Source organism: Antedon bifida, chromosome 5 (genome assembly GCF_963402885.1).
Source record: "Antedon bifida chromosome 5, ecAntBifi1.1, whole genome shotgun sequence".
Lineage (NCBI taxonomy): Eukaryota > Metazoa > Echinodermata > Crinoidea > Comatulida > Antedonidae > Antedon > Antedon bifida.
Window position 1 is genome coordinate 13,796,627 of NC_136230.1, and position 72,089 is coordinate 13,868,715.

The 72,089-nt window shown below is 33.4% G+C and overlaps 1 protein-coding gene, 1 long non-coding RNA gene and 2 other non-coding genes across 4 annotated transcripts; 3 read left to right on the plus strand and 1 right to left on the minus strand.

The window, feature by feature from the left end:
- Window positions 1–18,136: 18,136 nt before the first annotated feature.
- Trnat-agu (transfer RNA threonine (anticodon AGU)) lies at window positions 18,137–18,211 on the minus strand. Its single transcript has one exon. It is a non-coding gene; the product is annotated as a tRNA-Thr (tRNA).
- Window positions 18,212–18,319: 108 nt separating this feature from the next.
- Trnat-agu (transfer RNA threonine (anticodon AGU)) lies at window positions 18,320–18,394 on the plus strand. The gene has a single exon. It is a non-coding gene; the product is annotated as a tRNA-Thr (tRNA).
- Window positions 18,395–40,518: 22,124 nt separating this feature from the next.
- Window positions 40,519–41,639, plus strand: LOC144843162 (P2X purinoceptor 7-like). The gene is made up of 2 exons (XM_078699886.1): window positions 40,519–40,918; window positions 41,354–41,639. The coding sequence occupies exons 1-2, from the start codon at window positions 40,557–40,559 to the stop codon at window positions 41,538–41,540; spliced, it is 549 nt and encodes a 182-aa protein (XP_078556012.1). The 5' UTR covers window positions 40,519–40,556; the 3' UTR covers window positions 41,541–41,639.
- Window positions 41,640–67,259: 25,620 nt separating this feature from the next.
- Window positions 67,260–69,104, plus strand: LOC144842720 (uncharacterized). Its single transcript, XR_013612159.1, has 3 exons — window positions 67,260–67,372; window positions 68,151–68,216; window positions 68,885–69,104. It is a non-coding gene; the product is annotated as an uncharacterized LOC144842720 (long non-coding RNA).
- The last annotated feature ends 2,985 nt before the right edge of the window (window positions 69,105–72,089 follow it).

Sequence of the window (72,089 nt, forward strand, 5' to 3'; positions counted from 1 at the left end):
CGTTCATTTTCTTCGGCATCCGTTTCTCTATGGAATGCGTTGCCTATTGAAATCCGTCAGGCTACTTCCACCAGTGTCTTCAAATCTCTCCTCAAAACCCACCTTTTTAATTTGTAATTTTTCAAAATTTTCTGTCTTTGTAAAGCGCATTGAGGCTTTCAGCATAATGCGCTATATCAAGTACCAGTTATTATTATTATTATTAATGAGTTAAGCCGTGGTGGTGGCGCCGCTGATGATAGGCTAGGCCTACTGCTAGGGTCACAGTGCATTTCGGCCGCCAATCATTTCGGCCGCCGGTTATGGAACGACCAAATTCATGAAACTCCAAAAAGTACAATATATGGCATGATCATTTCGGGTGTGACAAAATATTATTTTCACTCTGCTATGTTCTAGAGACATGTTAAATCAATTGTTGTAATGTGAACACGCTCGAAATGCCAACAAGCATGGAAGTCACTTGATGAGTGTCGCTATAACAAGTATTGTTTATCGAAAGTTGAAGACTGTCGTTCAGATTTTAAAAATATGGCGCATACGGATGCACAACTTGTGAACAGTTTTGGCAATTTTTTAAAAGTAAAATTTGACACGATATGACTTGAATGAAAAAGCACAATCGTTACATAAAAATAAACAACATGATGAGTGTATACACGAATCTATTTCGATACGCTAGGCCTATTACAAAAATATAAATAATTGATTATTAGGCCTATAATATAGCATAATAGCACGTTAAGATATGCCTTGCACCTTTTTGTAATTGTAAACTATATGCCTCGCACTTTTGGAAATGATAAAATGATGCCTCGCGCACAAAAATTTGGCGTGCCTCGTATACCTCGCTTGCCTCGCAATTTGTCAACACTCAATAGAGCAAGTTCATGTGGTTGGTGGACGTTACACAAAGCGTTTAAAACATGCACTCGGTCTCAAATATTTTTAGTCACGTGGACGCGACTCTATAGTTCACTATGTCGGTCGGTCGGTCTGTCTGTTGGTCTGTCGGTCTGTCTGTCGGTCCGGTATCACTATGCGTTTTATCGCTTTCTGACCTTATCTTGATATCAGTTTAATCTAGCTAAGTCAATTTTTCACAGTATATTCCTTATGGCCAGGAATCGATGTGGTTATGTTTTCACGGTGCGCAATAAGAAATTACGCGGTCTACGCACGATTTAACGAAATCACGTTTGTAATCATATCTTCACAACCATGAATCACAATTAAATAAAATTTGGTACTCATACATTTCAGGGTATAAATCATCATAATGGTAATACAATGACGTGCGCAGCGCATGTAACACATGCGTACGCGCGCTTAAAATTTTCAAAATTTATTTTCGATGAAATAAGAGTACGTTTCAGGCAATTTTAAGCGTTTACAAAATTGCCATGAGTGCGCAGATTTTTGCGCGTGCACTTATTGCGCACTCTTTTTGCCCGATTTCTGTTTTCTTGACTTACTTTTCAACTCGAAATTACGTTATACGAGCACGTCAAAAGTGACAGGCTACGCACGTGTAAATTAAAAAAATATAAATGTTTTTAAACATTTCAACATTTTTAAACATGTTCAGTAATTTCGGTCAGTTGGTAGGTTGGTCGGTCGGTCGGTAAACACTAATGAGCACGCGACTGCAGCCATCTATATGGCCTTGTTTTATTATACAACATACAGTAGTACTATTATAATCCGATATGTTGATAGCCAAATTAGAAGTAAAGGAATTATAATTCAATGTTGGTAATTGTGTTGCGTCTAGTTTATTCGTCCATAGTTACTATATATATGAGGGTTTTATTTTTTTTCCAAATGGCCTATTTAGGCCTATATTCTTGATTACACTTAGTTTATAGATGGTGACCATAAACAACAAGCAAATGCGGACAATAAAGGGGCCATCAAATACTATGATTTAGACAGTAGCCCCAGGGCTGAGTCACAGAAATCAGCCTGGTACCGCTTTCCCTACACAAACAAACTCATATAATGAGGCTACATGTTATAGTACGTAGTAAGTAGGCCTCTTTTGAAACGGTTTTATGTATTCTAGAATTAAAATCAACATGTTTTGGCTTTTCAATAATAACAGACGTAGGCTACATTTAGTTTTTGTCACACGCGACGGCGATAATAGCGATAAATGAAGTATAAGCCTCAGGACTGTTTTTCCGGAACCACCCATTATTGCATTTCGTAGACCTCCCAACCTTCGTGATATATTAGTCAGATCCAAATTTAAGAGTGAAATTAACTCGGAGTCCGTCCGTGATATTGCTCATACCCACTGGTATAATGATGATATCCTTTCCCAAAAGAAAATCTGCCGGAAACTGGAACGTATCTGGCGGAGAACTGATGCTAATAGTAACAAAAATAACTACTCCTTACAACTGAAGCTATTTAACACTAAACTGAGAACCGCCAAGTCTGATTACTTTTCAAACAAAATTAAAAACTGTTCCAACGACCAAAAGAAACTGTTTAAAGTTATCGATACTCTTATCAAAAGGCAGTCTGACCACACTGTCCTCCCATCTGAACCCGATCCCCTCAAAATAACAACAATTTTCTCAAATTTCTTTTCCTCTAAAATCCAACGTATTCGTTTACAATTTCAACCCCTTCGGCTGCTTGTTGCTTCTGCCCATGATGTACAATGTACTTCCAATCTGAGGTCATTTAAAGCTATTCAACACAAAGACCTACTCGATTTAATTAACTCATCTTCAAATTCCACTTGTCTTTTAGATCCTCTTCCAACGCATCTCATGAAAGCATGCTCTCATGAACTTGCTCCCGCTCCTTTACACATCATCAACCAATCTCTATCCACTGGCATTTTTCCAAAGCCTTATAAGCTTGCATATGTTACCCCAGTGCTTAAAAAACACAATCTTGACAAGGAAGATCCTAGAAACTACCGTCCATTTTGCAATCTTTCATTTGTTTCAAAATTACTGGAAAAAGCTGTTTCATATCAATTATCCGATTATCTAAACAAATATCGCCTTAATGATGTCTACCAGTCTGCCTACAAAACTGGACATAGTACTGAAACCGCCCTTAAAAAACTTCTTAGAGATTTCACGGTAATGTCAGATGGATATTCGCGTGCATTGAAAAAATCGATCATCTCAGATGCTTTTACGTTAAAGTCGTCATCATCACTACATAAACGTCGACGTTTATGTAGTGATGTTTGCCAGTTAACGCACGAGGACACATTGCAACCTACACATAATACAAATGCTTGTGACCGCAAACCTCTAGTCCTCACGTATCATTCCATGAATAAGAAGGTTATCAACATTGTCCGCGTTAACTTTTCAATTTTGACTAAAGATAAATCCGCTACAAAAGATATTTTTCAAGCTAATGAATCAACTGGAACATTCAAATGTAGTAGAAATAGATGTTCGACATGTAATTACGTTTCATGTTCAAACAAAATAGTAGGACCTTCTGGTAATTATGTTATCACAGATCGTATTACTTGCACCACTAGAAATCTAGTTTATTGTATTTCGTGTACTAAATGTAATATGCTTTATATTGGTGAAACTGAACTCAGGTTAGGTGATAGGTTTGTAGAACATTTAAGGTCTATTAAACTAAATACTTCCGGATTACCTGTAGCCACCCATTTTTGTAATAATGAGCATTCCCTTTCGGATATTACAATTTCTGGTGTTAAGGTATGTAATGGTTCTGAGACATCTCATAGAATTATAGAAGAAAGAATACTTGTTAAGCTTGTCACTCTTGCCCCTACCGGCATAAATGTACAATTTAGATCTTTCAAACATTAATTTTGCAAGAGACATTCACATATTTAACAATTATTCACACTTGTTGTCTTTGTTTTAAATGTCCTGCTTTATAAGCAACCATTTCTGCTTTGTACCCAAAGCTTTTGGAGGCGTGCCTTTATAACTATGCATTTTGTTTGTTAACATCTTTGATTTTCGCTGATTTGTTTTTATGTAATTTTGTGACTTATATATGTTATCCTTTGTTACAATTCTCTTCACCTGATGATGGGCTATACCCGAAACATGTCGTAAAAATAAACTTATATTAAGGCAGTTTTAACTTATTTGATCTTTTTATATATAAATCCAAAGGCAAATTACTGAAAAAAATAAAAATGCTGTGGGTATGAGTGACTGGATCTCAATGGAGATACAAAAAAAAATGCGAAAAGCTAAATCAAAACGATAAAGTAAAACAGCCAGAAAAGTTAGCAGAGGTTTCGGGCAACATTAGCCCTTCATCGGTGCAAGTGAAGGAATTTGGATAACGTCATAGTATAAGAACTGGTGCTGTCTGGGTGGACAGGAATAAAAGAAATACAACAAAAAGAGACAGGATGGAGTCTGAATAAGAGTAGAAAACAAAGAAGGTAGCTTGTTAGAGATATAAACAATTTTGGAATGAAACTAAAAAACAGCTTAAATGGTGGTTAATACTGAAACTTAAATTTGGGTAGTCAATGGAATAATTTTACCGATCTGGGAGTATGTTTCTTATGTTAAGTCCAAAAGGTTTTGTGGTTTTAAGTTGTAATTCCCAGTGGTTTTCTTTGTCTATTGCAATAACTCTGAAATTTGCAAGTGACTAGCTGAATTAAAATGTTCGGCTACAGGTTGATCAAGCTTTAATGTTTTGATAGCTGATCTGTGTTGTGTCATTCTCATACGGAGAGTGTTTTTTGTTTCTCCGACGTACTGTTTGCCACAAATATTACAGTATATGAGATAAATGACATTTTTGATTAGACAATTAATTGATTGTCTTATCCGAAAAATGCTGCCAGTTTGGTTACTCTTCAATTTTTCAGTAGAATCAACCAATGAACACGTTTTGCAAGATTTGCCGCAATGGTGACTGCCCAAAATTTGGCTGTCATGAGAGTTAATTTCACTCTTAAATTTGGATCTGACTAATATATCACGAAGGTTGGGAGGTCTACGAAATGCAATAATGGGTGGTTCCGGAAAAACAGTCCTGAGACGTTCTGTGGACTGTAGAATTGGCATATGTTTCTCAATAATAGCCCGTAATGGAGGCAACCTAGGGTGATAGGTTGTGACCAATGGCACTCTGGTCGAATTTGGCTGACGTGGTTTGTACGTCAGTGTTTGACATCGAGGAATATCCTTTGCTTTCTTTATAGCAGTTTCGATGTATTCTTTTTTGTAATTTCTATTCCGGAGATGTCCGGTTAGTTCTTCGGTACGATTCTGAAAATCTAAATCTGAAGAACAGATACGTCTGATACGTAATGCGTACGGTAAGTTTTTATATATATATATATATATATATAAATTAAATAAATACAAATTAATTAAATATATCATCCACCAAAAAAACATCGTGTCTGATAGATAATAAATCAGATAAGGTAGCTTGCTAGAAATTTAGTAGTAATTGTTGTATTTGGCCTGTATACACATTTATAATTTTATTGAGTTTTGTTTTGTATTTCTTTTGTAACTTAACCTGACGGAGGCATTCCTGCTTGAATGCATTTGTGGATACTGCTACGTTATTGGGAAATTCAAACTAGTTTAGATATTTCATACTTGTCTATAAAAAATTATAATAATAAATAAATAATAATAAACGTGTAATAAGGGGTAAATGTAACTTAGATTTGAATTAATTAATTATAGTTGACGTGTACAGATGAGATTTAATAATGCACGTTTGTTTAACTGTATGCATTATATCGGACATACTGTAGGCACATCTATATTACTTAAAGTTTGTTTGTTTAACTGTATGCATCATATCGGAAATACTGTAGGCACATCTATATTACTTAAAGTTTGTTTGTTTAACTGTATGCATTATATCGGACGTACTGTAGGCACATCTATATTACCTAAAGTTTATTTGTTTAACTGTATGCATCATATTATCGGACATACTGTAGGCACATCTATATTACCTAAAGTCTGCTTGTTTAACTGTATGCATCATTTCGGACATACTGTAGGCACATCTATATTACCTAAAGTTTGTTTGTTTAACTGTATGCATCATATCGGACATACTGTAGGCACATCTATATTACCTAAAATTTGTTTGTTTTACTGTATGCATCATATCGGACATACTGTAGGCACATCTATATTACCTAAAGTTTGTTTGTTTAACTGTATGCATCATATATCGGACATACTGTAAGCACATCTATATAACCTAAAGTAATATTTTACCCGATTATCAGTGTTGTATCTACACATACTTAAATATTTGCATGCAAAGTATCATAGGAATATGTTTGTAATACAGTATCTCATTTGTATCACATGTGGAGCCTAACGTGTCGTATAAGGTTAAGTTAAGGCTATGTTATGGTTTACTGTATGATACTATGAGATACATGTGTCACACATGTGATATTGTAATACCAAATATAATATATGAACCAGTACGTTATTTGTTCTCTATATTTTACTGTAGTAGCCTATCTTTAAACTTACCGCCAAAGAGTCGCTTGTAACGCGTAACATCCATGCCATCTCTGTTGCATGGCAACATGTCGTCCTGGAAATCTCCAAGGATTTGCATAATTATGCTTCTTTTCGGATGTCTCGGTACAATCGCAGGAATACATCTGTGGAAGGTAATCCCCCTCCTACGACCGTTTCTGGAATGTCCAAATGACATCTCAATCGTTGACAACACCTTTAAAAAAAAAGAATTGCAGTTAACTGTTTTTTAAATTAGGATGTCTATTATTAGCAAAAGTTGTACAAAATTAATTGTTATTTCTTGTTAATATCGTTAGGTGTTTTTGTGGAATGTGGTCCGAATAATACACATTTTCATAATTTATTGTTTGTTATAGCTTAAATTGTTTAAGAACTAATGTTTTGCAGTATATCTTTATAGTTCATTAATGTTAATATTGTTTTTATATCGTTAAAATTATTTAATCCACTTGTATAAGTAAGGCTAGGTTTGGGTTATTCCATTTTGGTAACAGGCAACATTTTATTTTATACATTGTACAGTATTTTTATTTTATAATTATGCATACAATTAATATGTATTAATTGCAATTTTATTACCAATAAATTACACATAAAGGTATGTCTGGAGTCAGATGAAATGTGTATTTATTGCATGAGGCAATTTTTTCGAATGATTAGAAAATATGGTACAGTCGACTAATTTACCAGCTGTTGAAAAAGCACTGTCAAATGGTGAATTGAATAGACGCGATATTTAACTGTAGTTGACGGCTCCAGAAGATTATATCATGTTATAATATAAAATATATTGTAATTGTTACGAATACGATGTATCTCTCATATGATTTTAATTTGTGATGAGAAGAATAGTTAGGCCTAATCAAGATTACTATCGATAAATATTGTCATTGTTTTTAGTAATGAATTTTAATATCTACAGTATTAACAATATTAATCTATTAATAATTATTAAATATATTTATTATAAGAGTATATAAAAGGAGGCAATTATATATTTGATCTAGTCACATGATTTTTAGCCACATGTTCTGCATACTGAAATAGGTTTTGTATATGGTTGTCCATTCTGAAATAAACAAAATCTACATTTATTTTTATAATATTTTATAACTTTTTAATGCCTACTATAAACCTATACAATTGAAAACATTTATTACTGTACAGTATTTACAATTTATTATTTAAAAATGTGAATACATACAAATATTTGAGGTATATTTTTCTATGGGTACATACCTAGGTCTTGCCTATTAATATTAAACATTACAGATAAAAAAAGAAATAATATAGTGTATGTTTATAATAAACATACATGAATTACTATCTTGCATAATTTCATTATTGAGACGCACAGCCAGGCAATTTAATTAATAAAGTACAGTATTTATTTATATGATGATAGTGTACAGTACTGTATCTATAGTTTTGTAAGGCCTAGCCGCTAGCGCGCGCGCGCCTAATAATAGCCTAGACGCGCCTATGCTTTAACACAGGCATGTCTATTCTGCTGTGTCAAATAGCCTAAATTCAATCAAATTATACTCCCGTGAAATAATTGTTTCTCTCTCGTGTTAATTAAAATTAGATGCAATACTAGTTAAACAAGATGATATACCACTCTGAATAGTTTGAAAAACTTCGAATTAATTGTAATTTAACATTTTAGATAACTCATTTTACTTCCGAAATTTTTGAAGCGAGAATGTTCATTTTACTGTTTTGCATAGCAATGTTTGAAATGTTATAGTATTTAAAATATTATATAAACATTTTTAAAATATACATATGTTTTAAGAAAATAAGTTTAAAAATAAAAAAGGTTTAATGTTTGATATCACTGAGGAGTTTTTTAAACTTATTTTACGTCTTTTATATGTATGGAACGATCGTCTTTCAGCGTCGCGTGTCCAAAACGTTTTGTTTGAAAACTTTCAATTAACACGCTTTGCTGCTTCGACGCCCTCTATAGTTTTGCTTTGCCAGTTAACTTCCCTATATTTGCATTGCGGGAGAACATACGTGTTTGTTGGGTGATTAAACTTTATTTTTTATAGAGGGCGCAATCACCATTTTGTGTACGTAACATGATCGCTGTGTAATATCGAAGAACCTTATTACTCTCTGGATTGGTGGAATGGATATTATTCCTATAATATACAATGAATGTTTAACAATTGCTGAGCACCGGGATAAGCACGTACATTTTGATATAATGATCTCATCGATGTTAAAATCTACCCCTTCAAAAAAACACTATCCTTGCAAATAAACAAATAAGTTTTTCATTCATTAGTATTTATTAACAAATATATAAACATTACAATCGGATCATATGGAAACAGGTGTAGAGAAGTGCCGTTTAGTAGCACAGTGGGATTCAGCAAACTTGTGTCTATGTCTAGTATGGTAAGGGAAGGATTAGAGGGCGCAAGGATGTAATTATTTACTTCCGTTTACCTGGTCTCATTTGCATAATATGTAAATTTTAATAATTTATAATTAATTTATATTTTTTATGTGCAGAATTACAAAAACCAAAAGAGCACATAAATAACAAAAATTAATTAACAAACTATATAATTAACTTAGAAAAGAGAGAACAAAATGTTATTGTGAATTGAATTATTATATTTATTGTAGGCCTATTAAGTAGCCTACAGAAGGCCAAACTTTAACAAAAATTCAGCATGAAGTATGACAACATTGATATCGCAAGATGAATTAAAAAGGGTGACTCAGACTGACAATTGCACATCAATAATAGTTATCATTATTTTACATTTTGTAAAAATTCCTGTACTATAAATACAGTGATTCCTACAGCTTTTGAATTTATCCACAATAAATTGTGTTGTTGAGTGGAAAACATTGTTGTCTTGTCACAATACATTTAGATTATCATGGGTCTAATTATTACATGATTTCTTGATTTAAAATACAACTTACAACTACCGTAGTTATTAATACAAACAAATAGCAACATTATTATCAGTACCATTTTATCGCCATCATTTGCTGCCCTCATACCCCGTCCCCTTATTAATTTTATTATCAAAGTATTACTTTAACATGTTAAATAGCGGCAATATACATGTAGGGGCATCTCTAATTGTCCCTCTAATACTGTATCAATATATAAAAAAACCCACTTTTTGTTCCAATATCTTACCAATCAAAATGAGTATGCTAATTATGTAACTTCAGATATTTAGACTGTAATCATATATCAATAGTAAGCACATCTGTCTGTCCACTTTCAAATAATAAGAGCAATTGGTTTTCAATATGAAATGACAAATACATTATTTTTTTATTTGGTCCTTTTAATACATAATTACACAATTTCCTTGAGGCAAACTGAAAAGTCTAATTTATTTTTAATCTTTTTATAAAATCAATAATAGAATTATTTATTATTTATAGTAAATTTTATTTATTTATAGAAAAATTATTCTTCATGAGTCGAATTTTGTAAGAGGTATAAATAATTAATTAATTCAATCTTCTAATATTTTAGCAGCAACGGTCATGTCATTCTTCTTTAAAACATTGATAAATGATGGTAATTTATTTTCTCTAAGGATACCCCTTTGTTCAAGATATAGTTAGATATAATTATAGCACAGTCCACTTGTTGTCACTTTGTTTCCTAGAAACATTGTTTAGATGGACTAGCTGTGTTACACTGTGTACGGAAGTTTCAGTTTCTGTCGATACGTCAAGAATGAGGTTACATGTCGGTCGGCTTCAGAATATTTTTCTTTTAGCAGTTTGTTGACCTCCAAAACGCCATTGGTACCAGTGACACTGATTGCGTCAATGAGAACTTTAACGTTGGTTGCATTGAAACGGCTAGAGCAACGCCTTCTGTAGATCACTTTAAGGCGTTACAAGGGGTTTAGACAACACCTTCAGCGTATCAAGTGAACCATGCTGTCATCATACCAGCTTGATACTTGTACCAACATTTCCTGAAATTCATTCTTGAGTGATTATGTACAAAGACAATACATTAGACCAACATTGTAATTAGTATAGGTTGTATGATACATAGTAACTTAGAGATGTGAAGGATAATACGAGTTGTTATAAATAGAGATGATGAATTGTTGTTTAGTTCAGGGACGGATATGATCCAGCCGTAACATCATATTAGCTACACAAACCAGACTGTTACAATTATATCGCGAACCAAATTTCCTTGACGAAAAATGGTCAACACTATTAGTATTATTATTCAGTGGGGATGGACAACCTCATGCGATTGTGATTTGCAACGTGGTTTTCCCCTTCTCTGTGTAAAACAAGTCAAGAAGTCGTGCGCGAATGTACATTTTTTTTGGTCGGCAATAAGGTTTATCACAAATAGCTTGATAGGTACAAACAACAAATCAGTATCATATCATCATCAATATATATAATCTATATATTAATAATCAACATTGTTGACTTGATGATGGTTCACATTGTTGACTTGATGATGGTTCACATTGATGATTTGATGATGGCTTCCGTTGTTGACTTGATGATCGTTCACATTGACATGATGATGGTTCACATTGATGATTTGACGATGGCTTCCGTTGTTCACTTGATGATGGTTCACATTGACTTGATGATGGTTCACATTGTTGACTTGATGATGGTTTCCGTTGTTGACTTGATGATGGTTCACATTGACTTAATGATGGTTCACATTGATGATTTGATGATGGCTTCCGTTGTTGACTTGATGATGCTTTCGTTGTTGACTTGATGATGGTTCACATTGACTTGATGATGGTTCACATTGTTGACTTGATGATGGTTCACATTGTTGACTTGATGATGGTTCACATTGTTGACTTGATGATGGTTCACATTGATGATTTGATGATGGTTTCCATTGTTGACTTGATGATGGTTCACATTGTCTATACAAAACTAGCTAATAAAATAAAATAATGAATACATTATCAACTTATATAGTATATCCACAATGATGAAAATTAAATCAATTGTATTATTTAAACTAAATTAACATCATGTAAAATTTTAAAACAAATGGGAGATTTGAATAGTTACATTACAATTACCTTCGAATTCTGTAACAACATTATACTCCAACAGTATTTTTCTTGCTTTTCCTCCAAGACGATCTGCAAATATTCGTATTTTGTCTGGATCATCTGCTAATTCTTCCTCTTTCTCCAGATAGAGAACTGCATCCCAAACATTGGAGAAGTTATATTTTGTCAAGTCATAGTAAGCAGTAACATTATGTAATGCATCTGGGTCAATTTGTTTCAAGGTCTTAAACAGTTGCTTTCTGTAAGGTGACAACTTGAATTTTTTACCAGTATTTTTATTCTCAACCTTGTTGTCTGTCATATACTTTGATACAAGATCTTTTGACAGTTTCATTTCAGATGTTTTTGTAATCTCTAACAGCAAGTTAACATTAGTTGGCGAGATTAAACCTTTGTGTTCAAGGTGATTGAGTAAGTCATGTCCATTGAAATTTATGTTTGTAATTTCACTGACAGCCAATTGATCAAATAGTAGGAACCTTAGTAAATGGTATCTTTCACCAACAAAGTATTTACCAAGATTAGCTTTTAAATTTCGGAAATTGTTGTAAGTTTTAGAATCTGCAAATAAAATTAAAGTCTTTATTATTTTGAAAATGATTATTATTTTCACTGATTCCAATCAAAATGAGTTTGGTTTAAAATATATATTGTGTAAAACTATGACAGCACTGACAATGGTAAAAAAAAATCTTCTATCAACTAAAACTCGAAATAAATGTCCATTTACACTAGGACGATAACAATCGACGAATGCATTTCATACATAAAACAAAGGAAATCTAAAAAGTTTACTAGAACTATAGGATAACCATATATGCTGCCTTTGATGAAAATAACATTTTCACACGTCCAATCAAATGACGTCATGGTCAGTAAGAGCAATAATATCGTGACAATACAACGATGTTATTGTTTTTATTGACCATGACGAGAATAGTAAGGAATAGTAGGTCACGTATTCAATACATTTCTCGTAAAAATGTTGCATTGTATCTGTATTAAAAAACATCAATTTATTATATATATTTTATAAATGTAAGTAGTACTAGTAGTATTATTACCTTGCCTAATACCTTGGTTCCATGCACCTGCACCAGACGACACACCTGCACCAGAAGACACAACTGCACCAGAAGACACAACTGCACCAGAAGACACACCTGCACCAGAAGACACACCTGCACCAGAAGACACAACTGCACCAGAAGACACAACTGCACCAGAAGACACACCTGCACCAGAAGACACACCTGCACCAGAAGACACACCTGCACCAGAAGACACACCTGCACCAGAAGACACACCTGCACCAGAAGATACACTTGCACAAGAAGACACACCTGCATCAGAAGACACAACTGTACCGGCATGGGATGAAACAAGTTAGCTAAAAATTACAGTAAGTATATTTGCTATAAAGTTTCATGGTTTAAAAGTCCTTTTCTCATAGGCAGAGTGTAGTTATAGATGCCTGTAACTTTGCTGGAACTTACCATAACATTTTTCACATTGACCGGAATATAACCAATATTGTATTAATTATATTCTAAAAAGTGTAGTCTGTTCATGTTGAAACACTGGTTTTCTTGTCTAATCACCAAAGCATTGTTGGACCTGGTTGGAGCTTAGATGGGAGACCATCTAGGAATATAAGTGCTGTATATTTGAAGCTGGGGTTCCATTAGGCATTTAAAATTAACACAGGGGCTGACCCTTTTGGCAGCCGCTGCATCTAGTATCTGCCTCAGACGTATTGGCTCATGCCATTCCTCTGGTAAAGGTGAAAACCTACTTAATCTACATTATTACCATAATTAATATTATAACATACCTAGATGTCTTGATGTCTCAACATCGCCTATAACAAATAAAATATATAATCATCATTTCAATAAAAAAAAGAAACCAGATTTATATATATATATATATATATATATATATATATATATATATAAACAAATAAACCACCCGGTGATATACTGAAATTTAATTAATTAATTTGAAACGATAAAGATGAGGAAATCTGTGAGAATGAGAAAAAGTCGCCCCAACCGAGACTCGAACTCGGACCGCCTGCTTGATATGCAGATGTCCTAACCATTAGACCACTGGGGCTTTCATGGTATTGTTCGAACTCGATTGGATAGCGACTCTTTAACATTCTCGGTGTGGTACGGCGGGACAGCACTAGTCCTCAGTTGTACGCACGCGCACCAGAGATCAAATTGATACGCCCTCATCTTACAGTATTTTTATTCACGAGGCGGGATCTCCGAAGAGATACTTTTATATATATAAACAAATCAGGCAAAGAACATTAATTCTAAACCGCCCGGTGATATACTGAAATTTAATTAATTAATTTGAAACGATAAAGATGAGGAAATCTGTGAGAATGAGAAAAAGTCGCCACAACCGAGACTCGAACTCGGACCGCCTGCTTGATATGCAGATGTCCTAACCATTAGACCACTGGGGCTTTCATGGTATTGTTCGAACTCGATTGGATAGCGACTCTTTAACATTCTCGGTGTGGTACGGCGGGACAGCACTAGTCCTCAGTTGTACGCACGCGCACCAGAGATCAAATTGATACGCCCTCATCTTACAGTATTTTTATTCACGAGGCGGGATCTCCGAAGAGATACTTTTATATATATAAACAAATCAGGCAAAGAACATTAATTCTAAACCGCCCGGTGATATACTGAAATTTAATTAATTAATTTGAAACGATAAAGATGAGGAAATCTGTGAGAATGAGAAAAAGTCGCCCCAACCGAGACTCGAACTCGGACCGCCTGCTTGATATGCAGATGTCCTAACCATTAGACCACTGGGGCTTTCATGGTATTGTTCGAACTCGATTGGATAGCGACTCTTTAACTTTCTCGGCGTGGTACGGCGGGACAGCACTAGTCCTCAGTTGTACGCACGCGCACCAGAGATCAAATTGATACGCCCTCATCTTACAGTATTTTTATTCACGAGGCGGGATCTCCGAAGAGATACTTTTATATATATAAACAAATCAGGCATATATATATATATATATATATAGAAAAACTCGACCAGTGATATTATCCTGGAAATTAAATAATACAAAAAAAAATTAAATGAGGAAATCTGTGAGAATGAGAAAAAAAACTCAACCAATATTCGAAATAAGCATCATCTGCTTGATATGTGGAGGAATTAAGGTGTTTTAGGAATTAGGAATGTAACCAAAGTGTATTGTAGTGCTAGATAAAACAACAAGCCAAAACCTACATTGTTTCCATCCCATACTCTAACAATGGTACAGTCAATAATGGGCGGTTATTGTCATAAATGGCTAAGGTTTGATTGCCGTTTTTTTTAAAATACTGCATTTTTATTTATTACAATCATCATTCTAAATTTAGACTTGTTTTTGCATTTTAAATACTTACAATTCACTTTCACCGGATCAATATCATTTGACTCTTGTGATAGTAAAATTGTTGCCTTTAGGACTTTTGCTGATGATTTTGTTTTTCTTTTTAAAAGAAATGTCTTGTATGGTTCTGTACGCCATAGGTCTTTAGCCTTGACAGTCTAGGAAAAAAAAAAGACATACTCAGATAAAAAGTTACAGCTATAAAGCACTGTAGTAAAATTGATTGCTGTGATAAATACATATTATACAATTATTTATATATTTTTAAAATATTTTTCTTTTTCTTCTTTTCTCCCAATGAGAAATATAAAAATGGCTATACTGCAAATAAAAGTGTGCATCCTCTAAGAGACTAATGAAAAGACAGAATTTTTATTCTAAGGCTCTGTCTACACTATCCAACTTTATGTGAAAAAGAAATGTGATGTTCCCATATAATGGACACAATGACATCATATCACTACCATATTTGGGCATATCACTACCATTTTTGGGTACATCACACTTTTTTGTCAAGCTAGTTTGATAGTGTAGATAGTAGTTTTATATGATTTTATGACATTACATAATATCTATTTTTTTATACTGTAACTTATTCTAAATGTTTTATGGTCTTTTTTGGAGACAAATTTCAAATTATGTATTTTTTGACAATAAAGTTATCTTGAATCTTAAGATCTTGACTCAGTATCATGATCCAGTATGCTAAATTGGATAGCAATAGAGATTTTTTTATTTATTGATCAAGTATATGAATTCTCAAGTTATGTGGTATTCCTGCAAAAACATGTTTAATGCATTATTCTTTACCATGCCAACCTACTAAAATATTGTGATAATACATATATAACATACTGTACGGTATATAAAACAAATATTCTTACTTCTTCTTCCTTCTGATCAACTTTCCATTCCTGTTTTGATACTGTTACAGTAATTGTCATGTCCTTATACATAGATAGTATACCTACAGGTGCTATTAAAGGCTTCTCACCGATTTCTATGTGGGCTTCTTTTACCTTCTGAAATAGGAATATGTACTTAATGTTATTTGTGACTGTGTACATATTTGTTTCTTAACTACAGTATCTGAGGGAAGAGTACAGGGCATTCATCATGTTCACTTCTAAAATAATTTTAACTGTAAATAGTTTAGGGAAATTTTGAATTTTCTGCCATGAATTGTAATTAATGTGTTATTATACGTTATACGGTAAATCTAGTGAGTGTCAATCCCCAGGTATGAAGTTAGGTGTCAAGAAAATGCATTTTTTCATACTGTACAATTTTAAGGTATATAACAATAAGAGAATAAATATTATACCAAGTTAACAAATCTAAAATAATATTATTATTGACCAAATATAAGATGAGAAGTAACAGTGACTTATTCAATCTTTCTAGAAACTGTGGCAAAGCAACTTATTTATTATATCTATATTCTGAACAGTTAATTGATTGTAAGTAAAATAAGAACCACATTATTCAAATACAGTTTAAAAGTTATAGTAATTACCTTTACATCTGACGACTTAAAAAGTCTTGTTTGAAGTTGATATTCATCATTTGCAAGCATCTTTCCAAAAACTCCTAACAACATTTTTTTCCTACCATGTAAGACATTTCTTAGATTACCCTTTAGTGCATACCAAGAGAAATGATTTAAAGTTACATAACAGTGACCGTTGTTTAAAGTAAACTGTACATCCTTTTCATCACTTTTCAATGCTATTTTTTTCCATTCATCTTCAATGCGATCTTTAACAAGTAGAGTGAATTCCCAAAACTCTTCATTTACAGCATCGTGTTGAAATGACAATGAAATGGGCTTGTTGAAGATGGTGCCTTCTGGTCCACATTTAACAATAGGTGATATAATGGTTTCACAAGGATGAGATACAGGCATGTCTGTTTCCTCAAAACAATTTTCTAGCGAAACTTTAACTTTCTTCCCTTCAATTGCTTCAGAATGTATCTCCAACTTTATGTCTTCATCCTTAAGATGGAGCACTCCACCAGTAGATCCCACAATTACCTCCATAATTTGATCTGCAGAAGAGAAATACTCAATTCTATTGTAGATAATTATATACACAGTGTTTTACAATTATGTTTAGACTTTTTACTTTCTAGATATGATCAACGTTAAATATATATTTCATAAAATTGATTAAATAGAACTTATGACCTTCCACATGACGGAACTACGTTTCATTGTATTTATATGCAATTATATTTATTAACAAACTGGTTTTATGTTTTTTATGTTATATGAGACTTCTCAAATGGATCTTATTGTAAACTGTTCCATAACATTCACCAGCTGTCTAAAGTCAGTCTGATGGAACTCTAAGCAGTATATTATCATCTGATGATCAAAGTGAGCAAGCTGGTTGATACGATATAAGATTTTACTCAAATAATAATTTTGAGCAATATTCTGTCATGCAAAATGTGGTTATGAGTAATTCAAATTGAATCCTGCGATGAACTCGTAGCCAATGAAGAGATCTATGAATTAAAAGTTGGTCTTATTTATTGGTGATTCGTACTAGAATCACATATTGATTTTGTATGGAATCTCCTTTTTATTATTATTTTTCTTAGACTATCGGTTGTTTTTTAAGTATCAGCAACTTGCATTAATAACAATCATTGGCTGAGAATTTACTTATAAGTTATATTGTTATTTATTTTATTTAAAAAAAATTAAACAAGTAAAAACGAGACAATGTGAAACATTACAAACTAAACCTATTTTAGATAATAAGTGGTGTTTCATTTAAGTTTGTGTGATATTTAAGCTGGACATACCAATATTGTTTCAAGATTAGTTGTCAGCTGATTTACACATGTTTACAGCCTACCTGTTAGCCTACTTAGCTAAACTCACCTTTCAACATGTCAATTATCTCGGCTTTTTGACCTGCCCTTAATTCGTTGTCATATTTCTCACACGCATTTTCATTGTACAAATCTATTACAGATTTGCCATACTGTGTAAATACAAAAGAAATATGTTATGTAAAAGAATACATTTATAATTAGATGTTTTTGTCCTACTCTGACGTAATTTGTACTTTATACTAAGTACATTTGAGAATACTTGCGAAAAAATTCGCAAGTAGTTCTCGGGTGGGACTCGAACCCACGACCTCCAGATCACTAGCCTGGCGTTCATACCTCTAGACCACCGAGCTTGCGCTGATGGCCACTCAACTCCCTGACGCAAAACTACAATTACAATCATGTTGGTGCAGTACCCGCTGCTTACTTGGGCTCGAATCTAACCACTAGCCATCAGCGCAAGCTCGGTGGTCTAGAGGTATGAACGCCAGGCTAGTGATCTGGAGGTCGTGGGTTCGAGTCCCACCCGAGAACTACTTGCGAATTTTTTCGCAAGTATTCTCAAATGTACTTAGTATAAAGTACAAATTACGTCAGAGTAGGGCAAAAACATCTAATTACTCAACTCCCTGACGCAAAACTACAATTACAATACATTTATAATTACATTGTTAATAAAAATAACAGAAGACCACGTCCTGTAATAATGTCTGCACGCTTTGTTACATCTTGTAAATTGGTATATAAATATAAATTTTAATCCATTAAACAAATTATTATGACAATTTTTAATAATAATTTAATATAAATTACGACCTATTGTTATTGTTTTACATTCGTAACTTATTTTTTATTAATTATTAAATTAAATATAATAAAAAAACTGTATACACATCTATTTACGTAACCTTATTTGATTTAACATTAAACCAACCTTATCTTTATTTGAAACGTATGATTTACCAGAACATTCCTTCATTAGATACACAATGATGGCTCTGTGTTCGTTGTACGTGCGATCTTGTGTGACACATACATGCAGAAGTGTGCGTTTATCCTAGTAAATAATAAATTATATTTTGTATAAAATATCATTTTGATCTATTTTAATGATTAAAATAAGTAACTTGTATCTTCGTCACATGAATAACACACAATGACGTCAGACATGTGTTGTTGTGCTGTGAACGCAGTAGGTTTTCAGCAGGAATTGAAAAGTGTAGATAGATCATTCTATAGATATTTCTTTTCATAATTTTTACATGATTAATGTGATGGACCCCATTAACTGTCTACACAAGGTACTACTTTCTGTTCACACAACTTTAGGCATTCAGTTTTTAAATTGTTTTAATTCACTATCTGATTACGACCCATCCTATTGAGAAGACGCGTGATGCTCTTGTACTGACATAACGGTTTATATATAGTTGTGTTAACCACTAACGTAACACAAATCATCCACTAATGTAACATTGACCACTAACGTAACAAAACTAAACTACTAATGTAACAATCCATTAACCACTAATGCAACAACAGTTTAACCACTAACGCAACAACAGTTTAACCACTAAAGCAACAACAGTTTAACCACTAACGCAACAACAGTTTAACCACTAACGTAACAACAGTTTAACCACTAACGCAACAAGTTTAACCACTAACGCAACAACAGTTTAACCACTAACGTAACAACAGTTTAACCACTAACGCAACAAGTTTAACCATTAACGTAACCAAATGTAACCACTAACCTAACAACAGTAGAAATGTTATGAATGTTATCTTAATAGGCAATTTTTGTTTTGGAAGTTGGAAATTTAAGACTCAAGTCCAGCCACGTTTGTTTGTACCTCAACTATCAATTTTTGGTTAAACCAAACAAAAACAAAATGTAGTCGATAAAATTATAGAAATTATAGATGCCTTTGACTTAATTGATATATGGAGAGATATGCATCCATTGGAATGTAGGTATACATGGAGACAACGTAAACCCCTGGTACAATGCAGATAAGATTATTTTCTAATAAATAATAGTATGAAAGAATTTACTATAAACAGTGATATCTTTCCGAGTTTACGAACCGATCATTTGGCGGTTTCAATTACAATCCAATTACAAAAAGAATCTAATAGAGGGCCAGGTCACTGGAAATTCAATAACTCGCACTTAAATGATATTAATTATATAAATGAAATGAACACGCATCTAAGGGAGTGGATTGAAAACAACGAAATATCAGACGAGCAAGTCAAATGGGAGTGGCTAAAATTTAAATGTAGGGAAAAAACGATTAATTATTCCAAAAAAACAATGTAAAAAAAATAAAAATAAAATAGAATAACTGAATTTGAAAATGATCCAACTGGACATTAAAGTCGCAGAAGATCCAAGTGAAATAAATTTATTAGAATTAGAGAGAGTTAAACTTGAGCTAGAGGAGCTGGATGCACAGTTGATCAATGGCCTTATTGTAAGATCGAGGATTAAATGGGCAGAAGAAGTAGAAAAAAGCAATAAATATTTCCTAGGTTTAGAAAAAAGGAATAATAGAAAAAAACAATGTAAAAAAATAATAACAGATGCAGAGATAGAAATAACTAATCCACAAGATATATTAAATTTACAAAAAGATTATTACGAAAAAGTATACAAATCGAATACTCAAATAAATGAAAGTCTTACAGATAACAGTTTTTTCAATAGCGAAAGTATCCCAACTTTAACTGAAGAAAGCAATATAATCTGTGAAGGAGACCTGACAATTCAAGAATGTTACAATGCCCTTAAAAGCATGCCACAAAATAAAAGCCCTGGTAATGACGGTTTATCAAACGAATGGTATTTAAAATTCTGGGATATTATAAGATATTATAAGATAAGATAAGATAACTTTTATTGATCCTCAAAAAGGAAATTCATTGCTCGTCATAATAAAAAAAAAACAAGAAACCACAAAAAATACAAATATAGGGTGACCCCCTCAGCCCTTACTTATTTATCCTATCAATAGAATTACTAGCATGTGCCATACGAGACGATAACACTATTAAGGGGATTGCAGTAAATAATAGAGAAATTAAAATAAGTCAATATGCAGACGACTCCACATGCTTTTTGAAAGATGAAGTGTCAGCCAAAAATATAATTAACTTAATAGAGAAATTTTCAAAAATATCGGGCTTGAAATTAAATATAAGCAAATCGCAGGCTATATGGCTTGGTTCAAATAGGCGATGTAAAAACAAACCAATACATATGCAATGGCCACAACAACCAGTAAAAGTATTAGGAGTTTACTTTTCTTATAATGAAAGACAACGGGAAAAATGTAATTTCGAAACGAAAATTAAACAACTAAAAACAATATTAAACATATGGAGAACCAGACAACTAACCTTAGCAGGAAAAATAATTTTAATTAAAACATTCGCAATATCCCAATTTATATATTTAGCATCTGTAATACATATACCGCCCCATGTAGTTTTGAAACAATTCTATTTAATTTCTTATGGAACGGTGGTAAAGGTATGATAAAAAGAACAACATTAATTGGGAATATTAAAGAAGGCGGCTTAAGAATGGTAGATATCAAAAGTATGTTTAAAGCATTAAAGATAAAATGGATACAACGATATAACATAAATGTCAATGCAGCATGGAGATCTCTACTACATAGGTTCCTAAATAAGCAAGGAGGCGACACTATTTTTTATTGTAATGTAAGCGCGGACTGTGTCCGTCGTTGGAAGAATATTCCATTGTTTTATAAGGATATGTTAAACGCTTATTTCTAATTAATACATCCTGATACAGTAAACGAGGGGTCACAATATATATGGTTTAATAGGCACATGCAATATACATGGCAAGCCATTTTATTACAAAAAGAGCCTCAGAGATGTTGGGATATGTTTAGTAAGCGACCTTTTTTATGAAAACGGTAATATCATTCCCTTTAATACGTGGATAAAGAGAGGCTTATAGACAAGTAATTTCATGCACTGGAGAATGACGATATCTGCAATACCCCCACAGTGGAAAGCAAACATGAAGCTAGGGTTTTTACGAAAAAATTATAAAAAGAGAAGGTTTATAGTGGAAGTAAAGAATGAAGAAAAAGAATTAGAAAGTATGAGTACAAAAAATATATACAGAGCCTTAATTAAAAAAATCTTTAAAATACCAACATCTCAAAGTAAATTGCAGGATGAATTAGGTGTAGATAGCAATAAATGGGAAAATATATGTATTACCATTTAAATGTTCTCAGGAGGTAAGAACCAGAATATTTCAGTATAAAATTAATGTGAATTGCTTGTCAACTAATAGTAGACTACATAAAATGAATATTGTACCGAGTAATAATGTGTTCCTATTGTGAATCAAATATTGAAACTATGACCCATCTTTTGGTTGAATGTAACATTGCAACCAAACTATGGGATGAATTCACGACTTGGTGGGAAAACATTTCAAAAACAAAGATTAACCTTGATAAAACCTCCATATTATTTGGTTACAATACAGAAAATCCTGATATGTTATTAAATCTATGTATTTTGTTGATTAAGAAAATTATATTTAGTTACAAATTAACTCACAAAAAGCCAGTCTTCCAGGTTTTCTTTAATCAATTAAAATTTAATTATAACGTAGAAAAAACATTGCTTCTAAAAGAAGTACATTGTATAATTTCAGACAAAAGTGGAGATTAATAGAAGATTATATTTAATAACTTAATGATACTGTTTCTCGAGGAAATGACTTACTTTTGTGTATTATTATTAGTTATCCGCTTGGTATACCAAGCGGATAACTCCTTGTTATTGTATGAGATCAATATTTTTTTTCTGTATTATTCTTCTTTCCTTCCTTCCTTTTTGTGAGTCGTGTTTCTCTAAAATGTGTAAACATAACATTTCATAACTTTGACAACATATGGGCATTTATGTGAAGTTGTGCACCTCCTATTTTTGAATGACGTCATAGTTGCGCAACGTGACTTACGCGTAATTTTATGAATTTCAATGATTGATCATAGATTAAAAACCAAAAGTCATTTAGTATTGACACTTTGACAAAATTTAAGTCATATCAGGGGCAAACTTTCTACGGATTTAAAATGGCATGTTTCACAAGAAGTTACGCGTGCACGCGCATTTAAAATTTCAAAATGCGCAAAATTAATTTCTAATCAACTTTTTACGCGTTTCTTGTCATTTTGAGCATGTCAAAAATTCCCACGGGCGCGCAATTTTTTACGCGCGCGGTGCGCACGTAGCGTTAAAAACATATTTTTTTCTCTTGAATTATATTTTTCAAGCCTTTCCTAGTAATTTTGAAAACAATTTAGACCTTTTTCAGTTTAAATAACGCCATACGAACACGTTGAATTAGACAATTTGTGCGCGTTTTTTATGAAAAAGCTTAAAAAATCGTCAAAATTATGTCTTTTTTTAAACAGTCATAGTTTCTAAAGTAAACCGTTAACCGTTTATTTTTATTACAAAATCTAGAAGTTGATGAGTTGTAGATATCGGATCATGCATCAATAAGGCTAAAAAAACATTGTGACGTCATCGTATGGCCACACGAATGTAAAATATAGGATTTTTGTCTCTTTCGTTATTGCTCATCACATTCAATGGAGCGCATCACGCTTATCTGTATTCCTTTTTCTCCTACATTTATATATTGTGTAGGTCAATCAACTTTCTTTAGCATGAGATAAAAATATTTTAATTTTTATGACGTCATCATGCCTAAAAATTTTAATTACGTGGGTCATTAATTTCATCTTTACAGTAAATTTTAATCTGTAATAGCTCGTAAGAATAAAATGTGATAATCACGATTAAAACGTTTTCTGGAAGCTATTGGATTGTAGATACGAATTCATGTAAACATTTTGCCAATCGGATGTTGTGACGTCATCATATGGCCAGTTGAATAAAAAAAGTTGTATTTTCATATTTTGCGTAATAGTTCATCACATTTAAAAGGGTGCGCATCTATATTTTACGTATTCAAATTTCTTCTACACGTTAATATGTTGTTCCTGAGATAATTTCCTTCTGAAATTGCTATCTAAGTGTTTCATTTTGATACCGTCGCCATGTTAAAAATTGGAATAAATGGCGGGTCCCGTAATTTCACCTATTCTACACTGTATGTAATATGTATACAGCTTATACTGTTTGCATGTATATACTATATGACACAAAATTGACAGAATTCAGCACTAACAGCATATCATATTCTTCAGTTCTTGTCATAATGCCATAAACTTTATCTGTGTGCAATATTCCAACGTATGACGTGCACGTGGCGTTTGTCATGGTGCGGATAACTAACTCGTCAAAGTGACGAGTTTCATGTCTAGTTATTATTACGCTTGCTCTTTATTATTGTACTAAATATATATGTATTATTTTAAAGAAACAAACATGGTTATGTTGTTAAATGTATGTATCTGATTTTAATTAGCACAATTATATTATAGTTCCTTGGTTATAGTACAGATTAAGATATATTTGTGTGTATGTATGTGTCTGTATTTATGAGTATTATTTATTAATACTATGTAAAGACAAAAAAAAATTAATATGTTAGTAAATGTGTATCTCTGGTTAATTTGATTAATACAATTATATTTAGTTAGATTAGTTAAATAATTGTGGAAAACACAGCATTTACCAAATTAATTAATTATTTACTTTAGAAAAAAATGGAATTAATAATTTATAGTTTTTAATATTGTTTGATCACTGTAAGTTATTTTATTTAAACGTTCATATCATTTTGATACCTATTACTTTATATTTAAGTGATTTTGTGTTATGGTTTGTATTTTTTTAAATGAATAAAAAAAAAACTATAAAAAAAAATGTTTGGTTAAACAATGGTGTTAAATGTAACTAAATTAAAACGTTTTTTTTCTGTCCTTCAAAACCTTTAGACGTAAGGGTCTTAATTAAACTTGAAACATTAAATTCCAATCTTTAAAATTCAGCCTATTTTTCCTATTTAGAATCGTCTGTCTGTCTGTGTGACGGTAAGACATAACACAGTATTTTCCGTTTGAAAAGTTTGAGATATACCTTATTGTAATGAAAGCCGTTTCATTTCGATGCTTATCTTTCTGTTTGTCTAACAATACTCTTACTTTCAATGACGTGACACGATGTTCTCTTGTTAGCATACCAGTTTATTAATTATGGACCCAAAGTGCAAAGGTTACAAATGAGAAATTAAAAAAACAGAAGGATGGACGGTACGGACAGTCAGACAGATAATCAAAGACCTGAAAGAAGTTCAATATCAATAAAGTTGAGGAAATAAATCCAACTTTCATGTGGAAAGTAAAAACTTTATATGTCCTACAGTTGTTCAAAATGAGAATTTACTGATATTATCCCCATTTTCCACTTTCTCTGGGAAAAAATGAATATGGACGGACACTAAGATATTAAAAGGAAAACCAGGCTAAATTGTTTTATGTCCAAAATATTTCAACTACTGTTGGTTAGTGGTTATTGTTACGTTAGTGGTTAATGTTATATTAGTTGTTGATTGTTACGTTAGTGGTTAATGTTACGTTAGTGGTTAATGTTACATTAGTTGTTGGTTGTTACGTTAGTGGGTGATACAGGACCTAGATGGTTAACGTTTGCACAATACACAACCACACAGTTTTATTTGTATTTTGTGTGTACTAATACAGGTGGTAATGATAACACGTGCGATTCATCGTAATCGAAAAAAAAGTTGTGTGCAAACAGTAAAGTAGAATAATGTCTAATGGAGTCCATCACAAAATAAAAAGTTAATACAGATGATAACGAAAGATTAAGAAAACAAAAACCTAGAAAACAGCGACGAGAGACCCGAAACCCATGGATTTGTTGAAAACACAGACTCCAACACAATCTTCTCAATATTAGGCTATATAGGGTTTTCGATATTTCCCGAATACAAAGACCCCGTCAAAACTCAATATTATGTTATAGGGGTATGTTGAACCCACAAACTACTCACAGTACATAAATTAATTTTTATATTCTATCTAATGAAATTTTTTAGTGAAAAGTACCGATAATAGGACTTTTTACTGATGACATTGTTAATTGGTTCATTTCTTTACCTTTTTTAAATGGTGGTACATTTTCTAGATCTAGAAAACTATAAAGAAAGTCTATATACCCATTACGTAGAATTAGCGTTAAATAATGACGGAAGAAACAACTTTTAATTCATTCGGTGTTTGTTAGAAAGAAAGAGGCAGTCAGAGTTAATAGAAAGAGAATCAATGAAACGCGCGTTTTTTAACGCGAATTCAAATGAATTTTCCTACTCTACAAATGACATAAGAGAGAATGCATTGCTTGTGTAAATATGAAATAGCTATAGCAACAGCAATGCACCTTGCAATTCATTTGATTTCACAACGATTACAAATATAGTCCAAAATCGTTACGGGCGTTCTTACAGTGAATATTTACTGAAAATAATATCGCGTTAGTCGATGTCTTCAGCCGTGTTTCATACAGTATTCCATAATTTTAGGATGAAGTTTGCTGTTAGAAAAGCGACACTGATGCAGCTGTTTATGACATGATAGCTGACGCACGCATAGAAGAGTCTTGATTTACAACTTTTCGTTATTAACTTATTTTGTGTTAACTTCAATGAAACATCTATGAGTCTTTTCAAGCTTCTCTTACATTCGTTGCAATAAACTTTTCACTACGTGCATGCAATATTTAGAGTGTATAGTTTAATAGATCATCTTCAGATTGAGGTGAGGTGCCACCCGGAAAGGACATTAATGACAGGTTACAGGTAAACGCACATCTTAAGGGTGATAATCCAAAATTGCCGCCAAAATAGTCAAATGTTAACAAAAAATACATTGTTGTAAGTAAGTATTGTCTTGAAACAGAAATGAGACCATTAATATGATCACATACCCTCTGTGAACTATCATCACGCATATTTGTATAATGATTGCATGCTTTAAATTTATTATAGTAAAAACCATTTAAGCAAAATTAAAGTGGCTTGAAATGACGCATATGACACTAAATATTATTGTGTGAATGACTTACGTGGTTCAAATGATTTACGTCTGCTCCAATTTTGATTAGATACATACATGTACGCACGTGACCAAAAGCAGCAGCAGTTATAAGAGGTGTATTCCCGTACTGAAAAAAAAAAATGATAATAGTTAATACTTCATACAAAATATAACAGGTTGCTGAGAAGATGCGATACTTTGAGTACTTTACAATTTTTAACTACGTGTACAATGATAGTAAACCTTCGCATACGAGTCGCAGATATTGACATAATGAGTATAGTTTTAGTCTTATACTTTTGATTCTAATCTGGTTTTGCTATTCGTGTACCAGGAATACGGTAGTAGGTATACAAATAATTCAATAAATAAAACAAATTAAAATGTAAACCAATTACAAGAGATTAGAGCAAAGGTTTCTTCTATGTGTGAAAGGAATTGTATTTAGCTAGCTTAACATGCTGTATCTGACTCAGACAGATTGCCTTTCCTCTAGTGAAGGCGGGCACTACATGAGAGAAGCCCTTGATCAATGTTAGGACCAATCAAGGTGCTTTAAACAGTCCTGGCTTAGTCATCACTCAGATGAATATAAGACTAAATTGACACTACTGTCACTAACGTCGTATGTATAGACTGTTAAGACTGATGCAGGCCAAGAAAAGAAAAAAAATGCTGTATAAATGTTGTTACACAAATAAAAACATGAAATCATGAGAAGAAACACTCGGGAATTACCATCTTAGAAATTATATTCATGGCTAATGCCTCTATGTTAATGTTTGAAGTAATCATCGACTGTCGCAGGCGTAAACACCTACATCGGATGTAGGCCTAGGTGTTTACACATGTGTTGGAAAATCAAATATTCTTCAAAATAATTAAGAAAACAAATGGTAAATATTTAATTTATGCTTTTATGCCAAACAATAAGAATTGTTCATCGTAATATGATTATTACCAACTATGCATGATTAAACTTGCCTAGCTAGGCCTATTCTCTATGCACAATCTATTCCATTATTTTTTTTAATACGAGCGGCGTATGTTGTGTGCGAGACACGTGCGTTGCGTTACACTTCCCGTCAAAGCACGAAATCAAAACGAACAACTACGTGAACGCAACCGAACCACGGTAATATGCAAATTACTATGTCATCCGTTAACGTTTACGTGCTCCCTCAAAAGTTCCCTATTAATTATATTACACAAGAAAACAGAGAACATATAACTTCACTTAAAATTTAAAAAAAGAAAATAAAACGCGTGATGCTGCGCTTCAAGATTCATGCGACTCCCTTCGATTTGACGCTTGATGAAACATTAGACAATGCAATAAGTACGTTTACCCAACTGAGAAAACGTAATTATATTAAATGCCAACTCCTGTACCATGATCCCTTAAGAAAGGGTTAAAGGTCAATATATGTCCCCTGGACTTAATTAACATAATGAGTACACATATGAAACCAATCCTAAAATGTGTATTTTTAGAAAAAGATCCGTCATTCTTATGTGTCAACTCGTCCTGTACCTAGTGTGCTTAAGAAAGCCATTAATTACCGCTATTTAACATTTTAATTAGCATAATCGAGTAAATCAATAGAACCTTCGGCAATTCCCAACTGAGACAACGTAATTCTCCAGTGCCAAATGCTGTACCATGGGCAGTTTCTGTTGACTTGAAAAATATTTAAGTTCAGTGTCTACCAAAGATTTATCTTTATTACATGGCAACTTCTGTCAACTTATTTCACTCAATGAAGCTGCTAATTAGCATATTAATTAGCATGACTATTAATCAATTAACGGTTTTTGTTACTTTCAGTTGTGCTTTAATGATTAAAAATAGTAGAGGCTTACTTTAATAACTACTTCTCATAGTAGTTGATGAATCAAGTCGATACGATGACATCATCATGCCAGAATCCAATATTGCGTCCAATTTGGCGGGAAAGCCAGGGTATTGCTAAACCCCGCAAACCCCCGCAAACCTAAAAAAAACATAGCAAACCCCACCGAAACAACATAAAAGTGATCGAATCATGGAGTGTACGACCTACTGGGTATATACAATATTAAATTTCTACTGTTAACCACTTATTTTGAGGATAAAACATCGTTTTTTGGTTAAAAATTAGCAATCATTTTTTACCAAAAAATGATGTTTTACCCCAAAAATAAGTAGTTAACAGTAGAAATTTAATTTTTTTTTACATAGATATACCCAGTGGGTCGTACACTACATGACCCAATCACTTTTATTATGTTGGTTCAGTGGGGTTTGCTATATTTTTTTGGAGGTTTGCACTGTTGCAGGGTTTAACAATCATTTTTGACCAAAAAATTATGTTTTACCCCAAAAATAAGTAGTTAACAGTAGAAATTTAATATTCTTTTACATGGATAAACCCAGTGGGTTGTACATTACATGATTCAATCACGTTTATGTTGGTTCGGTGGGGTTTGCTATGTTTTTTTGGCATGATTTGCGTATTTTGGCAAAGCATAGCGCCCTCAATTTGCGTATTTTGGCATGATTTGCGTATTTTCACAAAGCATAGCGCCCTCAATTTGCGTATTTTGGAAAAATTCTTGCGTAATTTGGCAGGGTACTCACCAACCCTAATGGCAACAGTTGACCACATACCAATGACAATCGGTTCTTTTAGTGGGCTGACTTATTAACAATAATTGACTTAAACGGCCACCAACTGTTAGTACTCAGTTTAATAAAAAGTCCCGCTTATACAAGGAACTTGACATGAACACTTTACAGATACAATATCATTTCTCTATAAATATCTGATATCATGTGTATATAAACAACACTGGATGTGTTTACAATTGCCATTTCACGGCAATACGATTGAGTTTCATAGGAAACAAAGTTGTAGAGATTATAAGTTTCTGAAATATAATTTAGTGCTGTTGTGTTATCGGAGAAAGTTTATAATCTAATCACAGTATGTATTCAATTATCTCAACACAAATACCAATTGAAATGCCATGGTTTCTGTGATTAGTTCGTTAGTTCTTTTAAATATGTCTACTATAATCTTTCCCATCTCTTCTTTTTTTCCAAGACAGTACTTATCAGGAATGGACCCTATTTGTGTCCTTTCTTGAGTTTCGGGATCATTAATTTGAAAAATAATATTAAAGACCCCTTCCCTGCAATTTTGGACGTTTTTTGGAAAATAATACATATATATCACTTTAAAAACATTAAACCATGTCATTCCTTGTCTTAAATGTACGTTTTATGGTAAATTATGATAAAAATTGAGAAACAATGCACTACCTAAGTAGCTCGCGGAGATCGACCTCTCGTGGACGGTCTTAGGCCTAGCCTAGCTAGGCTTAGTTTTGTAGGCCTAGCTGGTAAACATCGGTAACGTACGAACATCGTACGCTAGCTATATACCTAGCCTGACGTTGTATAGTTGCTGCATTAATTGTCTTTCTATTTTTGCCAGACTCCGTTGATACAAATTGGGGAAAACCCGGTATTTTCGCTGAAAAGTTAGGAGTCTTCCATTTGTTTTGGCCTCACGATCGATCGAAAAGTGGGCGAATTACAGGTGAAAAACAAAAATATCAATCCGCGCGCAATGCATTTTGGGATTTATAGCGGGCCGCTATAATTATTAGAATCGACTTATTTTTCACATTTTTAACCGTTTAAAGACGAAAAAAGTTATCGCAATAGGACCATATAGTATTATTTTTACATTAAATATAGTTTGTGATCTTAAATTAGATCTAAAAAACGTAGGGAAGGGGGCTTTAAGTTCTTTGGTGAGACATTGCTTGGAGGTTCACGGCTTTAAATGACCGCGACTTAAACACTCTTTGATTTAGCTGACTTCCTAATGTCAAGATTAACCTTGACGAGGCACCGTGCATTACTTATTGACAATTCAGTCATCCTCGCAATAAAAATGATCTGTAATATGACCCGAAATGCGGTTGCTTCATTTAGGTATGTTATTACTGGCACGCCCTTCTTTAAATTGTAAAATTAAACACTTTTTAAATCACACTGAACTATATAGCACATATTATTATTATTATTAATTTGTGTAACACTTACTTTGTCCTGAAGATCCAATTTAGCACCTTCCTTGAGCAAAATAGTGCAAATATCTGTGTGGCCGTTTTTCGCAGCGAAATATAAAGGTGACGCTCCATCCTGAAACAGGGCATCACGTATGCAAAACCCAGGAGAGCAACAAATCGCTCTCCTTGCAAAAATTTTAAATCGCTCTCCTCAAATATTTATGTTGAAGTTGAAGGATGGTCGCCCTTATTAAAAATGGCTGGCCCTTATTAATTTTTTGTACACATTTTTTTGCCCGACAGGGGATAACCCCCCAAACACCCCCCCCCCCCCCCCCCCCCGCCGGGCACAACAAAATTCCCCACACCCACCTTTACACACAATATTTTCCGTGGGGATCGTATTATTCTACAGTACAAAAAACACAAGCCAATTTTTTTTTTATGGCCTGCCTGGGTAGATTGGGTTTCAGGAGCCTGGAGAATCCTGTCCTGGCCAACTATATGCCTTTAGCCTAGCTTTTCTAGCCTAGCTTGTTGGCCTAGAAATCAGACAGAAAACCTGAAAAGTATTTACCTGCAATTCATAAATTATACAATTCTAACATGCAACAGCCATTAAAATATTGATAATAAGTTACAAAGTGTCATTTTAAAATAATTAAGAAAGATATTTGATCGTGTTTACATGTGTCACACATGGGCGCACGCACAATAGGGGAGGGCTGAGAGAGCTTCTAGAAGATGCTGACGTCACACATCAGCACGTGTTTTGAGGAGGATTTGAGTGACCAAAATTGGTTAGAACTTTCGAAGAAATAATCCATCTTCAAAATGACATAATTAAAGCAACCAGCAGCTAAGCTTTTTTAAATAATAAACATTATATTTAGGCCTCCTATATTAATGTTTCCTTTTAAAATTAAATATATTTTATTAACTCGTTCCATAAAAACATAAAGGGAAAAATTATTGGTTGGGACATGATCTTCCTGTAAAGGAGGTGTTTCTATGACACCGTACTGGTTGCACTATGAGGCGATGAAGTAAACTCGCCCTTGAATGCGCGCAGGCAGGGGAATCCCCTTTGTTGGTACCTCGCACTGTGAGATGGAGCGCGATGAATTGCTCTCCTTTTCGAAGGTTGTTGATTGCGATCGCGATCCTTAAAAACGAGGGACTGCCATTAGGCTTGTAGCTTTATAACTTAGCTTATATATTATTAGCCTAGGCCTAGATTGGTTTTAACTTTTAAAAATCCACGTGTTTTTAGGCCTCTTGACAGAAAAATCAACACTGTCAAAAGCTAGGCTCTATTTTGAAAATTAAGGAGCGCGATAAATTGCTCTCCTCGAAGCCTGTTGAGGAGCGCGGTCGCGCAGGCGCTCCTTATAAATGATGCCCTGCTGAAATATTACAAACATTATGTTATAGTATTTTTCACGCTAAAGCAAAATATTTAATATTGTCCTTAAATCAAAACGATGTGATCAATTAAAAGTAACGTTTTATATATAAATAATGCTGCATTGTTAAATTAAATAGGCCTAAAGAGTATTAACCCTTTATGTTTTCTTTAAGATAATGTATTGTATACGTAGGCCTATACATTTGTCTTTCTTGTATAACATTTTTTTATAGTACTGTATAAAAGTAAAACAAATAAGTGTTTTTTGGCCTGAAAAGTAAACACTTCATCCGGTAGTGCTAACTAGTAGAAGTGTAAATTATGATAAAGTGGCGTTTGAACTGGTAGTTACAGCTAAAAATATATCAAGGCTCCAAATTCTTTTCAGGTAACACATTTTGACTGCTAAATTCTTAATATTTAAGAGGAGATATGCCTTTTTTGAAATGTTTTACAAAATCAAATGGATATCTCGATTCATATTCATTTAATGTATCATTTGCATAAAATACAGTGTTGATCTGCACAGCACGATAGAATGCATAAACAGAAAACTGAAAAAACTACGACACATCATTCTCTAACATTCAGTTCCCTAAAGACATGTCAACGTCAAAAATAGTGCATTGGATAGGTTGAGTCTTGCAAAATTGAATGTGTTTCCTCAGTAAAAATCTTGTAAAAATCTTGTAAAAATGAATCGAATGACAGATTTATAAAAAAAAGACATAGACCTAATAAGAGGGTAACTCCATTTTATTTGACATGACAACGCATGTGAACTCATAAAAAACGTACATAATCATAATGTAGTACATTTTGAATTTTTACGTAATGATAACATGAAAGTTCCTTCTAACAGTGTTCAACTTAGATTTGTTTCGGATTACTCAGATTTCGTTCTTAATTACGGTGTATTGTTTTATCTATATAATTATACATTTACGGAAGGGCAAAATTCGTAAATCGCGCGTTACTTCTAGATTGTTTACCCGATGGTATATAAAGTTGGTTCGTACGTTCGGTACTGATTCTAACCACCCGATGTAACCCTGTTTACTAATTAAATTGAGTTAGATAATTAGTCATTGACAATTAAAACGAATTTAGGTTCAAATAATTGCCCCATATAGGGTTGTTTTCCGATCGTGGTATACACTGTCTAATGGATGTCCATCTTGAAAAATACCTGCACACAATAATACGAGGATTATTCGCTCCTCCTACGATAATTGTTTTTAATAGCTGGAAACCGGTTGAACAGATCGAGTACAGAATCATAATGTTGGCCGATTTTCTTTAAAAAATACTATTTTGATTTAATAGGATTTAAATGAATTTATTTGTGATAAATAGAACATTCCAATCTCTCTTTCACAAGTGTCTATTCCCTCAGGCGTCGTCGTAATAAGACAAAGGCAAGTATAGTCATAACAGAAATTCGATCTATTTTTCAATCTATGCTGCAGAGGTTGGATTATATAGGTATTTTTTTAAACAGATAATGAGCTACCGTTTTCAGTCGCAGTTAAGCCACCACCGCCAGTGTAGGATAGGCCTACAGTAAGAAGGATCACATGCCCTAAACACATGCCTAAACACACAAACTTTGGTGGTAGAAACCAACTTAAGTATGAATTGGCTCTAAGAAACAATTGAAAACCATTAGGCCTGCTAATTAGGTTGAGTTAGATAATTATTTATTGACGATTAACGCGAATTTACAATTTGCCCCGAATAGAGGTGTTTATTCACAAACTTTTTTACATTATATAAACACATAATGTATATAATGTATAATTATACAAATAAACGTTATTGACAGTTGCTTCTCAACGTTTGTATTAATTAATACAGTAATTACAAAATACGTCGTAGTGGTGTATTGTTACATGTACTGTACTATAATTATTTCAATCGACTATGACAGTGACAGTTTCAACAAAGTATAAAATCGCAATGTTTTACTGTGTTTAGTGGCATATTATTTGTAAAACATGGACACAATTAATATTTCGTTACTAAATGGATAAAGAATATATTTAAAAATTGTTCCTCTTTGCACCCATCCTCTTCCCCATTCCTAAACCCCAATGTTACATACAAAACACAAATTAAGTTTGTTTAAATTTGACTCAAACAAATTACTTTCACAAGTTCCTCTTCGGAAGTATTTCCCAGTTTGAGTACAATTAAGTACATAAATCACTGTGTCTATTTATTCGTTCCTCTAAACGACATGTATTATTGTCCTGCGGTACGTACGTTTGAAATCGCCAGTTTGTTAACGCTGAAATTATTACCTATTCGAGAACCATCTGCTGTCGGCACGACCTAGATAGTAAGCGATTGAAGCGAGCGTACTATCTAGTTTATAGTAATGCGCCGTGTTCTCTATAGGTCAATATTACATTTTATTTTTATTTATTTAAACAATATTTATACAGGATAAAAAACATATCAGGTATAGATACTGCACCTGTTTTACATATGGTTCTGTTTTTTTAGCAATATATTAAAAATTACGAATTTAGGTTAGCCCATCTGTATGGTCTTCCCAAGACGCACAAAGAAAATCTATCTATTAGGCCAATACTCTCAGCCACTGGCACTTACAATTTTAAATTAGCACAATGGTTAGATGAGAAGCTAAAACCATTAGCCAGCAACGAATACTCTATACCAGACATTTTTGATTTTGCTAAAGAGTTACGTTCTACTGAAATTGGTTCAGATGATGTTCTGGTCTCTTACGACGTAGTTTCTCTATTCACCAATGTTCCACTTGATGAGACCATTAACATTCTTGTTCATAAGGCCTTTAAAGATGACTGGTTTAACTCTGAACACGGTTTATCTATCGATAAACAAGGTCTTAAGGACCTACTTACAATTGCGACCAAAAATCAACTTTTCCAATATGATGGTGATCTATACGAGCAGGTTGATGGCGTAGCCATGGGTTCACCGCTTGAACCACTGATGGCAAATGTTTTCATGTGTTACATTGAAGATACCTTACAAGCAACAGGGAAAATGCCGCAGTTCTATCGTCGCTACGTTGATGACACAATCGTATTCATGCCAAGCCAGGTTTCAGCACAGAATTTTTTGAACACTTTGAACAATTCACACGATGCCGTTGATTTTACAATGGAAATTGCTAGAGATAACTCAATAAATTTTTTAGGTATGACTATCTCAAAAAACGATATATCTCTTGAAACCAAAGTATATAAGAAATCCACTAATAAAGGCTTATTATTACATTATGATAGCCATGTGGATATCAAACATAAACGTAATCTAATTCACACAATGCTTAATAGGGCCTACAAATTGTCATCTACGCATGACATTTTCCTATCAGAGGTTGATAATGTAACAAAGATTTTTCAAAGGTTGAATTATCCTTTAGATCTTATTAGTAATATTGTTAAGGCTTTTAACCAATCCATTAATACTTGTGTGACTCCTAGTAATACTAATGAAGATATGCTAACTGATGAATCTCCCCAGCCTATTAGGATTGTACTACCGTACAAGGATCAAACTTGTTGTAACACGGTTACTAAACAACTTAAACAACTTAGTGCGAAGATTGAAAATGATATTTTACCAGTATTTACTAGTCGTAAGATAGGTGACACCTTAAAACCTAAAGAAATGAAACCCAGAATCATTAATTCACAATGCGTTGTGTACAAATTTCAATGTGGTTTGTGTGATACAAACTATGTCGGTTACACTTGCCGACACCTTTACAAACGCATTAATGAACATAACAAAAGTATTATAGGCGATCACCTAAAACAACATGGCATAACTGGTGATATCTCGGAATACTTTAGAGTCTTATCTAAATGTAACAATAAGTTTGATTGCCTAATTAAGGAGATGTTGTGGATCAAAGAGATAAAACCTACACTCAATAAACAATCGGATTCCATCAAAGCTAAATTGTTTATCTAACTCAGTAGGAGGAGCTAATTACTTAATTAGCCCTCAATTAGCATTTCCTGTCACCAACTTTGGTGCTTAGTGCACATAATTATTATTGTTTTGTATTCACTTGATCTTGAAAATGGTTCTATGATGGTACCGAAACGTCGATCTCTCTTTTTGTCATTAAATTTTATATTGAAATGAAAATATATTAAAAACATTCATAAAATACATTTAAAAAAAACTTACAATAAAACTTTAAAATCACAAAACAAAGACAGACAATATTTAAAATGTTAAAAAGGAGTGAAAACAAAAGGTAAATATAAATGAAATATAGTAAAAAAAATAGTCTATTCTTCTTATTTGGAATATTTTCTATGATAGATCATTCATTATGTCATCACCAGGTGTTGTAATTAAAATTATTTGTAACAATGCGTGCAACTCTTTTTTGTAATTTGTGTATTTTTATTTGATTCTGCATGCTAACCGTTACCCCAAACTGAGATACCATAGTACATGGTTGTATTGTGGTTAGATGTAATTTTATCATTACATTTTTATTTTTATTGTAAGAAAGCTTTGATAGTAAATTTAATTTGGCACTAACAGTTTTTGTTACAGTTGTAATATGGTGCTTCAAGATAGCTTGTCATCAATTTCAAGTCATAGGTACCTAATAATATGAAACATTTTCAATGTACTGGTTTCCCAGATGAATTTCTAGTTTAAAATATGGGCTATTTTTATTTTTTATTAACATGCTTTTAGTTTTTTCTGTATTTATTTTTAATTCATTCTTAGCGTATCATATTGGAACATAATCAACTGTCTTTTGCAGGTTATAGTTAATTTCCTCAATCGTTTTTTCTGAAACATATAACAACGTCATCAGCATAAATACAACAAGACCCATTTGATTGTGATATGTCGTTAATGAAAATCAAGAAGAGAACTGGGCATAGACCACTTCCTTGTGGGATTCCAATATTAATGTTTCTTTGTTTTGACATTTTGTTATCGTGTTTTGTTCTGTGTTCTTTCACTAAGGTACTGTAATTACTGAACCATTTAATGTCGTCGTTAACAATACCGTAGTTACGTAATTTTTCTAATAGCAAGGCGTGATTTACAGTATCGAAACATTTGGAGATATCTAAAAAACATATTCCAATCATTTCGTACTAATTTAGCGACTCAATCCAATCATCAATCACCCTATGCAAGCAAGTGATTGTTGAGTGGTTATATTATTATATTGTTATTGTAACCGAATGAACACTTTTAAAAAGCAGAGTGTTATCAATAAATACATACCGGTATGTGAACGGCCGACACTAACCACAATACATTACAATAAATTACTCTTTGCAGGCCTACATTAATCTTTGATCACAACATTGGATGCGTTATTATGTTGCCTGTAAACAGTCATTCTACATGCTTTATAGAACTGATTATTTTGTTAGGAGTACTGTACATTTATATTGATACATACATAATAAATGGAAACCAATATTGCTAGAGTTTTATTAAAGCAAAGGTTCCTTCTATGTTTAAATGTAATTATATTTAGCTGATAGTTTTGTAATGCTGTTTACATTTTAGATACACAAAACAAACATGAAATCATATGAAGAAACATTCAGGAATCACAAATCGTGATCTTAGAAATTATACTCATCACTAATGTGTCTATTTTAATATTTGAAGTAATATTTTCTATATATTATGTCATTTGAACAATTGAATAGAACATGAACTCAGTAATTATGGATTTTAACCCACGAAGCCTCTAACTTTGCAACCAAACATTTTACCGGCCCAAACGAAGACAATTGAAAAAGTTAACATGTTGCTGATCTGGTAGATACCATTGAATTGCTAGCGAAACAATAAGCCTGATGACGCTTAGCATTATAAGAGTTTCATAGAAATGGGCGAAATTGGTGGCGTTTTAAAGTACAAGTACTTAAAGAAAACCAACGTTCAAAAATCTAAAAAATACTAAACGTAAGATTGAAATCAAAATACGGTAATATCTAATCACTCATTTGAAGGAGATCTAATATCAGCTTGTAATTTTACATGTGGATATTCTTTAACGTTATTTAAGGAGTAAATTTGTACAGGCCCGAACACGACTACGTTTTGATTGTACCGCCAATACTACAGCGAAGAAAACAAGGGTAAGGCTATTGTTTATCTTGACAACCACTATAGCAACAAGGCCTAGCTTTCCTTTGTACGCACGCTTCAAGCTCTAGTAAGCATCCATTGTTCAAGAAAAACGTCTCTTGCTATGGAGACATCAACTCAACCTAACACACAACGGGTTAAACCAGTATTTGTAAAAGATGATGACGACATTCGGAAAAAGGAAGATGAAAAACTGTGATAACCTTATCGGAGCACAAAAAGTGAAAAACCTATGGCGAATATATATAAACGACCATAATGAAAGAGTTAAAGTAATAACTGCAGGCCTTAACATTAAAGAAAAGCAAGTACCTGTCTACGACTTGAACCCATACATAAATAGAGATGAAAATTCTGTAAGAGTACTGGTCAAAGACATACCACTGTCTGTTAGAAACGAAGAAATAACCGACTCGTTAAAAAAAATAGGATGCAAGATCATTGGAGAGATACAATTAGTAAAATTAAATGGCAAATTATCCTGCTTCTTGAATGGAGACCGAGCAGTAATTGTAGAACGATTTAAAGGAAGCTTGCCGAGATTTCTTAAGATCAACAGCTTCAATGCTAGGCTTTTCCACAGCAACCAACAGATTGAAGTAACATGCTTTCAGTGTGGTCTTGTAGGGCACAAAATTTATGAGTGCCCTAAAAAGATGGAAAATACAATCTGCCACATATGCCGTAAACCTGGTCACATGGCAAAGCATTGTAATAATGTTGCTAATACAACAGACTCAAATTAATGGCAATGTTGATTATGAAGAAAGTAATACGCAAGAAATAAATGAAAAGAAACAAGACATGGAACAAGATGAAGAAGCGGGTATTGAAAATGTTCAAGAAGACGCTATTGACAGAGTGAAAACTATAAGCCAGGAAGGTAACGAATCAACGGAAACGAAAGAGCATCAAGTAACCAAGAACGAAAAAAAGAAAAAAAAAGCAAACAACGTTGAACAATTGAATAAAATCACCGACAAGATTAGTAGTAACAAGAAGAGTTTGAGGCCGATCAATGACTTCGCAATTGCTAGTAGCGCTGAGCCGGCAAGTACCGGTACTAAAGATCAAGCTACCACAGCAAGAGAGAACTTTGCAGCAGGAAAAAGAAAGAAACTCACTGAAAGTGGAGAAAAAAACGCAGAAAAAAAGGACAAGAAATCTGACTCTGTAAGTTAAAATTGCTTGTCTGGTTCTACTGATGCTATAGTTGACATTGTTTCAACTTTAACATTTATTCTGTATTTATACATATATATTGAATGAAAAAACAAAAAATATAAATAATTCTCTACATTTAATATATCTAAATGTTAGAGGTATTAAAGAAAGGTATAAAAGGAAGAAGATATTCAATTGGTTAGATGACCAAAAGTTCGACATTGTTTTTCTACAAGAAACGCATCTTGATAAAAATGTTGTAAACTATAATAAGACGTTGTGGAAAGGCGCATCGTATCATAGTTTTGGAACGACGAAAAGTAGAGGTGTCTCAATATTTTTTAAATCAGGGTTTGATCCCAACGATATTAAGTGCAAATATAGTGATGATGAGGGTAGACTGATCATCCTTAGAGTAAAATACAATGATAAAATGTTTTACTTCTTTAACATATATGCACCCAACAATTACAAAGAAAGGTATCTCTTTTTTAATAAATTAGAAAGAAAGATTGATAACTTAAAGGAAAGGAACACCCTGGGCTAAATGTGCCACTGTACTTATAGATAAATGTAATAAAAACATGATTACAATGGTTCAAGTTACAATAGTAAGCAATTTAGTTAAAAAATAGACTTTTAAACGTCAAAATATCGGAAATTGAACAGCGCCATTTTGACAGGTTAAGAGCAATTATGTGACGTCAGATTAGGTGGACGCATTCAAGCAAATCCAAGCGTCCATGGTTTTTAGTACAGTATTTAGTGCGGATAGCCATAAATAAAATCAAATAAATAGCCTAACATACCTAATATTTTCGGAATATGGCTTGGAATTTTTATAATGCTGAAAATTTGGAACCAGAATATACAGAAAGAGAGTTAGTTTTGCGTCGTGCTGATGAGGAAAAAAGAAGAGAAGAAGAAGAACATTCTCGAGCAAAACAATCCGTCGAAGAATGGTGTACTTGCGGCCAGTGTATCAGTATGCCTTTAGCTGAAGAATGTTTTTGTTGTAATGAGCTTGAAAAAAGAATGGAGAAAGACAAAGACGAAGAAATATGTATATGTCAGACAATTAATTTCCCGAAAGTATGCCTGGACGAAGAAGTTTTAAAAACGGCATATACAATGTTGGTTCATGTCCGGGGATATCGGGACAGGAGAGTCGGTGCGTTCGATAACAGGTAGGCCTACGTACACACACCGCTAAACATTTTGACGGGAATAGCTTTAGGCCTAGACCTATACAGTATAAATTAAAACCGCAATAAACACTTACAAATTAATATTCGTAATATACCAGATATCACCATAATATTTGTTTTATTGTATTTCGGTGAGTCTCTTCTCCTGCTAGCTATATAGGCCTACCTAGACCTAGTCGAGCCAGGGAAAAAGCGCGCGACTCCGATGGTGCACCGAATTTTCGTGTTGGCATAGGCTAGGCCGCCCAAAAGCCATGAATGATTATTGTATAACGTAGTTGTACGGTTGATGGAAGGCATCCATCGTATATGATGAGATTTATTTACTATTAAACACTTCAGAATTTATCCCATAATAAGACTATTAAATTAATATATTGTTTAATTTCAATCTTTTACATTACTTTTTTTCAGGAAGTTTCGTTGGATAGCATACCAACAATTTAGTTATTACATCCATCAGCACTTGGGCAAGCGTGTCAGAAAAGTAATCCCTTCTTGTGTAGTCAATGCGATTCGGATAATGTATCCTGAAACGAATGGATGTTATACTGGCTTCAAAAACCTGTCAGAGGTTCAGTATGCAGTGAATGACAGTTAACATTGAACTGCTAAATGATGAAGTTAAAATACATTTGTCTGTTTTTGTAATTTTAATATAAATTATTTCATAAGCAACTTGCTTCTTCAGATAACCGTTTTTATGTGTAAATAAATGACGTACTCTGTAGAAGTACATAAATAAGAAAAATGTGTAAGAAGTTATTTTTGGATAATATATTTGTTTTGCAGATACACTCACCCAAGTCAAAATTGTGTAATTCTTTTTGTAATAATCATTTTACACTCTCTTGGGTTAGATTATCTGCATTGTTGAGTGGAAAGTCTTTTACAAAAATACAATCAACTTGCCCAAGTCAAATTTATATGACTGAATGTTGTATGTCAAATTTTGTAGTGTTTAATATTTTGAATTCGACTTGGACAAGTTTAACTGTAGCACTATAGTTGGAAGCAATTAAAAATACGAAAGAATACAGGTATATTAACATCCAAATTTATTTCAAGTTACTGAAAGAAGATGTGAATTAATACTGTTAGTCATGTTACAGTACAGTATTTAGCATATGAATATTTACAAATTAAGTTAAAATCAATTAAAATCTACTATTGTGATGGTTGATAGCCTGGCTTTTCTGTGGCCTTTGTACTGGAGCTATGTTTACAGGCAATGGTGGTAGAGTACTAGGAGGCAGAGATTGTCCATCACGCTTGTACTCAACAACTTTGTCCATCAACAAAGAAACAAATGAATAACTCTTTTTTTCGTAGACTGGGCGAACAGACCATCTTTTGCACATTTTGGAATAGGCTTGAGTGTACATGAGTGTACCCTTGTTTGGGCCTTGCGACGCAACCATTTGCTCTCTGCCTAAATTTGAATTATGGTCGATGGCGGCCAACTGTGTACGAGCGAGCATACTTTTAAAAGGAAAGTGTAAACGTTTAGGACAATATTTCAACATCATTGAGTGATAGGATTCAATGTTCCCAGTGTGACAAAAATCTGTCAAGCCTGACAATGCGTCTAATATTCCCTTATCCATCACAACACTTTCCAGTTCTCTGTAGGCTTTTGATGATGGTTTGAGCCACTTCTTTCGCTCATCTTGCTCTGGTGTGTATGGAGGATGACCACACGTTTTGGTAACATCTCCTTCCTTCCACTCATGTTCGCCAGTTAAATGGCGGAGAAGAGATAACCATCTTTCCTTCAGAACACTGGCACTTCCTCCGCAGTGTTGGGAACAATTCCACAAATGATTGGATATACACCGTATCCAAGGCACGAGCTCAGCTGTAGCTTTTGTTTTGCTGTTTTCTGCCAGCTTCTTGCGTACACTTTTAGCCACGTGCCATACATCATACTGGTGCTTAATTTCCTTGTATTTGTCCCGCATTAAACATTTTATTTGCACATGCCTGTCTGTTGCTACGGTATCAATTGTGCAGCCAGATTCTGTTAATCGGTTTAATGTCCGAATGAGCCCTTCTTTCTCCATCGCGCAAGAATTTTTCACCTCACTCACCTGTATTAGTTCAAAGTCTAGAATTGTACCAGTTTCCTGTTCCATTAAAGTATATGTACAAAACTTGGCATTGTAGCCAGGAGAATCACATCTCCCATCTCCCGAAAGTTTAAGTCTCTTATCTTTGGAGGTTTCAATAGCAGTTTTGCGCATTTCTCCCCAAAATCTGTTGATGACTGGAAACAGATACTTTACTTGAATTTGTTGGAAGGTTGTTTTCCCAATCATCTCCAAATTCATTGTTCGACAAAGCTTACTTAAAGATGTGTATGTGCTGCCACTTAGTAAAATTGCGGCTGCAGTTAGCAGATTACCCGCTGGCATATTCCCAAGCATTGGTTGTGACAGCCAAGACCATTTGTGCCCATTAGTGCATTGAAAGTTTACTTTTACCATAGTGCCTTGCTGTGATTTCTGTAAATCATCTACACCACCTTGACATACTGAACACATTGTGCGATTTAAAAGAGAGTCAAGTGCACTTTCAAAGACTATAAATTTCTTCTCTTTGACAATGTTATCTTCAAATATCAGCTCCTCTTCATCATCGGTACTCTCTTCCGATTCAGAGTGAAGCTCTGGTAAATATATTTCATCATCTCCATCACTTTCATCAGTAGAAGAATCACTTTCAGTATCGTCACTGCTAGATGAATCGCTTTCCGGAATTGATGGTACCGGTCGTTCTACACACAAACTATAATTATGGTCATGTAACACAGTCTGTGGGGTCGCCAATTTCTGTAGAGCAGGACAGGTTGGGCAGATGCAGAAAACACCATCTGTTTGGACCCCAATACTGGTAACAGTATCAGGCTCAGAGTCAGACATCGGCTCAGGCATCTGCTCAGGCAAAGATTGAACATCTATTGATGCTGTAAGCTCTGCATCACATTTTTTATTTCCTTGTAGAATTGCTGTTAACAGCTGTAAAATAAAAGTAACAATAATTGATTATGTTCAAATTATTTCATCTGGTTTTTCTATACAGTAGTTAAATATATTAATACTAGAATAAATGTAATTTAAATAGTTCTTGCTTTTAGTTACTGTACTGTAATTTCTTTTAATTGTACAGATTTTGTAATCTATCATTTGAACATTATTGTTATACAGTTGCACCGGTTAAAACAGCCATTGTGTACGATATTAACAATAAAAACATTATAACAGTATTAACAATTAAAACATTTTGAATTCATACCAATAAGGAAATGTTTTACAGGAAAATACAATTTAATAATATTTGTTTATTTTAATAATATTATTGTTATTAATTTATCAACAAGTTGTTGTTTGATTTACGAAAATTATATATAATCCTAGGCCTAATTAAAATCTTTTTAATATGAAAATAAACAAGATAGTGTCAAGTGTGTATATTATTATTATTAACGGTCCATATGTCAGGTCTATACGAGTAAGTACGTACCTCTTCACGTTGTTTTTTAGCACTACGATTCTCTGACGAAATTCTTCTCTTCCTTGTCCTTGTTGTCGCTGCGGTACCGCTGCTACTACTAGTACTACTACTACAAGAATTACTAGGCCTAAAACTCGTGTTGAACGAAAATAAAGTAGGCACTGCATCGTCAACCAACAGCCTCCGTTTGGAAGGTTTGCCAGTTAATTCCCCTACCAAATCCCGTTTGAAACAGCTAGGCTCAAAATGGTCCGAACATACCGCAACATGCTTCGTTACAACCGGATTGTCTCGCTTAATGTTCACTAGCCATTTCTTTAACAGGACAGGTCGGTTCAAAGGTAGCCTATGAAAGCTGACATTCTTTGTAGAATCCGTCTTATTTGTGCAGCCAAACGCTGTACAAAAGACCATTATTGTAATAAACACAGTACAGTATACAAAAGAAAGGAATTAGCAATAAAAGTAACAATAGATTAACAATAGCTGAGAGATTTACGAATTGGCTTGCAGAAGAAAAGATCGATCGAAGGTTTGTTTACCAAGCCAGCGCATGCTCATACCGTGTCATCGCCGTCCTGCATGACCGCATGTCGCGTTATTAGCCAATCATGTTAGCGGATTCGCTTAGCCAATAGAAGCGCCGAATGCAACCGCGAATCTTAAAATTTTCGTCGGCCGTATCTGACGTCACAAACAGGCTGCCTAGAGCACAAGATGGCGATTTTCAAAAGTCTTGAAAACAACATTAAAATCCTGTTTACTAGAAAACTACAAATCCGATTTCAACATAAATTGTTCTGAATATTAAGTTGGTAGGGTTACTTTTATAATAGTTAAGTAAAATATTAGGGTGTTCCTTTCCTTTAAGTATTACCAATGACGAATTCATAATTATTGGAGGAGATATGTATTGTATCTTAGATAGAAAGTTGGATCAAAAAAATAGTGTAAATCTATATGACAGTTCACCGTCTGCTTTAAAAAAAATGTATGACTAAACATAACTTAATCGATATATGGAGACATAACAATAAAAATAAAACCCAGTTTACATGGAGAAGGACAAATACATATAGAAGACTCGATTTTTGGTGCATATCGAGTTCCCTCAATAAAAATGGCAATGTTTTGTCTACAGACATTAGACCTTCGATATGCTCAGATCATGGCCATATCACTAAAAATATCCAATGATCAACATCAAGACAAAAGAGGTCCAGGAGTATGGAAAATCAACAATAGTGTTCTAAATGATAAAGAATACGTCCGAAAAATAAAAGGAATAATTGAAAATACAAAAAAAAAATGAAAACAATCTGAGACCAGACGTGCTCTGGAAATTACTTAAAGTAAAAATAAAATAATGTTCTGTAAAATTTTGTAAAAACAAGAAAATGGAAAGAAATTTGTATAAAGTAAGCTTAAAAGAAGTCAACGAGCTTACACAAAAGCTTAATCAAGTATACGATGAAAGAATCGAAAAACAATTAATTACAAAAAGGAATGACTTAGAGAGCATTATATTTAGTTGAAGCAAAAGGTGCAATTGTCAGATCCAGAATTGATTGGTTTGAAAAAGGAGAAAAAAATAATAAATTCTTCTTAAGGTTAGAAAAGAATAATGCTAAAAGAAAACACATTAAATCTGTTTTAAAAAGTAATGGAAAATATACATCTAACAATGATGAAATTCTGAAAGAAGAAGTTCTATTTTATAAAAACATATACTCTAATAAAGAAATACCTCTAAACGATATGAACAAATATCTAAAGCACACAGAATTAAAAACGTTGTTAGAAGAAGATGTAATAAAATGTGAAGGTCTTGTAACAGTGGATGAATGCACACAAACAATTTTTAAAATGAAAATAAATAAGAGTCCTGGTATTGATGGATTAAGTGTAGAATTTTATCGTACATTTTGGGAGAATGTAAAATATTTATTGTGTGATTCATTGAATTATAGCTTTGTTAAAGGCATGTTATCAACGACACAACGAAGAGGTATTATTAATCTTTTATACAAAAATGGACAGAGGGAAAACCTAAACAATTGGAGACCAATAACACTACTTAATGTGGATTATAAAATATTGGCTCACATTCTAGCTAATAGGTTACACAACGTTATAGGTTCCATTATAAATGAAGATCAAAAAGGTTATATTAAGAAAAGGTTTGGAGGAGAAAATGTAAGACTGGTAAATGACATACTAGACTACACAAAAGCAAAAAGTATGACAGGTGCTATTGTTTTTCTTGATTATGCGAAAGCTTTCGACTCAATAGACAGAATACTACTGTTTAGGGTTTTAAAACTCTTTGGTTTTGGAAATTCATTTATCAAATGGATAAGGGTTATGTATAAAGAAACAGAATGTGTCATAGTAAACAACGGATGGTTGTCAGAATAGTTTAAAATGGAGTGTGGCGTGAGGCAAGGCTGCCCATTATCTGCTTTGTTATTTATTCTGGTATCAGAAATAATGGCAGTAAATATCAGAAATAATCCTAAATGTATAGGAATTACGTTACCTAATAGCACTGACGATGATGATAATATCGTTAAAATTAGCGGATGACACCGTAATTTTTTTCACATGACAAAGGTAGTTTAAAATATTTCTTTATTGAGATTGAGTCTTTTTGTAGTGTTTCAGAATAGAAAAAAGACAAATGGTATGTGGATTGGTGTAAACGAAAATAGTGTTTTAAGACCATTAGATATTACATGGACTAGTGAACCTGTTAAATTTTTAGGAATCCATGTAGGTTACAATAAGCAATTATGTAAAAAGAGAAACTGGGACAAAAAAATTACCAATCTAGAAAACGTATTAAACTTACGGAAAAGAAGGAATCTTACATTTTTTGGTAAGATTACCATTATTAAAACACTTGCATTGTCTAAGTTTATATATAACGCAAGTATAATTGATGTTCCCAAAGATATAGTTAAACAAATAGAAAAACTACTATACGTTCCTATTGGGAACTAGAAGGGAAAAGATAAAGAGTACAACCTTAATTAAGAATATTAAAGAAGGTGGTTTAAACATGCCAGATATTAGCTCTGTGGTTGAATCACTTAAACTGAATTGGATCAAGCGACTGTTAAGTCCAGATCCAGGTAAATTGAAATACATACCAAAATATTTCCTTCACCCAATTGAATATACAATAAAAAGTACTAAGCTTAATGTACATGATCATGCTAACTTGAGAGATATGCCTACATTCTACAAGAACATGATTAATGCTGTTGTAAAATTTAAATATTTAAATAATATTGTGTATCCAGAACCAACAACTTTAATAGAAATAAAAAATCAACAATTATGGGAAAATAAGTTTATACTATCTAACAATAAATCATTGTACTTCAAATCATGGTTATATTCTGATTATAAAACAATTGGTGATATATTTATAAATGATAGAGTATGTACTGCAGGTGAAATAATTTAAAATTTGTATAGAAAACATAACGATTTAATTGAATATTTACAGCTTATAAATGCCATACCAAATGGGTGGAAAGAAATTATTAGAAAAGACAATACAAATAAGCAAGATGTAGGTAATAATGATTCATTGTTGCATAACAACATTAAAGGATCTATCTACTATAAATATTTTTTAAACAAACGTTCCAATAAACCAGGTTCACAAAGAAAATGGGAATGTGAACTAAATAACGTAGAAATAGATTGGAATAAAGTATGGTATTATAAGGTATACAAGATGAAACATATAGTTAAAGTTGCTCAATTCAACTTTAAACTCCTACATCGAATATTACCATGTCAAAAAAGATTAAAACTATGGAATTTAGCAGAAAATAACTTATGTGACAATTGTATAAATCAGATAGAAAGTGAATAGCACATACTGTTTGAATGCAATGCCATTCAATGGACATGGCACAACAATAAAGGTGTGCTGGCTAATTGCTTTCCAGCTGAAGATAATATTACTTGGTTTAAAATTGTTACAGGAACAAAAAACAATATTGTAAATTAATTGATTTCTCTGTTTTTATTCTGTATATACAAGGTACACATAATATCCAATGCTGGAAGAAAAGATAAAGATGATAAAAAAAGATCTGGATTCTTTTCACTTCTGAAGTTAAAAATCTAATAGAAAATGAACATATATGTAACTTAATTAAGGCACAACGTAAATGGGGTGCAAAAAAGGAAACTCTGCTACAATTGATAGCATGAATATAATTTGTATAAAGTGTTTTTCATATTTTCTAAAGTGCAATATTTTTTTTTTCTCAATTACAAATTGTATACATAAGTAGAAGTAGTATTATAATAAGAGGACATCGGTATGAAGCGTCTCACATACACACAGAGCCAAAATGGCATCTTGGACTTTCACGGTGTATGAACTCTAACCTTACGGTTTTCATTTAAATATCATTCCATGCTATCATCCTTATTATCTAGTTTTCAAACTTTTGCATTCCTCTTTTTTCATCTCATCTTTTTTGTCTTGGTGAAAAGGAAGGATATTTTATATTCCTCCTCTGAGTTTATAGCCTCTCTACCCGAACATGAACAAGATTTTATAAGTACGATTTTAATGACAGTTCATAGACTTTTATTACCATGTTTTATCTGTATATTTTAATTAACATCTTCTTTAAAATTGTAAATGAAAGCATATGGTTTTATATTGAAATCAATCACCTTTTATGTAAATATGCCTACTTTTTAACTACTTTTAACACTGTAATAATCTTAGTAATTTACAATAGAAAGAGAATTATTCATACAAATAATTAATTGTTACAAATATATATTTTTATATAGAATATATATATACAAATAAAACAGAATTATAATAAAAGTGGGACGACCACACACAAGACAAAAAAAAAAAACTTGCCTAGCTAGGCCTAGTCTCTAGGCACAATGTATTCCATGATTTTTTTAATACGAGCGGCGTATGTTGTGTGCGAGACACGTGCGTTGCGTTACACTTCCCGTCAAAGCACGAAATCAAAACGAACAAGTACGTGAACGCAACCGAACAAAGGTAATATGCAAATTAGTACGTCATCGTGAGTGAGTGAGTGGCCGAGCGGTTAAGACAGTGGAACCGTAATTACGTAGCCATAACATTGGCAGGGGTTCGAGGCTCACTCACTCCATGGTTCTGGTGGTAGAACGAGTCTTCTCGGATAAGGACTATAAACCGTAGGTCCAGTGTACACATCTAGCTCGTGTGCACTTTAAAGAACCTAGTACATCTTTCGAGATGAGTAGGGGGTTACCCCGGTGTATTAGTACATCACAGCCACTGATCATAACTAGGCCCTCTGCGAGACCAGTCTTTGACTGAAGAGGTTACCCAGTATAAATATATATTTCAATTTCAATCAATCCTTTAACGTTTACGTAATCCTGCGAAAGCTTCCTATTAATTACACCCACAACAGAGAACATTTTATAATTTCACTTAACAAAAAAAAGAAAATAAAACGTGTGACGCTGCGCTTTAAATTGGAACGTATTCGGAACGGTATAACTTTTTCAAGATTCAATCGACTCGCTTCGATTTGAGGCTCAATATGAAACCTTTGACAATGCAATAAGTACGTTTACCTAACTGAGAAAACGTAATTAATAAGTGCAAAACATGAACCATGGCCCTTAAGAAAGGGTTAAAGGTCAATATATGTCCCACTAGACTTAATTAACATAATGAGTACACATATGAAACCAATCCTAAAATGTGTATTTTTAGAGTCTAACAAAAGATCCGTCATTCTTATGGGTCAACTCGTCCTGTACCTAGTACGCTTAAGAAAGCCATTAATTACCGCTAATTAACATTTTTAATTAGTATAATCGAGTACATCAATAGAACCTTCGGCAATACCCAACTGAGACAACGCAATTCTTCAGTGCCAAATGCTGTACCATGGCCCCTAAGAAAGGTCAGTTTCTGTTGCAAAAAAAATTGACATAATTAGTAGCCTTAAAAAATGATCATATTTAAGTTCATTGTCTACTAAAGATTTATCTTTCTTACATGGCAACTTCTGTCAACTTATTTTACTCGAGGAAGCTGCTAATTAGCATATTAATTAGCATGACTATATGTTATAAACTTATGCTATAGACTTATTTACTGCAGCATTAACGCTCTATAAAGATTATAAGTTAAAAAGGCGTAGATACTTATTTAACCTAAAACTTAGTTTTTTTCTAGATACAAACTAGACCTTTGCATTTTAAAAATATTATAATGTATCCATACTTAAAACCATTCTTGAAAACCATGAAATCACGAGAAAGGCGCATGAAGGACAGTGGGATTGCTTTTGGAATGTAAGTCGCTTTGTACGAAGGTGGACCTTTTTCATGATGTAACTGCTGTTGTCAGTATGCTGTTATTTACGTACATATAGAGCAACACCTTCCCCGCGATTATGTTTACAATTATGAAGAAAGAACAATACTCAAAACTGTTACGTCAAAAAGTCGACCGGCGTTTATTGTAAGTAATATTTCTTGTTTATAATGCACAAAATGCAAACAACCGGTCATAAGAAATAACATGGCTTATCTATTTTTGTTTTCCACTTACCCGTCCGTGTAAACTGTGCATATTAACTATAAACACACTGCTTACTTAGTGTTACTTATACAATAATTATACATACTGTACTTTATAATAATATCTAATGATATTTTGCTTATATAATGATATTTGCTTATATAGCGAAGTCTTCATTTACAACCATACAGTCTAATAAAATCTTAAAAGATCTTAGAATATCTCTTGCTAGATTGATGAATTAATATTATGGACATGCACAAGTACTTTAAATTGAATTCTACAATGAAAAGGATTCCAATGAAAAAAAATAAGTGATCCTGCTCTAAAACGTAGTGACACCTCAAATACAAGTTCTTTGGTAAGATCTTGCTTGAAGGTATCCAGTGCTTTAAAAGACAACGAAGTAAACTATCTTTGATAAGTGACTTCCCAATGTCAATATTAACCTTGACAAGGCACCGGTGTTCCGAGCTATAATTATGTGAGATGTACGACCGCCGTGCAGTTATCGACAATACAGTCAACCTCGCTACAAATGACATTACATCATAATTATAAGTGAGAGAGTTTGTACGTCTGTTTGTTTGTTTGTTCGTTATACACATTTTTGTTACTGCACGTAACCTTACATATGTGGTATAAAAATGACCGGAATTGTACCGGGAAGGTTCTAAACTACATTCCAACATCATCCGCCATCTAGGATCCAAGTTAAGGACCAAAATGTCCACTTTCGATGTTTGTTCGTTATACAAATTTCTGTTTCTGCACTCAACCATACATATTGGGTATCAAAATGATCGCAATTGTACCCGGAAGGTTTAACTACATTTCAAAAAAATTCCTTGGGCTCGAGGTTGTAGGCTATCGAATTGTAGAATTATACTACAAATGTTTTACAGTATTTGAATTATCCTCAGGAAGGCGTTTGGGGAATTATAGATAGATATACATATGTGTACAGCCACATCAAAACCAGGCGCTTGTCGCTAGATAGGGATTTGTGTAAAATGCATTTGAATGTGTGAAACTCATATTTTGACCATTTTGTTTTTTTTACCATTATCTGATAGGAAATTTACCGTAGATTTCAAAAATATATGCCTTATTAACTAATTCAAATGGAAAGGTGGTAAAAATTACATAAATCTGAACCTCTATCCTCGTGTTTCGATTGAAAGAACGAGGTAATTCGTTACAAAAAAGCAGTTATTTTCGTCATTCCTATGCCGTAGTTTTGTAGATAACCCCTGAAAGCTTGGTATCATTCGATAGGTATTTTTTTCATGAATCTAAAAATAAACGAATGATGTCACAGATTGTACGATATAGACCAATAAAAACCGATTTTATAGAACCCTTTAGTGTAAACAAAAACGGCCTTGTTGCTACGAACACGCTGAAAGAAGCGATTTGATTGGTTTAATTTTGTCACATGACCCATCCAGCATGGAAAATTCCAGGTCAACAAAATCTTATGCTAGTACACGCTCGTCGAGGAAAATATATTTTTAGTTCATCTAAGTACTGTACACAGTAATACTAAAGTGACGTGTACTGACTCATACTTGCTAACAATAAGTTATAAACATACTAAAGTAAAGGGCCTAGCTAAGTTATTTATCGTAAGAGTTGACTAGGCCTAGGCTAGACCTGACTCTACTAATAAGCCTAGGCCTACTACAGTACTACTACGTTGGGCTACTAGCCTAGATAGGCTGCATGGCATAGGCCTAGCTAGCTAGTAATAACAACAACAAGGCCTAGGCCTAGCCCAATTTAAATAAGATAGAATTTTCATCTCTATAGTATAATAAGCCTCCTGCAATGCTTTACTTACTAGGCTATTTTATTTATTTTAATTTGGTTAAATTTCATTATGCTTAAAATGCCAATGATGGGCCGGGTGTGTGGGGATTGTGTGTACCTGTCAATAAATGGATATTTTGCGAAACATAAACAGTAAAAACAAGTACAATACAAATCCCTCACAAATAAAATACTGGTACCTTGGCTAAATTTCACGTTATTCATCATGCTTAAAAACATTGTTCAAGCTAACGGGTGTGGCTACCTGTCATGATCAGGCCAGGTGCTGGTTCAACAATAGATGTATTACATAACATTAACAACAGTAAAAACAAGTACAATACAAATCCCTCACAAATAAAATACTGGTACCTTGGCTAAATTTTACGTTATTCATCATGCTTAAAAACATTGTTCAAGCTATCGGGTGTGGCTATCTGTCATGATCAGGCCAGGTGCTGGTTCAACAATAGATGTATTACATAACATTCACAGTAAAAACAAGTGCAATACAAATCACTCACAAATAAAATACTGGTAACTGAATTTTGCCGACCAGAAACGAGAGACATTGTGTGCCCTGCGCCATTTTGAATAAAAAGCAGATAAAATAAAGTAAAAAGAGAAATAAAATTGAATAAAGTTCATTAATAAAATGTTTGCTGTTTTTTTTTAAATTTGTTCAGAACTAATAATAAGCTAAGGAAATCTTCTGAATACCTACTAGTAGGCCTACTGTATTATTCTTACACTACACTATTATAAATGAATTTGACAGATTTTACGTAAATTAGTGGTATTTTGTAATCGTCATAATTAACTATGATAACCACCTCGGATTTTGATGAAATTTTCAGGAATATCAGAAAACACTATATTGAACAGGTGTGCCAAATTTCAGAATGATTGTTTTATCAAGAAGGTAGTGTTGCTAAGGTGTTAATTGTTCAATCTGTAACAGCATGGGGCAACTTCCTGTCTGATTTGTCATTAAACTTTGACTGTTAATTACTCAGTAATTAAAAGTAAATTGTTGTATAAATGCTATATACATTTATTGCTATAACTCTGGGAATATTTGCTTGATTTAAATGATCCAAACACCATTTTGAAGAATATATTGTGAGTAATATAATTATAGTAATAACTAAAAAAAAAATATTTCACCAAGTGCCTGGTTTTGATGTGGCTGTACACATATTTTAATCATTAACCAATATGACACCTATTCATTTACACATTTAGCAAAGTACTTAAACCATATCTAGCTATGTATCGGTCTCTTGGATTGTCTCATTACAGACATCCATTTCATGTGTGAACATATACACGTTCTTTACTGTTACTGTGTTCTACTACTATATTTGAACATCATCCGCCATCTAGGATCCAAGTTAGGGGCCACAATGTGGTCAAAATGGATCACTTTCGATGTTTGTTCGTTATACAAATTTCTGTTTCAGCATGTAACCATATATATGGGGTATCAACATGATCGCAATTGTACCGGGAAGGTTTTAAACTACGTGAGGTGGTTTCCCGATTAATCGTACGATCAAAACGGTACTGGGTATGATCAACTAGCGTTCGTGTTCCCACCTAATCATCCATTCATAGAAGTACTGATGAAGATATCAATCTGTGGCGACAATAGAATGGACCCGAGACCTGGCTATCTTCGACTTTTAAATAATAGAAAGTTTTGAAAAATTTGTTAGGCTAGAAATGTACGTTGTATGATGTGTAGGCCTATGTTTATTGAAAAATTGTTGTAGTTTTCTAAATTACATTGTACAAGTTGCGATGAAAAATTTTATTTGATCGTAAGTTAACGTGTACATAAAGCAAAAATATAAATAAAACTTTGTTAGTAAAACTTTTAATAAGAGTAAAGATATAAGGAAGAAAAGCAAAGAGATTATGGAGCGGCTGTACCAGAATATACAACACTGCCACTGAGGGATTATAGGTTGGGAGTGATGGCTAACATAATTTTTACTAGAACATTCTTAAACACATCACCCAGTATATGGGGTGTGTTTGAAGGGGAGGAGGAGGAGGAGCGAAAATACTGGCGTAATGAAGTAGACTATATGATTGGAATTGTAATAGGAAAAGTTACTACATTTGAACTGTCCAGGGGAGGAGTTAAGTTTTGTTGATTGTGGCTGGGATGGAGAGAGGAGAAAGAAGGCTGGGGGCCCGCAGTATCAAAATTAGATATTTTAATTATCAGCCAAAATGACACCTATTTATTTACACAGTTTACAACAACTTAAAAAATAGGCCTATCGTAGCTATGTATACTCTCTCAATTTGAAGCTGAAGTTGAATTGAATTTGTCCTGGGAAGAATTTGTTTTTTAAAAAGAGTGTGGGGTGTTATTGAAGAGGGGTGGGGATTGTTGAGTATAGGGAGGTACTGGCGTCAGGTGTTATGTACTGAAAAGGCTTTAAACTAATTTTAAAACCCACCCTGGGGCGGGTGTAATTGCTAGTTATCTATAATATGACCCGCATTGTGGTTGGTTCATTAACCTATATTATTAACGGCACGCCCATTAAATTGTAAAATTGTTATTATTTTTTGTAATCACACTGAATTATATAGCACCCGTTATTAATAATATTTGTAAAACTTACATTGTTTGGAAGATCCAATTTAGCACCTGCCTTGACCAAAGTAGTGCAAACATCTGTGTGGCCGTTTGGTGCGGCCACATTTAAAGGTGAAAATCCATCCTGAAATAATAACAAACATCATGTTATAGTAGTCTTCTACAAAAAGCTATTTAATATTGTATTGAAATCAATTCGATGTGATCAAGTAAAATTAACGTAAAGGCCATTTATTTGATCTTACATTCCAATGAATATCGGTCTATAGTTTCCCCTATGTTTCATAATTTTTGGGATTGTATTTGTGTTAACACAAGCGTATTGAAAATAAGCAGATTATTATCAGGGGGGATAGTTCAAATTACACAGTAAAATCTCTATTCTTTTGTACACAAATGTTGTAAATAGAGAGGCAATTTGAAAAAAAGATTATGAAAAATAAACAGTGTGGTAAAAAATGTTATCAGATGACTAAATAGATAATATAACTTGAATTTTACGTTTCTAGTATTTTATTCAACTTCAGAGTTTTATTTTCATGCTATAGCAAACATTATCCACCGTATATCCACCATCTTTGTTCATCTTCTAGGAAGCCACCAGACATGTTATTACACTACTTAACTACTACTACTTAACTACCCTTAACTAATTAATTAACTAATTAATTAATAATAATAATAATAATAATAATAATAATAATAAGCTAAGGAAATCTTCTGAATACCTACTAGTAGGCCTACTGTATTATTCTTACACTACACTATTATAAATGAATTTGACAGATTTTACGTAAATTAGTGGTATTTTGTAATCGTCATAATTAACTATGATAACCACCTCGGATTAATTAATTAATTAATTAATTAATTGTTACTTAACTACTGAAAAAAGTCTTCCTGGTTTTTATAGCAGAATTTTACCAAATTTTGTATTTGACCATTTTCACGGACACAAAATCAAACAGCTTATAAATGCTCCGTTAGGTATAACAGTTTTATTCAAGATTGAATATGTGTGAAAATAACAGAAAGTATAATTCCTTCAAATTGATATTCAAATACAGTAGTACATATGAAATACTTTAAACCTTGCTATCATATGAATATGATTATATATGCTATATTATTAATTAAATTGTTACATAGTTTGTTGTTTACATACAGTATCTTTTATAGTATGACATAACTTACAAAGCTGTGAGCCTATGGATGCAGCACAATGAAAAACATCTGTGAATTTCTACTGTTAAACTTTAATACCTATGAAGGAAAAAACTATAACTGACAATCTACGAAATCTATAAAACTATTAAAAAGTACAAAATACAACAAATGTAAGCATTAAGGGATCACCCTAAACATAACCATCAGAAAGGTACATCCAGTCGCCTTTTCAACACTATCCCTGTTGCCATAGCAACTAAGAAGAAACCATCCCGCAGACCTAGGCTATACAGCATCTCGCGCACATGTGTGCATACTGTGGGATAGCTAGTTCACCCTTCGAACTATACACAATCAAAACTATTATATAGATTCTCAAAATGCAATAACATTATTATCAATAGTATCCTAAATATATCTAAAACAAGCTGATTCAACAATTATAGTGATTTATCCATTTTAAACTAATATTTCTTACCTATGTAACCTTTACTATTACACGACGTGCAAAACACAAAAGACTCAAATACAGGTACAAAATATAGTGTGAGAAATTGCTTTATTGATGTTGCTCACTTAAGGCTCTGACTGCGAATGCTCTTCCAAACCATTTGCATTAAGTTTAATCATTATCAGAACAAAGAAATTACACTTAATTACTAAAACAGGAATTAAAGCTAATTGATTAATGGCCGAAACAGATATCAATGACCAAAAGATTATATAATGGTTAATCCTATAAACAAATAGTGGACCACAGGCATTTCCAGATTACCCTATGGGGAGTAAATGTGGTGTCTATTCACATTTTAAGTCAAAAACAAATCAACAAAATACTTAATAGCATTCCAAAATGCTGTAAATCAATTAAAAGTAAAATAATTAAAAAGCTAAAAGTAATGTATGCCACATTCACCCCTCCTTTCAGGAAATGGCACCTGACATTTCTTTACAAAATTTAACAGCACATTTAACATAACACTATGTTATTAAAAAAATCAAATAGAATAAAAGATAAACTTTAAATATATTACTTCTTAAAATCATAGTTGAAATCACGGTATAGCATGATGAAATACAATTATAATGAAATATTGTTTACGGTAATCTAATAACATACTGTATTGTTTCAATTTAAAAAATACGGAAAATAATACTTAGGTTAAAACTATTGATAAAAGATATAGGCCTACAGTGAAATAAAAATAAATGATATAATTATAAAAGACACACTATAAAACGATATACAATTTGTCACAGATAATTAAAACTCAAGCAGAGATAATGACATTGACTGTGGTTGATGGGTTATAGGTGTAGTTAGACTTTCACTTAAAATGTGTTGATTTGATGTAAAGCCATATCTGTCAATATTTTTACGGGTTCGAACTGGTCTTAGTGATGTATTTGTTGTATTAGATAAAGTTTCTGTGTCACTAAGATTTGAACTAGGGATGTTATTGCTAGGTATTATATTTTCTGTATCTGGTGTTTCTTTCTCAATTTCAGTTGGTACCCCTTTCCCCTCGGCTTCTGAATTGTCGTCAACCGGTGGAGGGTCGACAATAAGATCATCATCAACATTTATAGGAAGGAACATACATTTTGTTAACAGATTGCGGTGAACAGTTCTAAGCTTGTCATTTTCTGTATTTGACACGGTATAAACTGGAACATCTGGGTGTTTAGAAATTACTATATAAGGAGCTGATTCCCATTTATTTGCTAGTTTCTGTGTACCTACAATATGTTTACGTTGCACTAATACACGGTCACCAGGTTCTAAGACAGCATCAATTGTTCCTTTATCGTAATTTTGCTTTTGTTTATGTCGAGCTTTTTTAAGGCAATCTGTTGCAGTAGTATAAGATAATTCGAGGCGATTTCGCAACTGGTTTACATATTCTTCATAGGAAGCTGGGTCGGAATCGGATTTAAGGCCGAGAATGACGTCGATTGGTAATTTTGGGTGACGGCCAAACATTAAATAAAAGGGAGCATACCCTGTTGAATCATGACGAGTTGCATTGTATGCATGAACCATAGGGCTCACAAATTCTTTCCAGTTCAATTTTTCTTTGGAATCTAAAGTACCTAACATGTTCAACAAGGTGCGGTTGAATCGTTCAGTTTGTCCATTACACTGAGGATGGTAGGGTGTGGTTCGGGATTTTTTAATGTTACACAATTTGCAAAGTTCCTTAATTAAATTGCTTTCGAAGTTTCGACCTTGGTCTGTGTGAATTTTGGTGGGAATACCATAATGCAAAATAAAATTTTCCCATAATAATTTTGCTACGGTTTCGGCTTTTTGATCGCGAGTAGGGTAAGCTTGAGAATATTTAGTGAAGTGATCCGTTATTACCAGTATATTTTCATACCCGCCTTTGGACCTTTCTAATTTTAGGAAGTCCATACCAATTATCTCCATAGGCTCTGAACTAGTTATATTAACCATAGGGACTCTAGTGCTAATTGGCGTCTTTCTAAGAGAACAATTCTTACAACTTTCAACCCAACCTTTGACAAATTCAGTCATTTGGGGCCAGAAAAATCTACGTCGGACAAGATCGAGAGTACGTTCTATGCCTAAATGACCACCATTATTGTGCAGGCTTTCCAGGGAGAGTTTGCGCAACTCACATGGTAACACTAATTGATAGGTTATGTTCCCATCTACACATCTAGACCTATAAAGTAAATCATCACGCAAATGTAACTTATTCCATTGTCTCAAATATAATTGAATTTCATATGGGTACTTATTTCTCTTATTTAGTTGATTGTGATGTTCAAGTAAGTATATTACTTGAGCGATATTAGGATCATCCCTTTGAGCATTAATGAGCTCCTGTTTAGACAAATGGGGTAGCCTAAAGGAACCTGTTGCAAGGGGAGTGTTATTGTTGGGATCGAGTGTTGAATAGGAACAGTTTACATCTACGGGTGGAAGAAACGGGGTAGGGTCAGTTAAATGTCCATCGCAAACAGCTTGTACTACTTGAGGGGAGAGAATTTTGCAGGGGTAAGATGAGTTGGGTAATTTTAACGGAGTAGAATCAGAATCAGTTCTAGATAAAGCATCAGCTGCATCGTTATTTTTTCCAGGCACATATTTAATGGCAAACTCAAACTGCGATAAAGCAGCAACCCATCGTTGACCGGTGGCATCTAATTTGGCTGTTGTCATTACATATAAGAGGGGGTTATTATCTGTATAGACTGTAAATATGTTGCCTAACAGGTAATCTCGGAATTTGTCGGTTACTGCCCATTTCAATGCAAGAAACTCTAACTTATGGGCTGGGTAGCGAGATTCGGAAGGGGTTAAACTTCGGCTTGCATAGGCGATAACACGTTCATTACCATTTTGTTCCTGACTGAGAACTGCACCTAAACCTACTCCTGAAGCATCGGTACGAACTGTAAATGGTAGAGCATAATCAGCATAACTAAGAATGGGAGCTGATGTTAAAATAGAAATTAAATTATTAAAGGCCTCCTGACAATCGCTAGTCCAGATAAAAGGTTGGGTTGGGTAATGGATTTTTCCTCTTTTCTTTCGTTTAGGGTCGCCCGAAGTCAATCTATATAGTGGGGCAGCAATTTTAGAATAATCCTTAATGAACCGACGGTAATAACCAGAAAAACCTAAGAAACGTTGTACATCACGTCGATTAGTGGGAGTTGGCCATGTTTGAACTTGACTAATTTTGTCTGGGTCAGTGGCAACACCATGAGCTGAAATTATATGACCTAAATAACGAACTTCTTTTTGAAGTAGATGACATTTGGATGGTTTAAGTTTAAGACCATGCTTTCTTAAGCGTTGAAGCACTAGTTCAATACGGGCAAGGTGTTCTTCAAATGTTGAAGAAAAAACGAGGATATCATCTAAATATAAAAGTAAAGAAGAGTAGTTCAAATCGCCTAAACATGTTTGCATTAGTCGCTGGAAAGTAGCAGGGGCATTTTTTAAACCAAAAGGCATCCTATTACATTCAAAAAGACCCATTGGCGTAGTAAACGCTGTTTTAGGCTTGTCACGTTCCTCAACCTCTACTTGCCAATACCCAGAAGTAAGATCAAAAGCGGAAAAATATTTGGATTTACCTAGTGCGTCTAATGCATCTTCTATACGAGGTAAAGGAAAAGCATCGCGTACAGTCTGTTGATTCAATTGCCTATAATCAATACAAACTCGGATCGACCCGTCGCGTTTTCTAATTATAACAATTGGTGAGGCATACGGACTAGCACTTCGTTTTATCGCACCTGACTCTAACATTTCATTTAAAACTTGTTTCACATCTTGGTACTGTGATGGAGGTATACGTCGGTATGGGAGACGAAATGGTGGGCTATTACTGTCTATTAAGGGGATGGAGTGTTTAATTGTTGATGTACAACCGAAATCTAAAGAATCTTTTGAAAATACATCAGAGTAATTGTGTAACAAATTTGTGAGTTGAGATTTTTGATGTGGATTGTCAAAATCTGATTTGGATAAGTCAAGTTGTGATAGAGTTTCATTATCTGTGACCCTTAAATTACTCATATTACAATTCACTGCTAGCCCTGGACTTAAGTTATTGGTTTCATTTATGCTGAAATCATTATTATCAAAGTCATGCAAATTATGTACGAAAGATACCTGTGCAATTTTACTGTGCGGCGCAATAGTAATTGGCCGTGAAAATCTATTACATAATCTAATTGGTATCTTTCTGTCGGCGGTGACACAAGTTATGTGGGGTACAATATGAATTGATAAATGTGAAGAACTTAAATTGTCTACTACACATGTATAATTATAACCTGCTCTGTAAACTGGTGGACCTTGGCACACCAAACTAACTTCTTGGCCAGGCTGTAAAACATACGGTGAACGACCAATATATTTAGCATAACCAACCGTTTTATTTTGGTCACCTATACTACTATTGCATATTATAGATTCAACAAATGCAGTGTGCCATGAACTGTTTTCATTCTTAATCCTATCCATAAATTCATTCCCATACTTTTGCTCTTGGTCTTTTTTAGATGCTCGAATAACATTTGTGCCCAAGAGTACAGGTACTCTGGACCTATAGGTATCATCGGGGACTACAAAAGCAGGCACATCTTTGTAAATCATATTTAAAATTTTAACTGTTATAGGAATAGTACCAAGATAATTTACATTTTGCCCATTAGCAGCTTTGATATTTACATTAACATGATTTAAATTTAGTTTGCATAATTGTGGATGAGCTTTCCACAGAGTTTCAGTAATTGATGTTACCTGGGACCCGGAGTCTATTAATGACCTATAGGTGATGCCATTAATTTCTACAATATCCTCATTAGCCTCTCCTATGAGAGAACTACGAATAGAGGAAACATTATTAGAAGTAATTACATTGTTAAGGCTTACTTGTGGTGTTGGTCCCACGGTGCACCTCTCCACCGTGGAAAATTGTAGTTTAACGGCGGCATTCTGCATCCAACAGCAATATGACCTTCTTGTCCGCACTTTCTGCACCTTATAAGTTCTTGATTTTCATATTGTTGTTGTTGTGCGCTCATGAAATCAGGTCTTGCTTGGTCTTGTTGTATAGACAGCAGTTGTGTAAACTGTTCTTTTAAATCGTTCATTGATTTTGTCAAATTGTCTAATTTCGTTTTTTCTGGACGGTCAGCTTGATTTGATTGTTGTTGTACATTTTTTGTAGTCTTGTTCTCTCGTTCCATAAGACGAAGCTCTGCTTTTACATCTTTGAATGTCATAGATCTTGGTCTCATGGGAGCAAGTCTCTGCGTTACATGCGCATCTCTTACTCCCCTCATAAACTGTTGCGTCAGCATATGGTCACCATCAACCATTGGATGTTGCACTCTTTCTTCCACCTCTCTCAGGACTGCTTCTAGCTCTACGGCATATATTGAAGGAGTCTCTGCTGGATATCGGACTCTTTCATAGAATTCAGCGAGCGGATCCCCGGCAAAAAACGACTCACCAAATTGCGCTTTCAATTCCTCAAAGGCGTTCTGTGGGGTCTGTTCCGTTTGCGGAAGATTTAACACAAGTTTTCTTGCCGCTCCCCCTAAATACCGCACTATGGTATTGAATTGTGCCTCTATTGGCATCTGAGTAACATTCACCAAATAGTTAATGTCTCTTACCCAGTCATCAATGTCGATTCCGCTTCCTGCTCTTCCGGTAAACACTGGAACATTCTTTACTTGGTGGTACAACGAATGACCAGTACCTGTGTTTTGTGTAGGCCTAGATGGCGAGTTCAAATCAGGGTGCTGCATTGTCACCTCCTCCATCTCATTTTCAAGTGTTTGCCTTCTTGCACGTCGTCTTGCCATTCGATTTTACAGTAAACAGACAATTTTGCAGCCAACAAATTAATAAAATAAATATATTGCGCTCAAATTTGATTTTACTGGTCCTGGCAGGATCGCCAAATATGTAACCTTTACTATTACACGACGTGCAAAACACAAAAGACTCAAATACAGGTACAAAATATAGTGTGAGAAATTGCTTTATTGATGTTGCTCACTTAAGGCTCTGACTGCGAATGCTCTTCCAAACCATTTGCATTAAGTTTAATCATTATCAGAACAAAGAAATTACACTTAATTACTAAAACAGGAATTAAAGCTAATTGATTAATGGCCGAAACAGATATCAATGACCAAAAGATTATATAATGGTTAATCCTATAAACAAATAGTGGACCACAGGCATTTCCAGATTACCCTATGGGGAGTAAATGTGGTGTCTATTCACATTTTAAGTCAAAAACAAATCAACAAAATACTTAATAGCATTCCAAAATGCTGTAAATCAATTAAAAGTAAAATAATTAAAAAGCTAAAAGTAATGTATGCCACACCTACAAAGGTACCGTACGACTGAAGTTTATGACTGATTTATCTAACTATAGGCAAAACAGTGCCGCGAAAAGTTACAATATGAAACCCCACAAATATTGTATGGAAGGCTACTGCGGCCAGCATAACCATTTTAAGGGAAGTCCATGTTTTTTCGTCTTGATTTCTATTACAATTAGTTGATTTATGTACAATTAACCAGATATTATATTTAAAATTCATGTCTGTACCTGAGCTTTAACTTAAATAAAGAGTATTAACCTTTGATGTTTTCTTTAAGATAATGTATTGTATATATGCATGCATTTGTTTTGCTTGTATAGTATTTTTTTTATATAGTATACGGTACTTTTATACGTAGTATTTATATATTGCAAATTCGGTAAGAAATTGTGGTCCTTAATATGAAAGGTGGCACTAGTTTTGCTGCCAGTTATTTTGCTACAATTATAAAAGAACCTATAGATACAGTGCCCTGATTGGGTAATATAATACTGTAGTTCAATACAGTTAGTGTAAATTTACGACGGTTGAACACTTCAATCTTTAAGATTGTTTGTTGGAGACATTGATATACGCTCAAACGGCGCCCCGTATATACGCACTGTCATATGGAACTTTTAAAGTTAAAACAGCCCCAATTCATATATATTATGAAAGTGGTGTTTGCGTTAGAACTGGCAGTTACGACTAAAAATGTATCCAGGCTCCAAAATGTGTTCAGGTAACACATTTTGACTGCTAAATTCTTAACTATTGGTTTCATTTTGCCGTTACTAGGAGGGGATACGTTTAAAAAAAAATATGTTTTACCAAATCAAATGGATACCTCGATCATATCTATTTAGTGTACCATTTTCATAAAATAGTGTTGCTCTGTAGGATACATCACAATACAACACAAAAACAGAAAAATGACCATTAAAAAAGACAACAACAAGGCCATATACATATGGCTGCAGTCGCGTGCGCAAATTTTAGTTAGTGTTTACCGACCGACCGACATAGTGCGCTGTAGAGTCGACTAAAAATACAATTTTGATACTTTATTTATTTATTTCGAATCGGTTTTAAAAAGTATTTCTGTGAAGAACATTCCTGTGTTTTCTAGATAGGATGAGAAAACTACACAGATTTAGACCGACCGATTTGTCTGAAAATCATAAATAATACTAAACCACCTGATCATAAACAATAAAATACAATTAACTGGAGAATATAGAGGCCCGTTGCTTTAAGAAAGCCGAAAAATATCGTGCATAGTCATAATACGTGATTTTGGCCCTCTATCGGCAGAACCTCCCGTTATCGGCCACTTTTCAATTCCATAAAATAAGGCAATTAATAGGAGTTGAAACTTAATTGTTATAGTTTATAAAATATACACGAGGCGTAGTTGCTAATACTAATATGATCTTTATAGTTCGATGTTCAATGTACAAGTGAAAGTAACTTAACTAAAAGTATTCTAATCTACTGGTATAAAATGATTAGTAATATTTATTGTGGTTATACACAGGATACTGTGGTTATCACACAGGGTGGTAATTGCATACCTGTGCTGGATGATACTTAGGGCCTGTTCAGACCTACGGAGTTATGCTTTCGTATTGTACGCGGCGTACAACTCCATAGGTCTGAACCAGGAAAAGATTAGTGGAAGCCACCTCGTACGACACTACTCTTTCGTTCGTTACGACAGCTCAAGGTACAAGATTAGTGGACGCCGCTTATGATACGAAAGTCATGCATCAACAATTTTGACCTGTAACCAATCAAATTTACTCCTGCATACCAGATGTTCACCCAAATCGGTGACAATTCAGTTTGAAACGAAAGCGTATACCCTAGAAATATCACATCTGTTTACAATACATTAGTGGTTAAAGCAGCCCAGGTCTATAGTCTACTTTAGTTGAGTATGGTCAACAACATGAATTTCAGAAAAGTGAGTGACCTGCTACATAACGAACACTGAATTTATAGTTTTCCAAAGAATGCTACATTGCTACTGATTGAACTCATCAAGCCCAAAGACGTTAATTTTTGTCGCAAATACTGTAGGAGAAAATGCAAGCGTAAGCAACTGAAGAAAAGATATTTAGGCCTAGCCTAGATGTCATAAGTAAGCCCATTAGTTTTCACGGCTGGTCTCCTCAGAAAATAGAGGCAACAATATCATTTCGCTATAAATAATTGATATCATGTGTATATAAACAACACTGGATGTGTTTGCAATTGCCATTTCACGGCAATACGCTTTCGTTTCATAGCAAACAAAGTTGTAGAGATTATAAGTTTCTGAAATATAATGTAGTGCTGCTGTGTTATCGGAGAAAGTTTATAATCTAATCGCATTATGTATTCAATTATCTCAAAACAAATACCAATTGAAATGGCATGGTTTCTGTGATTAGTTCTTTAGTTCTTTTAAATATGTCTACTATAATCTTTCCCATCTCTTCTGAAAATTCCTTTCAATACAATAAATTGCCTGTTGTAGATACAAACAAGGAAAACGCTTATCCATCATTACTAACAAATAAGTTATCAGGGATAGTTATTTCTTCAGGTTGATGTACTACATTTCCAACACATAACCCTTCTATCACGTAAAGTATTAAGAGTACACGCCTGTTCATGTGCGCCATATTACTGCTCATATATTTGTTACCAAAATAATTTTGCAAACACGGTTAATGTATTGATTCAACATTACTTTGTTTACCAATTGGGGTTGTATATTCATGTGAGGTAATAATATTCACAAGGTCAACACTCGGGAAACCAATTTTTCTGGAAAAAAGCAATGTATTTGATACTGCATGACATTTTTTTCTGTTATTAACCATATTAGGAAGTTAAAAAAAAATTTCAATTATTGCTATATTTTGAGGTTAAAGGTCACCAAATACAGGCAAATAATACCAAAAAATCGTAATTTTAAAATAAAACCATTAAAATAGTTTAGATTCAATGCGATTCCAGAAAAAATAACAGCGAATTTATCAAAACTGTTGTTTTGGCTCTTTTAAAGTGAAATTTCATGGTTTCCCCCAGTTTCCATGGTTACAAGACACTATTAAAATTTACAAAATATAACATTATTTGGATTTATATAACTTCTAATTTGTTTAAATCGGTGATCGTGACCCTTTGTAACTTTTTGTTGTATATGATGTGCCAGCGTGCGCGATATTGGTACATGCTACGTTCTAGGCGTTGGAGTAGTAAACAACCTAATGTAAGTACAGTGGCTGATTTCCGCCAAAGAAAAACATTATTTTATAAAAATACGGCGTTATAACGCCCTAATTAGGGCGTTATAACGCCGTAATTAGGGCGTTATAACGCCCTAATTATACAATCCGTTCACACGTACATGCGCATGCGTAGTACATCAACAAACCCAGAGCCATAAAGAGTTGCGACTTTGAATGGATTGAATCAATTTGTTTAAAGGTTTTTGTTAAAACAATAATAACATTATTTTGATGATTTTAAACCAAAAAAATAGCTTTAATCCATTTAATTTAACGGCTCTGGCTGGCTCTACGCGTTTATTTTGTACAGCGATTCTCTATAGTAATGCAATAGGGTTGGTGAAATCTGTCCACAATAGGTTACTTTTCTGTCCATAATAGGTTACTTTCTGTCCACAATAGGGACTAGAGGGCGCTGTTGTTTGTCCATAATAGGTTACTTTCTGTCCACAATAGGGACTAGAGGGCGCTGTTGTTTGTCCATAATAGGTGACTTTCATAATTGGCTGTCCAAAATAGGTGACTTTTTGTCCACAATAGGGGATTTTATTGGAGTAGTGCGCCATCCATTGTGTTGTCCATAATAGGTGATTTTTTTGGCGTACTCTCGATCGTACGTACGTGTACGTACGTACGTAGTTTGTTTCGCGAGTAGAAGTAATACTAATTTGCTTTCTCTTCAGACTTTGAGTTGAGGCTACCGACCTGGTTCACCACCGACCTAGACCTATAAATTAGTATATTATTTAAGTCTCTCTAGCCTAGGGGTCTCTCTAGCCTAGGCCTAGTCCTGTTAGTTAGGCTACCTCTATACTATAGGCCTACTAGCCTACTACTAGCCTAGGGCTAGGCCTAGCTTAGATACAGCAGCAGGGTAGGCCTACCTCCCTGCTTACAGGAATACAAATGACATGGGCTCCATATTAGGTAGATATGTTTCCTACTACAAACAACTAGGCCTAGCCTCAGTTATCTTGTTTGTTTGTTTTTTTATTATTTATTAATATAATATGAATATATATACAGACTAACATACTATTTTACTCGTAACTATATTGCCTATTCTGCAGGTCACTGGCGGACTAAGTGACTAGAGGCCTAGTCACTATTTAATACGGTCTTTTACTACTGCCACCGCTACTATACTTTGAAGACCGAAATCTTCAAATCACAAACATCTAGATTGAACTATTAAAATTTTTGTTTTTTTTATTATTTTGTGAATGAACGAGTCTTATCCAGACAGTTCGGACAGTTAATAGGTTGGCAGTATAGTAGAACCAGAGCTAGTGTTACTGTGTTGTTAATTATGTCATCTATTTAAATCTCACAATTGTTTTCCCATATTTTTTGCGTGTATTACAGATTGTGTACAGTGTATCTTCTGATCAATGTTATAGTACAGTAGCATGGAAATGTCTATTAACTAGGGTAAGTAACAGATAGGCCCAACCTACAATTGAAGAAAAATACTTTACATATAACCCACTACATCTTTTAGGAGATTTTTCAATATGATCAAGATACTGTGAAATCCCAAAAAGAAGCCTATTTCAAAACAGTATTTGTTTGCAAAAGTAATCTCGAAAAGGAGGATACAAATGAGACAAACTGAATATTATCAGTACCGTAGTAGAAAAACTTACTGACAATACATTTGAAATGTTCTATTCATTTGCTTTGCTAGGAAAATAAAAGTAGATATTTCTTTGTTTATTTCCATTCATTATAAACATTACAATCACCATACAAAGAATAGATAAATCCACTGACAAATTCATGCAGAAAATATTTCAAAATTTAATTAAATGTTATATTATTAAAGCATTCATTCAATAAAGCCTTTATCTTTAAACATTTAATATAAGTTTTTATATAGTGAGTATGGTAATAATTGACTCTGACAACTGGCATAAACATAAATTTAGTAAAACAATCCTACATATCTTTTTTTTAAATGCAATAAAATATTTAAACATAACTGTGTCCCACCATACAACATGACAATTTGACTCAGCATTACTAAGATTGAAGTTACTTTTATTATACAATACCTAAACATTATTATAGTGTTTAACTATTTCCTTTTTTTATTATAGGCATACAGATGTTTGATATTCTGCCCATATATCCTGCTGAAATGAAAAGGTACATCATTTCAACATAATATCTTTGATCATATCATCATCGGTCAATACTTATAGTAATAAACATAATAATTATGGTGTATTTTTTTTATCTTTGCTATTTTTTAAATTGTAGTTTAACCATATTTTTACACTTTTAAAATTAATATAATTCAGTATTTTTGAATGTGATTTAGATTATGAATAAATTTAGAATACAGAACAAAATTGTTGATTGTACACTGCGTGTATGTAAACTGGATTTATTGTCGTATTCCTAATGATTCAAAATAATATTTATTTTGCTTCATTATTAAAGATGTATTGTCCCTCAAAAACATGAAAAATTAATTCAATCAGACTTTGAATATGTTATTTTGTAGTTTTAATAAAGTTAATCGAAAAAAAAAACCGAAAAAAAAATAATGTTTTCACTTGTAAAATGACAAAATAAATGGTTAATTCAACCAAAAATCCATTGGCTAGCAGCCAATTTGACCATTTTTTGCTTTAAATTACATTTTTTCAGGTAATACATTTTTTTTCAATCTAATTTTTGGTCAATGTGGATAACTATTATGTTACAATAAAATGGAATGGAAAATTTTTTTTTAAGAATTATTTTTTCAGGGGGACAATACATCTTTAAACATTAAAATTGATTCATTTAATTAAACAACAATATAATAAATGGATGAGAACTGCTGCTGTTGATTGACTACTGACTGGGATGATTTGTCATGGATTTTGAAACAAGGGACGACCTAAAATGACGAAATGAAGTGCTGAACTCTGATGTTTTTTGCAATATTAAATTGATAAAGTTGATTTTTATTATTACTGTTAACAAAACAAAAAAAACAAAAAATTAACGGTAAAGAGAAAACATTATCATATATCTATATAACCTATGTGGACTATCATCAGGAATTAAAGGGATAAAGTTGATTTTTATTATTACTGTTAACAAAACAAAAAAAACAAAAAATTAACGGTAAAGAGAAAACATTATCATATATCTATATAACCTATGTGGACTATCATCAGGAATTAAAGGTATAAAGGTATAAAAACGTATTTTACTAAAACAATAGGAAGATTCAAATGTTGTAAGCCTACATACAGTATTTACAAAAGGAATGGAAAACCCAAAGATGAAATGAAAAGCTGTTGGCAAGCGTCTTTAACTCCTATAATTTGTAACATTGTTGAGAAATTGCTTTGATGTATCTAGAATAGTATAATAATATACTAATTACATTTTTTCAGTTTGGAATTAAACAAATGTATAATTATTGAACTTTTACTTTCTAAGGTTTTCATTCATGGGCACAGTTAAAGGCTGTAAAGATTTTTAATTTTTGTTTTCTTGACTTTTCTTCTGTGTAATGTTACTTGTTTTATAAATAACACAGGTAGTAGTCGTGACTTGATTAGTGTTTCATTTATTACATCTCAACCATCTTGGTTCTCCTACATCAAGTGATGCCATGAGGCATTGCTCACTCAACTGTACACTAACTATAGAGGGCTCACTCTATACTTACAATATCATAGCCTTAACTATATGCTATCATTACATCTCCCTTTTTTTTAAAATTAAAAAGTTAATTACTGTTCATCTAAATCTACTAACTAACAACACTCTAACAATATCTTTTCCTTGTTCACAAAACAAAACTATTACATCTTTCTTCTCTTACATATAAATCCTAACAATCTTTATTTACAAAACCTCAACAGGCAAAAGCTCTTTCCTAACATACATACAGTACATTACATATAATGCTGTTTATGTTGTGCTCAGAGGTAGACTATTCTGGCACACAATTTAGGGGTTATTCTGCCCTTAGTTCACAAATCTAGTTTTATCAATTGTTTTCTGTTGCGTTTAGGGTAGCGACGTGTTTCTTGTGTGGTGTTTGGTTCTATTATATGTGATGTCTGTGAATCCTGCGAACTTGTTACTTTAATGATATCTCTGCGATTGCGTCTATAATATTTTCCATCGCTTTCAACTGTGTATGATCGTGGACTTTCTTGTTTCTCAACGATTGTTGCTGGTTTCCACTGACAATCTTTTCGCACATAAATTCTATCTCCAACTTTAAGTGTCTTTAGCGGTTTTGTTCCTCTGTCGTAATAGTTCTTTTGTTTTGCTTTGTTTTGTTTTAATTGTCTCATGTTGTTTGTTACTTTTGGTTTCAGCAGTTTCGTAGACGTTGGTAAATGTGTTTTTGTTCTACGGCCCATTAGCATTTGTACTGGTGATGGTAATCCATCTCTAGGTGTATTGCGGTAACTTAATAGGGCTAAATATGGATCTTGTTTATCTTCTTTCGCTTTTTTGAGTATCATTTTTGCGGTTTGAACTGCTTTTTCGGCTCTTCCATTTGCTTGCGGATAAAATGGGGATGCTGTTGTATGTTTAAAATCATACGCTTTGCCAAAATTTTGAAATTCCATTGACGCAAATTGTGGTCCATTATCAGAAATTACTTCTTCTGGTATCCCATGTCTAGCAAATTGTTGCTTGCAAAATTTTATAACTGAGCTAGATTTCGTGCTTTTTAACATGTTTATTTCGAAATACCCTGAATAATAGTCTACGATTATTAGGTATTCCTCAGCTTCTAGTGTGAATAGGTCCATGCCCACTTTCTGCCATGGTCTTGATGGTATTTGATGGGCTACCATTGGTTCTTTTTGGTTTTTCATTCGGTGTTTTAGGCATATTTCACATTTTCCTACTGTGTCTGTCACTTGGGCATTTATTCCTGGCCAGAAGATTAAATCTCGTGCAAGTTTCTTTGTTTTTTCAATACCTTGGTGACTAGCATGCAATTTACTCAACATCAGTTTACGTTGTGTCGCTGGTATGATTAATCTGTTATTTTTGAATAGCATATCTCCTTCTACTAAGATTTCGTCTCTATAATCCCAATATGGTTTAACGTCTGGTTCTAGGATAGCTTTGTTCTCTGGCCATCCATTTATTACTACGTCCTTTAATTTACTTAAAGCTGTATCCTTTACTGTTTCATTCTTTATTTCTACTAGTCTTTCTTTTGTCATTTGTAGGTTGTTAATCATGTAAAGCGGAATGCTAAACTGTTCTGTTTCTATATCTGGTAGATGATTTCTACTCAATGCATCTGCTATATACAACTCTTTGCCT

Coding starts and splice junctions, on each gene's coding strand:
- LOC144843162 (XM_078699886.1), top strand. CDS start 40,557: ATGGCTTGGAATTTTTATAATGCTGAAAATTTGGAACCAGAATATACA. Junction 40,919..41,353: donor GTCGGTGCGTTCGATAACAG/GTAGGCCTACGT, acceptor ACTTTTTTTCAG/GAAGTTTCGTTGGATAGCAT.